At 40.0% G+C, this 54,166-nt stretch overlaps 1 protein-coding gene and 1 non-coding gene across 3 annotated transcripts; both read right to left on the bottom strand.

Moving 5' to 3' along the window:
• Nucleotides 1-2,869: 2,869 nt before the first annotated feature.
• LOC131254428 (small nucleolar RNA R71) lies at nt 2,870-2,976 on the bottom strand. Its single transcript, XR_009175541.1, has one exon. It is a non-coding gene; the product is annotated as a small nucleolar RNA R71 (small nucleolar RNA).
• A 20,152-nt stretch (nt 2,977-23,128) lies between these two features.
• Nucleotides 23,129-38,090, bottom strand: LOC131253527 (protein LURP-one-related 10-like). 2 transcript variants are annotated; one of them, XM_058254552.1, is made up of 3 exons: nt 37,753-38,088; nt 25,801-26,028; nt 23,129-23,435 (listed from the first exon to the last, which is right to left on the bottom strand). In XM_058254552.1, exons 1-3 carry the CDS (start codon nt 38,065-38,067, stop codon nt 23,289-23,291), a joined length of 690 nt encoding a protein of 229 aa, XP_058110535.1. In that variant the 5' UTR covers nt 38,068-38,088; the 3' UTR covers nt 23,129-23,288. The 2 variants fall into 2 exon arrangements, with proteins under 2 accessions (XP_058110535.1, XP_058110536.1); XM_058254553.1 differs by lacking the exon at nt 23,129-23,435 and adding an exon at nt 25,324-25,715 and having other exon boundaries at nt 37,753-38,090.
• Nucleotides 38,091-54,166: the final 16,076 nt, after the last annotated feature.

Below are 54,166 nucleotides of genomic sequence, written 5' to 3'. Positions count from 1 at the left end.
TTCCAACCATTAGATATTTAGTACCATATTAGGCCTAGGGACAAAAAAATCAGGTTGACTTATGATTTCAGTGGTCCACACCAAAGGAAACAATTGGGAGAGACACGTCCACCCTTTATTTTACATAGCCCACTGTAATAATTATATGCAATCCATTACAATCATTAAACATCCACCCTCAATTTTACATGACCCACTGTAATAATTACATGCAATCAGACCCCAGTAATTACCAGATTTTACGTATATGATAATGCTTAATGGAGTATTTTAATTGTATTTTTGTTACAGGATGAAGTCAGGAGCGTTAATTGAAAATTGATGTTAAAGGCATGGATTTCATGATCCAAAGTCTCCAGAGCACGGGATGGACTCCAGAGAACCAATAATGAAGATTTTACACGCCTGAGATCTGAGGAAAGCAAGCCAAAAGGGCCCGAAAAGGGTCCAGAATGCAAGATCACATGGTTCCCGCTATCCAATCAGTTCGAAACTTCATACATGGGATGAGGGCCGTAAATTAACCGTACATATTAAATTTCAGCCATAGAAGATCTCGGAAAGTGGTCCAACGGACAGATCAGCCTATTAATCTCTAAATTGGGGCCCACCTGATATTTGGAACTGCCTCAACCTTAGTATTGACGGTTTAAATAAGATTTTCCAGAAAATGCCTCTGTGGGGCCCACCGATCACGGCTGCGAAAAATTGCACTTCGAGTCCTTCTACGACTCTGCCACCGACCCCAGCCATCCAGCAGCTATAGAAGGGGAGTTTTGGACGTGGGAAAGTCATTCAGAACGAGGGGATTCCAGATCTGGAGCAAGGAAGAGAAGAAAGAGAAGAAAGAGAAGAAAGAAGAGAGAGATCGATTGGTTTGGTGTTTAATTTTTATGAATTTTATTTAATATTTTTCATGAATTTTATGGGTCACTAATCTCTCAGCTAGGGTTGAGATGAAGCCCCTAATTTGATTAGCTCTTGTATTGGTTGATTTACTTTGAATTTCAATTAATTTGTTTCTTTCTTTAAGTGGGCTTTATGGGTTTAAATTCTATACTTCTCCATCTATGAACTTGATTAAAGTATATATATGGATGTTGTTTGGATGCTTATTATAGGTACTTGTGTCTGATCAAGAACAAGTTTCCTATAGAGGAAGAAACAGGGTGCTTTAATGAATGTACATTCCATGTACCCGACCAAGGATATGGGATATGTCATTCATGGCATTGTTTAAAGGAATTAGACAGTTTGTATGCCCGATTAAGGACACAGATTGTGCTTTCTCTATTTAAGTGGTATCAATCTAGATCAAGGTGAATCAACAGACAAAACAAGGGTTAGGATAATTAGGGGTGGATTCGAAAGTCCTAGTGCCCTCTCTCTGATTGAATTTTCTTCCCTGTTCTTAATTAATTGTTTTTCATAAAATTGTGCTTAGTAATTCATTCCATTATTTGTTGGATTAGTTAAGGAGAATCATAGATTTGAATTGTGACGACCAGTCCTCGTGGGAACGATCTCGTAATACGTACCGTATCTACATCTGATTCGTATACTTGCGAGTTTAAAAATCATTTAAATCATGTTGGTTTAAATAAAACATCAAGTTTTTGGCGCCGTTGCCGGGGACTGTTTTGTTCCAATTGGATTTAGGATTCTCTCTTATCATAATTCATAGTCTTAGGTTTTTTACTGACTCTAGGTTAAATTTTTTTTGAAACTAACCTATTTCCTGTTTTGTAGGGACCTGACATAAACTACTAATTTGGTAATCTCTGTCCAAATTTTCTATTTTTTTTCTAATTTCTATTTTTAGAATTAAGGTTTTATTTTTTTTAGAAAGTTTCTATCTCTAGGCTATTTTTTTTTTTTTTTTTATTTCCTATTTTCTAATTCTAGATTCTGATTCTTCTTTCAAGTAACTTTCTATTTTCTAGTTTAGGTTTTATTATTAGAAGAGTTTTTAGGTTTTATTTTTTTAGAAAGTTTCTCTCTTATTTTCTAATTTCCTATTTTTTAGAAATTTTCCCTTTTTAGAAACTAACTTAGCTTTTATTTCTAAGATTACAAACTTTTTTTTTTTTTTTTTATTTAGAAATTAACCGTTGCTTAGGATTTTTTTTCTAGCATTATCTTAGTAAATTTAATTTATTTTTGTTTTCTTTTTGTTTACAGGAATTAAGGAAGGAAGCTGCTAAATAACATTGTCTTCAAAAGGAGGAGCTCTCAAATCTTCAGACATTCATCATCTCCTTTTCTCGGGTTCTTCTTTCCAATTCTCGTTTGCATAGCTTTCTCTTGTTTTTAGGAATTCATAACTTTTTCCTTTAGTTTTATTCATCATAGGTTGCATCTTAGTTTAGTTTTCTTTCTTATATTAATAACATAGTTTATGCTAGGACGTAGATCTCTGAATATAGAACTAGCACCGTTTGATCCTGAGATTGAAAGAACAATTCGTGAAAGATTGAGAAATAATCCTGTTGAAATGGCGAATGAGATTGAAGTTAAAGCTCTCAAAGATTATTCAGTTCTGTCCAATTTAATGCGCCTTCATGCATAGTGTTGCCAACCACTACGGCAGCACACTTTAACTTAAACCCGGAGTCATACAATTGTTGCCATCCTTTTATGGATTGGACAAGGAGGACCCATATCATCATGTGAAAGAATTCTTAAACATTTGCTCCACCTTTAAGTTCCAAAACTTCTCAGACGATTCGATCCGCCTACGCTGTTTCCTTTTTCTTTGAAGGATAAGGCGAAAGCATGGTTGAATTCTCTAGAAGTTGGATCTATCACTACATGGGACCAACTGTCTAAGAAGTTCTTAAACAAGTTCTTCCCCGTTCACAAAACCAATGCCCTCCGTAGAGAAATTACTAACTTCACACAAAAAGAGGGCGAGCACTTTCATGAATGTTGGGAAAGATGGAAGGACTTGCTTCTTAAATGTCCTCACCATGGTTTTGAGAAGTGGCAACAAGTTCAATACTTCTATGACGGTTCGACACCACATAACCGTCGCATGGTTGATGCCACCAGTGGAGGGTCATTCATGACCAAAAGTGATGTCGAAGCGTGGAACTTCTTTGAAACCTTGTGCGAAAATTCCCAGAAATGGGATTATTCAAATAGAGGTGACAAAAGTCCCCAACCACAAAAGAGAGGTGGTATATATGAGATAGGAGTCATGCCAGAGCTGAACGCCAAGCTTGATAACCTGACAAAGAAAGTTGATGCTCTGGTATTAAATAATGGACCACTACAAACAGCTCAAGTCGAGGCATATGCCACATGTTCTAGTCCTGCCCATCCTATGCAGTCTTGTCCATCTGGTGCAGCATTCCCAGAACTTCTCTCTGAACAAGTTCATGCTATGAACACTTTTCAAAAATCTGGGAATGATCCTTACTCGAACACATACAACCCAGGGTGGGCTAGACATCCAAATTTCTCTTGGGCAAAAGGACCACAACAAGGAGGACCATCCTGGAAATCCTCCCATGCAACCGCACCTCCAAGTTGGCAGTCAACAACCTCAACAGTTTCCACAATATCAACAACTGCCTACACAATCAAGGAAACCATCTCTTGAGGATACACTCCATCTTTTCATGCAGAGTTCTCTCCAATTCCAAAAAGACACCCAACAAACCTTATTGGCCAACCAGCAAAGCTTACATGCAAATGCACAATCCATTGCCAAGCTGGAAGTACAAATGGGTCAACTAGCTGCCACATTGAGTGAGAGAGAGAAGGGCAAGCTCCCTAGCCAACCTGAGGCTAATCCAAAGGGACAGTATGAGATTGGCTCTAATTCCAACCAAGGGCAATATCATGAACAGGCCAAATCGATCACTACCCTTAGGTCAGGCAAGCAGATTGATAACAGAATAGAGATGCCTGGGGATGAATCAAATTCTAAAACAGAAGATCAAGATGAAGCAGAGAGCCATACCAATGCATCCAAAGTCCAAAAGCTCTCTGACTCTCCAAGAGCCACTAATGTGCCACCTTATGTGCCCAAAGCACCCTTTCCTCAACGTCTGGCACCAACAAAGAAAAGAAATAACTTTGATGAAATCTTGGATGTGTTTCAAAAAGTGCAAGTCAACATCCCGTTGCTTGACGCTATCAAGCAAGTCCCTGCTTACGCTAAGTTTCTTAAAGATTTATGCACTCAATATATTTAGCAGAATGTTCATAAGAAAGTCTTCCTTGCAGAGCAGCTCAGCTCCATGATTCAACATAACACCCCTCCTAAATTTAGGGATCCAGGAGCTCCCACCATTTCTTGCGGCATAGGAGATCATAAGATCGGGAAGGCATTACTTGATTTAGGGCGAGTGTCAATTTGTTACCATATTCGGTCTATGAGCAGCTAGGACTTGGTGAGTTGAAACCGACTAAGGTAACATTACAACTAGCCGATAGATCTGTCAAGGTGCCCTGGGGTGTTATTGAAGATGTGTTAATCCAGGTTGATAAATTTTATTTTCCGGTGGATTTCATAGTTATAGATACTCAGCCTGTCCAGAATCTTCATAGTTAGATTCCAGTCATTTTGGGTCGTCCATTTTTGGCCACATCTAATGCTATTATCAATTGCAGGAATGGAGTTATGAAATTGTCCTTTGGTAACATGAATATTAAACTCAATGTTTTTAATGCAGGACAAAACCCTCAGATTTGGATGACATATTTGAAGTGGACATGATCGAGAGCCTTGTGCAGGACTCCTTCCGTACATCTTTTGAAGATCCTCTTGAAACCTGCTTAGCACAATCGGGCATGGATTTTGACATTGATAGTCCCATCCATGAAGTCAATGCATTGCTCGACTCTACTCCTATATTGGAGACTGAAAAATGGAGAGCGAAAGTGGAACCTCTCCATCCCTCTGAGACTCTTCTTGACAGCATAGCTTCCGACTCTGAGAAGACAAAGGCGAGCAGGCTGCTTAATGTTCTTAGAGCATATAAGGCAGCAATTGAACGGAAGATAGTGGAAATACAGGGAGTATGCCCCACGATATGTATGGATCATGCTGTTGTGGAAATGTCGCATAACATGCAAAGGAAGCGTGATCCTAACATAAAAGAAGTCATTCGAGCAGAAGTCCTTAAATTATTTGACGACAGTGTCGGTTGCCTTATTTCAGATAGCACAGTTCATGGGAACTCACATCACTTGTCCGAGATCGGTTAATGAAAGTGTTGAGGTAATTTCTTTGGCGGACCCTGGTTATAAAGATTATTTCATTCATGGTCCGTTCTTATCTGGCTGAAGACGTTAAACTTAGCGCTCATGGGAGGCAACCTAACCTTTTGCTTTATTGTATTGCTTTTATTTCATTCATTTTCATTTTTAGTTAGTTACTTCAATGTTTGTGGGTAACATTACTGCAAACCCTCACGAGACTACAACTCGTCCACTAGGGGTAACCTAGGGGTTTAAAGGCTTGTTGCATGCGCTAAATGCAATCGAGAGCACCTGCGAAAGTGGTATAGGTAGGATCTTCTTTTCTTTTTCTTTTTGTTATTTTCGCTTCTGTTAATTTCTCTCTTGCCCTAACTTGCTCTTACATTGATAATTTTGGGAAGCCTCTTGATTCTCCGTCCAGGTACTATCTTTCCCTCATTTCTCTTTTATTATTTGTTGTCCCATGTGCATTACTTGTTTATTTCTAATACATTGAGGACAATATAGATTTTCGGTTGGGGGTGGGAGATTAGGGTACCTAATCAGTATTTTCTTAGTCCTGAGGAAAATTTGTGAAAATTTTAAAATTTTTTCTGAATTTCTATTGAATTCAAAGTGACTTTGAAGGATAGTTGTGATTTTAACATTATAAGATACCTGATGTTGGTAACTAATGACTCTTGGATTCGGCCATCTGCTTGATTTCACAGTCAATTTTGAATTGTTAATCCATGATTAGACGTTGTGAACATTAATTAAGTCATGATTTTACATATCACATCTCGCTTGCACATTAAGTTTTGGTTCGATAACTGAATGATTAACTTAGTAAAAAGAAGAATTAAAAGGCTAAGTCACATAATCTTCACCATAGGTTTGCTCCCTATAGGTATAGATTTGATTCTCCATAGTTGACTTATAAAAAATGAGGCGACGAGTTTTCGCCATAGGTTTGCTCCCTATAGGTAAGAATTTGATTCCCCTCATTTACGTTACTGCTCATAAAGAAAATCAAAGGTTGGTAAAATTAAAAATAAATCTGTGAGATAAGTGTTGGTTTCAAGCTTGGTTGTCACGAATTACCAATGATATCATGAGGTTGACAATTGGATCTCTTAATGTTTGTAAGTCGAGATTACACTTTACATTCATGGAGCTCGATGTTCAGAAATGTTCTAATTAATGGATTAATATGTTGAACTTGATTATGAAGTTTACTGTGAGCTTGATTTCAGGAGAAAATTCTACTTACCATTCATGAATCTTAGAATTTTCACATCTCAGCTGTCTGTTCACAAGTTACTTGAGTTACAGGAATCATCTTTTATTTCTAAAATTATTTTTCGCATACTTTGCTCGGGACTAGCAAAATGCTAGTTGGGGGTTATGATCAGGGTCAAATATTGCATATCAGACCCCAGTAATTACCAGATTTTACGTATATGATAATGCTTAATGAAGTATTTTAATTGTATTTTTGTTACAGGATGAAGTCAGGAGCGTTAATTGAAAATTGATGTTAAAGGCATGGATTTCATGATCCAAAGTCTCCAGAGCACGGGATGGACTCCAGAGAACCAATAATGAAGATTTTACACGCCTGAGATCTGAGGAAAGCAAGCCAAAGGGGCCCGAAAAGGGTCCAGAATGCAAGATCACATGGTTCCCGCTATCCAATCAGTTCGAAACTTCATACATGGGATGAGGGCCGTAAATTAACCGTACATATTAAATTTCAGCCATAGAAGATCTCGGGAAGTGGTCCAACGGACAGATCAGCCTATTAATCTCTAAATTGGGGCCCACCTGATATTTGGAACTGCCTCAACCTTAGTATTGACGGTTTAAATAAGATTTTCCAGAAAATGCCTCTGTGGGGCCCACCGATCACGGCTGCGAAAAATTGCACTTCGAGTCCTTCTACGACTCTGCCACCGACCCCAGCCATCCAGCAGCTATAGAAGGGGAGTTTTGGACGTGGGAAAGTCATTCAGAACCAGGGGATTCCAGATCTGGAGCAAGGAAGAGAAGAAAGAGAAGAAAGAGAAGAAAGAAGAGAGAGATCGATTGGTTTGGTGTTTAATTTTTATGAATTTTATTTAATATTTTTCATGAATTTTATGGGTCACTAATCTCTCAGCTAGGGCTGAGATGAAGCCCCTAATTTGATTAGCTCTTGTATTGGTTGATTTACTTTGAATTTCAATTAATTTGTTTCTTTCTTTAAGTGGGCTTTATGGGTTTAAATTCTATACTTCTCCATCTATGAACTTGATTAAAGTATATATATGGATGTTGTTTGGATGCTTATTATAGGTACTTGTGTCTGATCAAGAACAAGTTTCCTATAGAGGAAGAAACAGGGTGCTTTAATGAATGTACATTCCATGTACCCGACCAAGGATATGGGATATGTCATTCATGGCATTGTTTAAAGGAATTAGACAGTTTGTATGCCCGATTAAGGACACAGATTGTGCTTTCTCTATTTAAGTGGTATCAATCTAGATCAAGGTGAATCAACAGACAAAACAAGGGTTAGGATAATTAGGGGTGGATTCGAAAGTCCTAGTGCCCTCTCTCTGATTGAATTTTCTTCCCTGTTCTTAATTAATTGTTTTTCATAAAATTGTGCTTAGTAATTCATTCCATTATTTGTTGGATTAGTTAAGGAGAATCATAGATTTGAATTGTGACGACCAGTCCTCGTGGGAACGATCTCGTAATACGTACCGTATCTACATCTGATTCGTATACTTGCGAGTTTAAAAATCATTTAAATCATGTTGGTTTAAATAAAACATCAACCCACTGTAATAATTACATGCAATCCATTACAATCATTAAATTCAATATATACATTTAGATATGTATCCCAAAATTCATACCCCTCATTGATTCATGTGGACCACACTAACAAAAATAGTTTGAAGGGCAAGCATTGCTTTGTACACTATTTCCAATCCTGTAGTCTACCTGAGTCAAAGATGGAGTTATTTTTTGGGTTCTTAATCTAAAATGAGGTGATGCACTTGGTAGTCAATGTAGATTTTACATAAGCATCATGATGGGGCTCACCCGAGCCACCCATCCATTTGGTCTCAACCGTGATGGAAGGTGGAGAAATGATAATTATCACAATTAATGGGATATATTTTTAAAAATCTTTTTGAAAATATGGTCCCAGAGCATATATTCCATATTACCAGAATATTTTTTTAACATAAAATTTCATTTTTTTAATATTATTTTACATGTACAAATTATAGGGATATAGGTACCATGCCTCATAGGCTACCAGAGTATCAAATATCTCTCCTTTAAAGCACGTTAGTAAAGGAAGACTAATTCAAGAATAAAAGTAAGTAATGATAGTCGAAAGTGGAAGCATAGGAAAATATGTTGACTTTAAAATTTATATAAATGAAGTTATCTGGAATGCATAACCATGACCATCTTCCTCATTATACAAAAATAAGTATGGAGAGAAAAGCCTGCTGTGGATGTCGATTATCAATCGCAAGGGAAAAGATTATTATATATATTACAGGATCTCTAGATTTAATGAACCATAATTTTTAGAAAGAAGTGATTTCTCTGGGCTAGGTTAGAGAGAAGAAAGATAAGCATTTCAAATAAAAACCCTACACTTATACATATAGACTCCTGTCTTAGAAATTTTTTAATTAAAAACTAATTTCAATATCTCTTATTTTGTAGTAGTAACAAGGTGTGCCAAATTATCATTCTCTCTTCTAATAAGAAAACCCAATCTACAGCCACCAATAAGGTGAATCCAGTGTGATATTTCTAGGACTATAATCCTTCATGGCACGCCAAATCAACTAGAGGATAAAAAATGATTCATCCCAATCTTTCATTGGTTGTTAATTTGATTATATTTATTTGAATATACTTGATTCTATATTTGCATGTCCACAAATTACAATACCTAATTGTGAAGCACACTTATCTATTTTTAAGATTGAATGTTTTTTAATCTTATCAAACTTGATCAAGTAGAATTTATTGAAAATGTTAATATATTTATTATAATAATATAAATATTTTTCATAAACAATTTGAATTCAAATCCAATCATCCATTTAATTCGACACCTTAAATAAGTCTCATGTGCACTATCACCACAATATAATTATATGTGATATTTCTCTATTTAATTTTTGTAATTAATCTTAATTTGATTGCTTTCGCAGCATGTTTCTTACTCAACTGAATATGATCGCATGGCATTAATAATGCACATCAAAGTAGTATCACATTGTCCTTACCTTGTCACACAACTTAAGAGTAATAAGGATGAAAGAGTCACCTACAGGAGTAATATACCTGTCGACAATCAAACTGAATTCAATCCATTGCTTGTATGTAATTAATTCACAACACTTATACCTCACTCAAAAATCAAGAATAATCAAGTAATTGTTGTCTGAGAGATAATCATATAGAATTAGGACTGTTTCATGAGTTGAGCCAACTCAAAAAGCTCGCTCAACGTGGCTTGAAAGGCCAACTCAGGGCGAGTCAAGCTTGTTTTCTAAAGCTTGAGTTGACTTCGAGCCGAGTTCAACTATGGTGCATTTCAACTCGAACTCGACTCGAATAATATATTTTAATATTATATATTATATATATTATATTAATATTAAATTATATATATATATATATATATATATATATATATATAAAGTTAAAAACCTTAAAAAAGCTAAAATTTAAAAGTTTTTACTTTTTACTTAAAAAATCGTACCCATCCTCATTCCCTCTCTTTCTTTATTGCCTTACCCTACCGAGCACGAGTAGACGCTACAATCCGCATGGCCGCATCCAGCACAGTAGCTAGACTGCTTGAGATTCTCTGCTCGATCGACTACCCCTCTTTATCTCTCTCCTTCTCTCATTCTCCTGATTTCTCTAAGCAACCTGCGCAACCCACTTGGCGACTTTAAACAACCCATGCCCAATTCATGACATACGAATAAGCTTGACTCGACTCAGACTCGAACCACTAGCTCAACAACTTTGGCAAACAAGCCAAGTTTCAATGTTAAGCTTGAGGGTGAGCTCGAGCTTAAGTATAGCATGGACGAGTCAAGCCGAGCTTGTATAAGCTCGGCTCAACTCGACACAATGTACAACCCTACATAGAATCCATCCAATTAACCGAGGATTTATTTGTGCTACAATATATAGGCTTACAATTGAGTATTGAATGTCTATTTCTGTGAGGCCTCATCTCAATCATCTTATAAATAAAAGTGAATGAACATCTAAATATGTACACGCATCTTAATATACATTACTCTTAGGTGCATAAATGTATATTGGTCTACACGATATGGGAAGTGTCCCAAGCCTTTAATCAATGGATTTGGCTGCACTTCATTGAATCATTGTGATGGTCAATCTAAATATTTATATACATATATTATTATTATCATGTAACAGTCACTTTCATACGTATAAATTCAAACATAATTTTTTTTAATATAATCTAATGAATAGTAGCTACACAAAGTCAAAAGGTATCCAATTTGAAAAGATCAATTAGGGGTTTTTGATATAAATGAGACTGAAGGTGTGAGTATTGTCCCTTATGCGAATCTACAATGATTTGGTTTTTCACACATTTTGCGTAGTTGCAGGAGATCTGGTCCAATCATCATGTAGGTTGTATCTTGGATGGGCCATACCCTAAAACCCAGCTGATCTTATAGTCCTAACCACTCACCTGAGAGTGGATTTTGGAAGTGAAAATCGATGGTCATAAAAATTATTTAGACTACCTCGATCAATTTTCATAAAAGATCATCCTAATTAACGGTTAAGATTATTTACTCCGAGTCGAATTTGGCATATAGCCTCATTGGATAATCGGTTTGGATCTGATGCGTGTTATCCTTACACCATTTGTAGAATAACTTGTGTGGAAGTTAAGACTCATCTATTTTAGAAAATCATTCCCATCTGATGATCTAAGCCATAAAGTCAGTGGCATGCAAAAATCAATGGACCAGATCGTTTACAGAAGATAGGCCCAGTGATGGATGTTCACAAACACAGATTGCTCTGATTTTTGCGTAATATTGATCGAAGATTGAATTGAACAAAATGGACGGTCCAGATAAGTGATCTCGACGCCTACTAGTCCAAATGCAACTAGGTGCATTGCAGGTTTCTATACGTGGATGCCAACTTCATCAAAGATCCACACCGTCCATGCGGAAGAGAGTTCAAAACACTGTCCAGATCTCTGCACATACATGGACGATTAGAGTCTAGGTCATCCACGGCGAACGGATAGGATCTGCGCTTGGGTTGCATGGATTGTGATTTCCTAGAGGTACACAGGAGAATGTGTACAGATCTCCAGCTGGTTTATTCTATTCACCGTGGATGGGAATCTCTATGGCGATCGATCCCACTTAAATATTTATCGACATCCCTGGCCCACTAATGGACGGGTGGGATCACGTGCCATGAGAACAAAGAGATTGTGCTGCCAAATCCCCACCGCCCATCAAAGTTGGACCCGGAATTCCATTTTCATTGTGCATAGAAGTCCTGCCCACAACCAATGGACGGTGATGATTAGTTGGACTATTACACGCGAGGTTTGCTAAGCCTACTCTGCACATCTACACGCCACTACACGTGCCAGCATGGATATAGGTGTGAGATCTAAGCCGTCCATCAGGTTTGCACGGCTGTTTAGATACCCTGCCGAAAATGGGGCCAGTCCACTCATTACATGGGCCATAATTTACGAAACAAATGGGCGGCTGAAAGAGACTGGGTCTACTTTATTATTATACTTTTTCATATGGAAGTTATTTGATACTCCAACTCCCTATAACACTTGATACACATGCCCCCAGAAATTGCACACGTGTCATGCATTAACTCCAATTAATCCGATTAAATTGTTGGACCCACTGCCGCTAAATCACAACCCTACAATTAAATTAGTCAAACAATCAGGACTTCTGATTCATGGACACTTGTTCGTTGAAATAGAACTGAATATTTTCATCCCTAACCGTCCCTTAAATGTCCACCAATCCAATAGTCAGATCATCAAGTAATCTTACATTTTGGTTCATGATATATATAGACTGAAGCCATGCTTTGGATAATTTAGTTCAAATTATTTGTATGCCACGTAGGCAATTTTAAGTAATCTCTGAGTGCATGTGTATCAACTATCATGCTCTGCTAGAGCATGATTTAAAAGGGCTTGACTAATATGTTAACTTTCCACTATTGGAATAGCTGTGTGGAAACTCAGACGGTCCAAATTACCAACTCAACCATTAATGGAGCATAACCTAAAAATTGCACCGAAAGAAAATATTAACCATCTGATTTCTCCCTTCTAATTTGGACACATCACTTGCTCTTAATTTTTCAGTTAATAGACATTGATTGGATAGTTAGGGTTGCTTGATGAGTGCTATTTTAGAGATGTACTTCATTGGATGGCCTAGATGGCTACAATCAGTGCGATATCTGAGGATGAGTCATTGTTGGGGACTGCGGAAGCATACAAAGATGAATCAAGCAAAGTTTTCTAATTGCACAATAAGTACAATTATAAATGCTCTGAATTTAATGTAGAAAAACTCTTAAAAAAAACAAAACCACGGCACAAAGCGACATATATCATTTTAAAAGTAGAAATTACAAGAGAGAAAATACTCTATTTAAACAAGCCATGAATGTCCCATTACAAGCTGATGAATCTTATGAACGAATTAGAAAACACTTGAATATACCCTAATTCCGATGACATCTATATTTATAGCATTTAGGAGAATTACAATTGGAATAAAAACAAATCGCACAGATAAGCAACTTTGCATGATCGTTCAATAGCACTTTTGATGACATGGACAATTGATCGAAGGCATCAAACCCTTTGATGTCATACCAAAATGTTCCAACAATAAATCATAGATTTTTCAGATTTTTCTGATAGCATTGAATAAGTCTTCAATGTCATCGAACAACCTTCAATGATATCAAATATCTTTCGATGGCATCGACTAGGACACCAAAAGTGTCCAGTGACCAAAGTGAGAAATTTTAAATTTTTACAATAGTATCGAAATCTGCTCAATGACATCGAACTTGTCATCGACAGACTTGTTGATTTATAGATTTAAGACATCAATCAACAACAACCATCATTCTTTAGAAGTCTGGCCCAACCTATTTGATGGACCCTCTTGATGGGCACCCTCAGATTTCATGCCCACGGCCCACACAAGCATGCACACAGGCAAACCTCTCTTTTATAAACTACAACCCCGTTTGGATGCACCCCAAATTGCAATAAAAGTGGCTATACGCTAAAGATCGGCCCAAAACGATTAGCATGCGTGCTTCACCCCAAACCCAATCCATATCCACGGCGAGGAACACGGCTAACCTCACTTTAAATACATAGAAAACAAAGCCCGTTGAAAATTACGACGAAATGATAGTACATCCAAACGCTCCACAAGTTCAAAATTTTAATTTGGACAGCTTTTTTCATATTATAATATCATTAGAAAAATGATCATAGGATACCCTCTAATCATACTTGTTGTAATTAAATAAAAACACTACAACAGTAGCATGAAAAGGCGGTTTCACTCTTGATAATTTATATTATCTAAATCTTGTGTTCCGAAATACAAATCTGTAATCCCAAGTTGAAGATTTGAATATGCTTTGTTTTTCAGTTGGTAAGTTTAGATTAGGACACGTTAGTCAGGTTTTTATGTATATTAAAGTAAAAGAAATCTTAGACTAATCTACGGTTGATATTGACTTATTCCTAATCTGTTGTCTTGGGCCACACCATTTGTTTTTTTCCTTTCGTTGATGTTGATGGAATTGGTTGTGTGATGCTTAAACCCAGATGGATTAAAGGGTGGGCCGCTGATGATCATGTTGATGGTAGATATGATCGACGGTGGAGAATGACTCGGGTCATGCTTGGGAGAGTGGATGTTTATGATCAGTTGCAATATTGGAAGAGAAAAGTTACGTGTAGGGCTGTTTATGTCTTTGTACAATAGTGAAGTGGCTGAGTCAACTCAGATTGACCAGATTTGGAGCTGAGTCAGTGGTATCTGGTTAGTGAGAACTGGTCAGTCGGTAGGGGACGTACGGATTAGCTACTGATGGCTTCAGTAGCTATATTTACCATGTTCTGTGGGCCCCACCATGATGTATGTGTGTATCAACACTGTGTCATCTATCTGGAGAGATCATTTTAGGGCATGATCTAAAGAATGAGGCAGATTGCTCAAGTGGACCCCACTATAGAAAATAGTGGGGATTGAATGGCTAATGTTAAAATTTTCTCAAGGGTCACAGAAGTTTTCGATCAAGCTGATATCAACACCCATGTCGGCACACACACACACTCCATGTTAGCCACCCGCACTAGGGATTGATACCGAGACCTCAAGTGTTGAATCGAGGTCTCTCTACTCAGTCTACCAGTTGAGCTATGGTTCTGGGTATATTTGTGATTTACCTTAGTTCATGCCTGTGTGAACTTATGAACAGGTTGGATCTCAAATAAACGTCATGGGGGGTTCTGAGAAGGTTTCAACTGTGGACGTCACTGTCCCCACTGTTTTCTATAATGGGGTCCACTTGAGCTTTGGATCTTCTTCACTTTTGGGAGCGTACACTAAAATGATATGGCGAAATGGATGGACGGTATGGATATAACACATACATCATGGTGGGGCTTACAGAACTTGGTGCTGTCACTTCAATAGCGAGCTCGATCGACAAGCTGACCCTATGGCTGCCAAAGACTAGGGCCGGCTCTGAGATCCATTTTGATACGGATTGGTTAGTGACCCCACCACCATCTAGCTAGCTGATGTCAAAGCTTTGTGGGCCCCACCATAATGTATCTGTTTTATCCATGCCCTCCATCCATTTCACCAGCTTATTTTAGGACATGAGCCCAAAAATGAGGGAGAAACATATCTCAGATGGAACATACCACAGGAAGCAGTAGGATTGAATGCTCACCGTTGAAAACTTTTTAGGGGCCACAGAAGTTTTGGATCAAGCTGATATCTGTGTTTTCCCTTCATCCAATTTTGTGTGACCTTATCAACAAGTTGGATGGAAAATAAACATTACAGTGGGCCCTAGGAAGTTTTTAATGGTGTACATTCAGTCAACACTGTTTTACTGTGATGTGGTCCACATGAAATTTGGATCTGCCTCGTTTTTTGGCTGTTTCCTATAATGAGCCGGAAAAATGGATGGATGGCATGGATAAAATAGATGCATCATGGTGGGGCCCACAGAACTCTGACACTAGCTATCTGGCTAGTGTTGGGGCCAGGAGCCTTTGTCATTCCAGCCTATGGGTTTAACTGAAATGAGGTTCAACCATGTGCATCGATTGCCAACCCATCTGAGTTGACTCAGACCCAGTTAAGTCCGATTGGGTCGGTTTTGCACCACCCCTTTGAAATATCCCTGACAATGACTTAACTCACTGAGTCAGACTCAACTCTAAAAACCATGCTTCTTGGCAAACAGTGGGAAGCACCAAACATGCACATCCACAAAAACATGCCCAACCCACATGGGATGATTCCAATATTATGATATTCGAGCATCCATTGGTAAATGGGCCTCAAAAGCTTAGGCTAATGCCTACCCTCCATTAACTTTTTTTGTAGCCTGATTGGACCACATGCCTCCTAGCCATCGTGATCATAGCCCTCGCTTTCTTCCAAGTGGCTTCTTCTTTTTGGTTGATAGAGATCTTAGCATGGCAACAAAAATCGCCATCATAGAAAGAGGCAATATTCTCCCTCTAATTTTTTAAAAATGGTATTTACCTATAAAGTTCCACAACATTTCTACTATCTTTACTATATATAATGTGAGTAACCGATGCAGAGAGTACCAGCTAACTTACCAAAAACTCCAAAGTTATTAAGGAAGTATTGGAATATCCCTGTATTTAAACACCCTTGGATAAACCAACTATGATCTCCTGTGGGCAACCACGGGTCTCATGGGTCCCATAATGGGACCCACCCCATGGTCATTCTGCATCTTATAAACCCCACCTCGTGGGCCACCCCACTTTAGTGTGGAAATGCACCTACATCATCCACCCATATCGGTAAGAAGAGTTGAACACTAGTCTCTCGCTCTGATACCACTTGATGTAGAGAGTACTAGCCAATGTACCTAAAGCTCCGGAACAATTGGAGAAGCATCGAAATATCCCTTTATCTAGGCTCTCCTAGGCAAACTAACTAAGATCTCCTCATGGGCTACCCGCATCTCACAAGTCCCACAGTGGGACCCATGCCGTGGCCATTCTGCATCTCACATATCCCAGCTCGTGGGTAACCCCACCCTAGTGTAGAGATGTACCTGCATCAATAACATTAGGCTTATTTTACCATAGTAATTAATCAAATGGTGTAAATTTAAATTTTAAAAGAAGATGGGATGTCTTTGGTTGAGGACATTTTTGTCATTTTGATCTTTCCATGCTGAGTATCTCACTCCTCTTTACATGTAACATGCACAAAATGACCTAGCATATTGAACAAATGCTTTGCACCACCCCGCCAAAATAATTCTTGACTACAGTCACCTCACAACTCATCGAGTCAAGACTCGACTCAGAAACCATGCCTATATGCAAACACTGGGGGAAGCACCAAACATGCATATCCACGAAAATAGGACCAACCCACATGGGATGGTTCTACTTATGGTCTTTGAGCATCCATTGGATAACTAACCGAAAAACTTAGCCCATATCCTACCATTCATTAACTATTTTTGTATCCCTCATTGGACCACAGCCTCCTAGGCGTCATGATCAAAGCTATCACTTTCTTCCAAGTGGCTTCTTGTGTTTGGTTAATAAAGATATCACTATAGCAACAAATATCTCCATTTAAAAAAATTGGCTATATTTTTTTTATGTATCTTGTGAAAATGATATTTATCTCCAAAGTTCCAATTTCTATGTGAGTTGTACATGACCCCAACCAAGTTGAGCTTGGCCCAGCTCGGCTCGGCTCGGCTCGACCAATAGGCTACCCTAGGTCAAACTCGGCTCGGCTTGGTCCTCGAGCCTAATTGGCCAGCTCAGCTCGACTCAATCAGACGCCTCTAGCTGATGGGGACCACATGCGAGATCAAGCTGGTCCACTGATTAGGTGGGCCAATCTATACAAAAGATGGACGGTTTATATATATATATATATATATATATATATATATATATATATATATATATATATATATATATATATATATATATATATATATTAAATTTAAAGAAGAAGATTCCTTTCTATTTCCGGTTCCGTAAATTATTGATGAGACGACCGTATACGTGATAGTCCATCAATATTGTTTTTAAGTTGTGGTGTCTATTACGAATTGAGCTAAAAAAAAAATCAGCTCAACTCGACTTAAACCCAATTTTGAGTCGAGTCAAGCTGAGCTTTTCCAAGTCAAGCCAAGCGAGTTAACCGAGCTGACTCGGTTTGTGTACAGTTTTAATTTCTATTATCTTTATTAATCTTTATTATATATAATAAGAGTGACCTTTTACCCTAGCGATTAGTCAAACGAAGGGTGTAAATTTGACTTTCAAAGTAAGATATGATGTCTCTTGCCCTTTAATTGATGGCATTTTTGTCATTTCAATTTTTTCAAGAGAATAACCAACTCCTCTTTGCATGTAATCAACACAATTGTACTAGAGACTGTTGAAGAAATGCTTCATAGGACTCACCATAATGATCACTCTACGAAATTCACTTTATTTATCTATTACGTTGGCTCCCTTTAAAAATCAGACCAAAAGAAAAGGTAGATTGAAAGCTTCAATAAGCCATGGTATCGGAAAAAAATTGAGAATGTGTTGTGAGATATTGAAACTGTTCTCTCTTTGTGGTGTGGCCCACTTGAGTTGTGAATCTGAATGAATTTTCGCCACAAGATATACTATCCTGAAGAACCTCATGGATGGAGTGGATCCCGCAGACGACATTATGAGCTCTACAGAGCTTGGGTGTTTTCAGGTGCCGTGGGAAATAGGTTTTGGTTGTTGCCTGGCAAGTAGCTAACCCCAACTCTGACTGGGCTCGGCTCGAGCTTGACTGGCCAATTTGGCTCGGTTCGGTAAGCAGCTTAGGCAGTTCGAGCAGAGTTCAAGCCTGTGTGACATTTTCTCAAACACATAAAGTACATCTTCAATTTCTCACGGAATGGAAAATAGTAACAATAGTTTATAGGTATTTCATCAAATACTCTGTAGCAGCATCGGAATCAAGATATGAGGATAGTTTTATAATATAAAGTTTTTTTTTATTTATAGTGATTTGTTTCATATCCATTGCTTCCTCGCTACTTGTTAATTCCACGGAGAAGGTATGCACCCAAAACAACACTTCGTTGAGTCATTTCATCAAACACTTGGCAAGCAACGTCAATGTCAAAATAACCTAGTCACCGAGCAAATTCGATTCGAGTTGAGGTTTGATCCGAGTCTAGCTGAGCTTGGGCAAGCTCGGACTCAGCTCAAAATTTTTTCGAGCTCCAAAATCCAATTGGACTCTATCCGAATCCAATTTCAAGCCTAGACGAGTCAAGCCTTTTCAAGTTGAGTTGAGTGAGCTGACCGTGGAGAGGATTTCTACAGTCTTAGCAGGATTAGATTTTACTCCAACACATCCCAATGTATCAAAATACAATACCTCAGGATTTCAATACCTTAGGATTTCAGCCTTTGACTTGGATGCGGATCGCAACTGACCCTGCTAGCCACTAGTCGGTGCTCTATGGCCCCACAATGATGTATATGTTTTATCCATGCTGTCCATCTATTTTTTCAGATCATTTTAGGGAAAGAGCCAAAAAATGAGGTACGTCCAAAACTCAGGTGGACCACACCACAGAAAACAGTAACGATTGAACACCCTCATTAAAAACTTCTTGGGGCCCACTGTAATGTCCATTCTCCATCCAACCAGTTGATTAAGTCACACAGACATAGATAAAGGGAAAACACAAATATTAGCTTGATCCAAAACTTCGTGGCCCCGAGAAGTTTTTAATGGTGGGCGTTCAATCACCACTGTTTCTTGCGGTGTGGTCCAAATGAGATTTGGATCTACCTCCTTTTTGGGCTAATGCCATGAAACGGGTTGGAAAGATGGACGACCATGGATAAAATTAAGGGTGCGCATCGAACCGGTAGAACTGTGGAATCGGACCGGAACTGATCAAGCGGTCCAGTTTGGTCCAGTTCTAGAGTGCACCGGTTTTGGTTCCAAAAATCAAAGAACTATTTAGATCAGTTCCAGTTTGGGGATATGTAGAACCGAACTAAACCGTGAACCGAACCATGGATCCGAATCGTGGAACCGAACCTACATTAAAAAAAAACCCCAAGTCTACCCACCCTACTGCATGCGTGCGACTGCTCCTGCCCTCTCTCATCTCTCTGTTGCCAGTCAGCTCTCTCTCTCTCTCTCTCTCTCTCTCTCTCTCCATCTCTCTCTCGTTGCTCCTCTCTTGCCGGCCCCCGAGCCTCTCTCTCTTGTTACTCCTCTCTTGCCGGCCCTCGATCTTCTCTCTCACGCTGCTCCTCTCTCTCTCTCTCTCTCTCTCTCTCTCTCTCTCTCTCCACACCACAAAACCGTGGAACTCGTCCAGAACTGAACCAGTTTTCACGGTCCGATTCCCATTTGGTTCTAGGGTGCTAATGGTCTGGTTCCAGTTCCGAAAATCCTAGAACCGTATGAAATGGTTCGATTCCAGTTTCACCCCAGAATTGGACCAAACCGACCTGTGTGCTCCCTTGGATAAAATACATACATCATTGTGGGGCCCACATCAGCTACCAATAACAAGTCTGTCATTCGGGCTATTAACAGGCCATACCAACCAAAATGAAAATTTTCAACATGCCAACTCAAACAATTCAAAATCTTGTCCAAACCAACCCATTGCTGATTCCACAAGCCGCATTAGATAGTGAGCCCCACCTTACGTATGGCTTGGATTTCGCACGTGTGCCACGTTGACACATGAGTTGGCACTTTATATGTAGACTCACATGTGTTTGCATGAAATTTACCAAGATCTGATCATCAGGTGGGCCAATCATTTCCTTTGAATGGAGACTCTAAAGATTCACGGTGGTCTGATCATCAGGTGGGCCAATCATGTAAATTGATAATGGACCGTTAGATGATTTCTCATAATATTTAAAATTTGAAGATTCTTCAAAATGCTAGTAGATGTCCTCACGTGTAAGTGAACATGCCTTTTATTTTAGTCCTAAGAAAACCCTAAATTAAAAAGTTTCTCACCTCTACCTGAATTGTTGGATTGGTTAGTGGCCCACCGATGACGCATTCTTGTGTCTGTACACGCATACATGGCACGTGTTTGATATCCAGATCGTTCATCAGGTGGGCCCCACCATCAATGTATGTATTGTATCCACACCGTCCACCCATTTAGATAGATCATTTTATGGAAAGATTCAAAGAATGAGGCAGATCCAAAGCTAAAGTGGACCCTACCACAGAAAACAGTGGGGACTGAACGACTACCGTTAAAAACTTCTTTGGGCTACAGAAGTTTTCGATGAAGTTGATATTTGTTTTTTTCAGTTATTCCATGTCTGTGTTAACTTATGAACAGGTTGGATCTCAAATAAACATCATGGTGGGCCCTAGAAATGTTTCAATGGTGGGCGTCCGTCCCCACTGTTTTCTGTGGTGGGGTCCTCTTGAAATTTAGATCTGCCTCATTCTTTGGCTCATGCCCTAAAATGATCTCTCCAAATGGATGGATGGTGTGGATACAACACTTACATCATGGTGGGGCCCACAGAACGTGGTGACGTCACTTCAGTATTGAGTTCCCTGAGTCAAAAACCCAACTCAGCCAGTCACATCCGACTCAGCCGAGTCATGACTCAGAACTGAACAAGCCACAAGTTTTTTCACGGCCATGATGAACTCCCAAACGTGCCAATCACGCACACATGGCTGAGATGCAATTCATGCAATTCATTCATCATGTGGGCCACAAGACATACCTTGTATAACCGGAAAATCAGGTTCTCTTGCGGATCCCTATATATATATATATATATATATATATCAACGGTCAAAAAAGAGGAAAAAGACCCAACACATGCATTGAAAATGCTCCTACGGTCCAATTAATGACCAGACCTTCCCAAGTCCACGGTCCATACCAAGTGGGGCCCATTGATGAGCAGCCCAAATAGGACTCGAAAACCACGAGTGGGGCCCACTGATGAGCAGCCCAAATAGGACTGGAAAACCACGAGTGGGGCCCACTGGACGGTTAGTGGCTGGCTGACTATCTTCTAGATGATAGACATGCATTCCGCATGCTCCACTGACTAATCTAACCAACTAGATAAACATGCATTACACGTGAGAAGCATATCAATCCAACCAAACCAATACGATTTACAAATAGGAAATGATCTAGTCATATGACCTACTTGCATAGAGACCCTTGGACCCCAATCAGTTGATCTGGACGGTTCATTTGTTCCACCACACATTACATAGGCTACCATTGAAACAGCATACCTATTGGATGATTGGATCCGTGTACAAGTTGGCACTTTCTTTATATCCATAACCAACTTCGATAAACGGCTAAAATTGTCGATTGGGTCTGTTTTTATAAATGATCCCAGCCATCATTGTGTGCTGGACCTAATGGACGGTCCAGATTGACCTGAAAGACTATCCAAGTGTCTCAATGGGACTAGGAGAACTATAACTTATCATGCTCCAGGATCATTGGATCACTTTCCCCTTAGCCATACACCAAAAGCAATTAAAAGATCAATGGTTTAAGAATATGAATGGCATCCACCAGTGGGCCCCACAATTATCGAGCCATTGATATGATTGGACCATGCTCCTGGATGGGAGCATATCGACCGTTCATGGCTTGCGAGGAGACCGTGAAGAAAGAAGTGCAGCAACAGTTTACACTCAACAAAGAAAGCGTAGTATTGAGTATGAGGTTCAGGCTCACAAATGGGGCCCATTGTTTGGTGGCCAAAACCATTTGTTGGGCCTTTTACAAGATGGGTGTTGGCCTGAAAACTAGAGCTGCACACAAGTCGAACCGAGTCAAGCTTGGCCCATGTTGGCTCGGCCAGCCGGCTACCCCAGCTCAAACTTGGGTCAGTCCTCGTGCCTGACTGGGCAGCTTGGCTCGGTCAGTAGCTCGGGCCCAAGTTCGAGCCTTCGGGCTGAGTTTGAGTTTAGGTTTTATGGTTTTTAATACACACACACACACACACACACACACACACACACAAAATATTTATACTAAGTGAACCTGATTCAAACTGAGTCAAATTCAAGTCAAGTTCTGAGCCAAGTCAAGTCGAGTTCGGTCTAGCTCGGACTTGGCTCGCAATTTTTTCGAGCTCAAAAAATCAGCTCAACTCTACTCGAATCCAGTTCCGAGCTGAGTCAAGTTGAGCGAGTTAACCGAGCTAACTCGGTTTGCGTACAGCTCCAGCCGGATCCTTTGATATGTTGACCTAAAAACAGATTGTCACAAGCATAAAGTACAGCCACAGCCTTTATTCACCACACAAGTACAATTTTCAGATGGCTAGGATATTTGATTCTTGGAGTGTTGTGGGGTGTCCCCCATCCATGCTGGGGCCCATCACATTGATAGAAAACCATCAAACCATGGCCCCACATGCCTCAACGTATCAGCAAACCCGACATTTGCTGATAAACAAGACCACATGGTAAAGATTGAATGGTTGCGATCTTCCAATTTGGGAGATTTTCAGTGCATGGGTCCACCAAACCAACAGTCTAGATTACCAAACCATGGCCCTTATTATAGCCAAGAATCTTTCTACTAAAATCATCACACCTTGATAACTTTCACTGGAAAAGCAGGCATAACATCCTTAGCAAGCAAGAGATAATAGTAAGATGGCCACAAGATGGACCTTAATCTCGGCCGTCTTTATCTTTGTTGATCTCATCAAGCATTACGATAAGAGCGGTGATGAAAGCATAGTCCACATTTGGATAAACCGTCACGCCGAACACATCCTTCCCAAGCACAATGTTCATGGCTGTGTATCTCTTGGACATCTGGATCACAATCAATCAATGGTTAAGATGAATAGTTATTGGAATTTGATATTGTAGAGAATCAGCTCCTCTTAATAAAGAGATACAATCTAATAGAGAGTAAGGGTGCGCAATTCCGGCAGGTTGGGTCAGGTTGAGATCAACCCGAGTCCAACACCTACCCCTCAAGAGTACCCAACCCCCAACCTGCAACCCGCAACCCAACTCAACCCAACCTGAATTTCGCGAGCTGCCCAATTTGAACCCAACTGAGGTTCCTCTGTACTTGACCTGACTGACCTGTCTAAAACCAACCCAAACAACCTATAATTATTCCCAAACCGAACTCAACCCAGTTTCCAACCGGCTTGGCGTTTTCCAACCTGAACTTGATGGCCTTGACAACCTAACATCAGGTTGGGTCAATCAGGTTGGGGTTGTAGCCCTAATAGAGGGAGGGATTCTTTATCTTGCAAAGTCACTTGCATATATGAAAAATGATCGTTCTTGTAAGAGAGTTATCTATGATGTCGAAGAAGCAAGCTAAGGGGGACTTCCAGAAGTAAAACACAGGGGCTGTTTGGATACACCAAGAACCAGTTAGGTTAAAATAATAATCAGTTAAGTTAAAATATATATATATAAAAATAAATAAATAACCGGTCAACTTTTTTTTTTAAACCATGTTTAGTTGAGCAATGCAAACCCGAAAGCTGTGCAAAGGAACACTTCTCCCTCTTCACATATAAGGTCTTTTCCCTCAACACCCAGAAGACCGTACTTAGATGATCGACATGCTCCTCCAAGGTCTTGCTATAGACCAAAATGCTATCGAAGAACACGACCACAAACCGATCCGGGTGGAATATCTTGTTCATGAGGGTGCAGGATCTGGCAGGAGCGTGGGTTAACCCAAAGGGCATCGCCAAGAACTTAAATTCTCCATACTTTTTTTTTTTTTTGTAATGGGAGAACGGTTAAATGAGTCCCAAGTTCGACCCATAAAATAGAATCAGTCACTTTAAAACTAGGAAAAGCAGGGGGAGTCATGCTAAAACCAGGATGAGTTTACCCAATCACCCAGTGACTAATCTGTTCTGGTGGACTCAGGAGAGTCCAGATCGACCAGCTTGGTTTACAAACAATGCCCATGAACCCAATTATTTGCTCCATGAAATTTAAATATCTAATGCTCAATACCGATAAACACACGCATGAACACACGCAGTGGCATTTATTAACCTTTAAACCATCAAAAGATGTATTTATATGCATGAAGTCGCAATGCTAACTGCTAACTGTTATGTCTCAGTGCATGTCAGTTAAATAGGTATAATGCGTGTGTAACAGTGTAACATGCGATACCATTTATGAACGCTTTGGTGTCTATATTATAGAAGAGAAAGTTTGATACTCTAGTAGAGTGTGATGGATGATATGACACTTAGAAATTCCATACATGAAGTTAAATTAAATTGTTAGACGTGCCATGAACTGAAAATTCTGCTTATTTGATTATCTGACTGTCCAATTGATGGACATTTACTGGATGGTTAAAAAATGAAAAACATCCAAAGGTCCTATTTCAACAAACAAGTGTCAATGAATCAGAGGTTAGAATCATTCAAATAATCTGATTTTGGGACTGAGTTAGTTACAGTGGGTTCCACAATTTATACAGTTTAATTTGAGTTATGTACACCACCACATATATAGTTTCCGAGTGGCCAGATATCAAGCATCATATGCTACCTGAGTATCAAATAACTCTCCATTATAGGTGTTTGTGCCGTTTGTGTGGCGGTACTTCGTGGAGAAGATGTCTCCCCAAGCTTGCTGAAAGATATCTATTGTTCTCATTCTACGTCACAGAATTACCATATCTTATGAGAACTACTATTCTCAAATATAAATGAGAAATTCTATAAACAGAAAATCTCTCTTTATTTTATATATGTTTTTGTAAGCTAATTACTAATTTTCTACAAAAATAAGATGAAAAAACTGATATTTCAGAAACATTCTGCAAAATCAGACAGATGATATAGTCCGGACAGAGATTTCTTAGGCTATTCCTGTATAGAATAGGGTGTCGTGCCTAGTGAGCCATCCCTTTCTGGATAATGCACAATGGCCAGGCTAATTGAAGTGTTAGGCATGATTGTGTAGGCATGTGAACAGTTTTTGGTAAATGTGATGAGATCCCTTTCCACTTTTGGTCCGATCGTGATACATTTGTGCGCCTTCATGATTAAAGGTTTTCTTGGTGACTGCCCGTTCATGAGTCATGACCCTACCTTACTTGCAAATTGTTAAGAAAATGGGCAAAAAAAGGATAAGCTTTAAACCATGAATTAGAAAAAGGTATTTCAGGGTCCACTCATACCTGAGCTATGACAATCGAAGCATCTCCATTGTAGATGGTGCATGATCTCTCGAAGTAGCTTCCTTGGATCTTGAAATCAGGAACTTCTTCCTTTGTGTTTGATGCCAAGAACACATCTAATGCAGTCTTAAACTGGAGCAATGAAGACTTCTTAACACTAAATAGAAGGTCTTTGGCATCTGAGCTTTCTCCCCTGAATGCCTGCCAACGGCGATGCATAGACATCATCTGAAACCCAACCAAAAAAAAATGGTAGAAAACACAAATCAAAACGTCATTATGTGAGAAAATGATATATTAGAAGCATAGTTCTAAAACTCACTACTCTAGTCAAAAGAATGGAGAAACAAGTTCATATAAATGAAAGACCCTAACTAAACACAATCCCTGTGAAGATGTCTTGTGCGTATGACACATCAATCATTGATGTGGAGAGTGTAACACGGATGGGCTAGATCAAATTGAGTTCGATTTGGGATTTTTTACATTTTTTTATTTATCTATTTTCATACCTTTTTTTTTTTCCACAATTTCAGCACTATTTCTTTTCCTAAATTTTTTTCATATCCTTTTAAAATCAAACATGAATCATTGTTAGACATGTAGATCTACTGATTCATGTGTAACAATAGTTCTTCTTCTTCTTCTTTTTTTTTTTTGGTATTTTTGGGCCATTCATTAGCCATTTTCCTTCTCCAAAATACTTTGGGAAAGTGGTAGATCTACATTGTTCGAACATAGATTTATGCCCTTTGAACATAGATCTACCAATTCTATGCTTCAAATTGATTGTTTATGTATTTTCAGCATTTTTTTAGGCCATTTTAATTGTTTTTCTTTTCAAAATTCAGTTTAAAGAAATGGTATATCTATGTTGTTTGAACATAGAGAACATGAATCTACTACCATCCTTTAATGCATTTTTGGGCTATTTTCAAAATGTTTCTATATATATATATATATATTTTTCTAAAATCAGTTTTAGGTGAAATAATTAATGGGTTTGAACATATATTTATGTTATTTGAACATAGATCTACCATTTATGTTCTGCAAAAACAAGTATTTTGGTCTTTTTTCAACCATTTTAATTTTTTCTAAATCAATTTGGGGAAATGGACCTATGGACCATATGGCAAATGAATACATCCATTATCAACTCTTATTATTATTATTATTATATCATTTTCTTAATTTGTTGTTTTGTTTAATTTTTATCTTAGCCTAATTTTAGTTGCATTTTGAATTAACGTGTTTAGTTAATGTTTATTAAGCATGCAACACACTCTCTCTTTATTTTGGAGAGGTTTTGAAAAGTGGACTATTGATTGTGGTTTAGCAAAGTGGACTATCGATTGTGGATACATCTTTTAAACTTGCAGTGAACTACTAGGTTGTGGACTAGTTGTTATATAGTGGAGTGTAGACTTGTTTGTTGAATCAGAGACAGGGGTTGGTGCTTGGACTTGGCAGTTGGGGGCAAATGGCAGGGAATAACAATGACAATGTAGGGTGGTGGCACGAAGTAAGAATAGAAAAAGTAGACAACAATTTTTGTGCAAATACTGTAATAGGAGGATGCGTGGAGGCATAACTCGTTCAATTACTCGGATGTTCATACTTCGATCGCAGACCAATTCTATTAGAACAAAGATTGTTCTCTTTTCTTTAACAATCCTCTATTTAAGACTGTAATATTGGATATAATGTGATCCAATCTCTCTTTCTAATTTCTAATGCTTCAAAGAAGAATCATACTCAATGTTTTTTTTTTCATAAATGGAATCAAGTGTCAATGACATGTGGATGGAAGCAAATATCTTTTTTATATAGGTAAGATGAGAATGAAGAAAAAAGTTAAAAAAAAGGTGGGTCATTCAATTTATGCCCATCTTGCCATCAAAAGGGTCAAATTATTGGGTGTCTAAGTATTCCCAAGTAAGGGAGGAAATGGTTTTAAAATTTTTAAAAATGTGTGCAAATATGGAAGAAAGTTCTAGAAGTTATTAAAGCAAGGGAACCTTTGATGACCGTTCTTTAGATTATAAAAAGCGATGAGAGCAATGAGAGACTTTCTTTATGAGATTATGGATAAAGTAAAATTGTCTATTCAATGTGATTGTAAGTACTACAAGGATTACTGGAAGTTGATAGATATGCATTGGAATAATCAGTTTCACCATGATCTCCAATGGAGCAGGTAAAAAAGTTCAGTTCAAGTTATTTAGCTACTTAGCGATCGTAGGTTCTTACTTCTTTATTCTTATTTACACTTATGACTTGTGAGTTACTTTTACTATGAGTTTTAATGCAACATTTTGATATGATCTTTTCCTTAATGGTAGTAGGCTACTTTTTAAATCCTTTATTTCCATATGCACCTACATACGAGGAACATGAAATTATTATTGGTTTGGAAATTGTTATCAAGATGTTGAAGCTAGACATTCATTGACAAGTTGATGTTGTTAACAAGGTTAACTAATATTAAAAATTAGGATTTCAATTTTCAAATGAATTATATATACAATATATTCAGTACTTATTACTTTATCTTTCATAGGTGGAGACCTATGCACTTGCAATGCGTAGCTTTGTAGATGCACTCAATCCAAATATAAGGAATAGGATATAAGATTTAGGATATCTTGGGTATAAAATTTAGAACAAAGATGTATGTCATAACAATTTATAAACTAATATATTCATTTGTTATCCATACATTTCAATGGTGGGTTAAGTATGGAGAAAGTGCACCTACTCTAAAAAGTATTATCATAAAAATTTGAACCAGACAACATCCTCCACCAGATGTAAGAGAAATTGGAGAACTTTCTCCCATATCAAAATAGGTTAAAGCATATCAAGGTGGAGAGAAACATATTCCTTCACTACAATGTGAGGCTGCCATTAAGAAATATAAAGACATCAAGAGGTCAAAGTGATAACCAAACACAATATTATCAATAAATTTGAATTACATTTTTGCTAAAGATGGCCCTCTTTTCTCATGGCTCGAACAAAGGGAGAGAGACAAAGACCCAGCTGATAGTGAGGAGCTAGAATACACAAATATCATCGCAAAAACAGCTTAGCCTCCCAGTCTTCTAGAGCTGTTTATTGACGATGATGACAAGGACATAATAGCAGTACAACTGAGTCTGACAACCATAATAGTGAATGTGGCGGAGCTGACGATGATCACGGTGATAGTCTTGGTGGTGGTGGTGGACGACACGGACTTGGTGGTGTCGGTGTGAGTGAGACGGTAGTGGCTAGCACTTACCCTTAACGACATGATACCATACCCAGCTCACCCCACTCTAGTCGAGACCGCGAAAAGAGCCCGCTTATGATGATCAGCAATGGAGATGGCCGGAGTCACCTAGTTGGGGAGATCATGGTTCCAGTGGGAGTTGTGGTCAAAGGACAAGCTTATGAGGATAACAATGACAACGAGGATGCCGTGGATCTTACATCTAAGCCTACTTATTAGATCTTGCAATCTCCATGGCTAAACTCGGTTGATCTCCCCTTCTTCATTTTTCATCCGCGCGCATACCAAGTCTTCCAGTGGTAGACTCTCTCTTAACTTTTCCTCTATCACCACCCAAAAACCAATCTCTGCTTTACATGCGGGTATTATTCGCAACCACCACCAACACAACTGCCATCTGATATTCACATAATATATTTACTTATTCGTTTTATCCTATTCAATATTGTCAATATGGATATAGACAGTACAACAGCAGTGACGAGGATGACAACGCTGAGGCGCCTCAACAATCCTTTTGGTATTGACAAGGAAAAACACTTGAGCTAAGTCTTCGATACCTGGTAGTGCATATGTTGTATGCGTTCTGCTATGATAACTTAATTCTAAACATTAGTAACAGTAGAATCATAGATGTTGCTGTCTTGGTAGTGGTAGTACTCTCTTACTCCTACTCTGCCTCCTAATATGAATCTAATTACCCATGACTAATTGTTGAATTGTGCATATTATTTATTTTATAGATTTCATGCACAAATGAATGAAAATGATAGTTCAATAGTTTATAGATAATCATATTAATAATATATCATATCAATTTATGATATACATCCAATCAAGTAGCTCCAACATGTATGTTCAATGCCCCAATATCCAAGTTGGTTCAGTCATTGTTGGGACAAAACTGTACCTTTGAAAAGATTGTTGGTCAACTTTTCTAATCGTCCATCTACTTCATACATGTGTGGGCTTAGCCCACTTAATGGTTGGATAGTCGTGAACCCACTTAATAAATAACTCAAATCTTGCTCTATCATGTGTGGGATGTCTCCCAATTTGGCTGCAGATTTGTTTCCACTTTCTCAATCACCATATTGATGTTTGTAAATCTCACAAATGTTTAGCCCTTTTGGATGATGTTGACCGTTGGATTTTCTTTTAACCATATATTTGTTGGACCAACTATTGAAGGATTAGGACTTTCCCATACAAGATATTTGCTACATGGAGCATCTATAGTGGGGCCCACCATATCAACAGTTTATATCACCAAAAAATGGGTTCCATCTGTACAAACAAAAAGCCCAAATTGTACCTTGTAAACATTCAGTTGAAGTGTTGCACACTAAGGGTGAAAAGGCTAAGACAGAAGCTCAACCATCCAACTAACTGCAATAACCTCCAGAACTCCACTGAGTAGCATCCGCCAAATGCCAGGAGGCAACAACGAGAGCTCGAAAGAGAACACCATAGATGTGCTAGTAACTTTCGAGAAAGGATGTCACTCATTGATGCAGGACATGAAATTTAAATATGATATGCAAGAATTTAGGCTTAGATCAGACTAATGCAGAACGATTACATAATAATTCCACATCCCACACAAAAATTCAAACATTCAAGTAAAAGGGAATCTGCACGGGTTCAGGCCTACATAGGCTAGGACTGAATCGGTAAAATTATGGACCAACAATGCTCAAAGGGAAGTAGAAATTAACCACATATGCATAACAATCAATCCCTAATCCAAGGAATTCTCCAATTTCAAATCAAGGAACCCTATGGTGAGAAAAGGGGCAAATAAATTAATGATAATGCAATATAGGGTTAGGGTTTATGAAAAACTGGTATGAGAGGGTAAAATAAGAAGAAAACCTGAACTGAAAAATGGTTCCGGCGTGCAGACAACAACAATGGCCCAGACACATGTTTGTGTGATCACGGCCGCACGTGTGTGGGGCTCATTATTCAGAAAAGGCTACCTTGGCCCTGGTCGGCCAGGGATGGACTCCAAAACCTCCAAATCTCAGCTTGATCCGATGCACGGTTTGTGCGTGGTGCTCCGCCGAAGTTTCAGCCCTCCTGTACGGTCAGAATCTGGAATTCTGCTGTAGAGAGGAAAACTGCTGCAATAAAGAATGGATTTGAATCGTGGATGATTGTATGAGATGAGAAGTATGGACGGTAGAAGATGGAGGCGAATCGGGATAGATATGGCTTCGCACCACGGTAGTTAGCTCTTCGATGAAGGGAGGGCTTCGCACCCAATAATTTCCACAATTTAAGAACTCAGAGGAGTAGAAAAACGCAGAATTTTATTAATCTTCAATGAATCAAAAGAACTACAAGGGATGCCTATTTATAAGAAAACCCTATACCCAAAAACTCCCGCCATATGCGCAACTTATTACTTGGCGATGAAGTAAACTAAAATAAAAACAAATCAAAGAAATCTAAAGCTTTCATGATGTTCTAAATAATATAAATAAGCAAAACCTAAAGTATGAACTTAATCCGACTAGTGGGCCACGATCATGAGATCCCATGATAGACTTTACTTGACTATCGGACCCACTCTCTTGAACCAAAACTTCGTCTTCTAACTAGGAGGCCCTCCCTGGACGTCGTCATCGAGCCAGATCGATGGTGGGGCCCTCCTTTTCCTTGTGTACGTGCATAAGGGGGCGGCGTGCGTGCGCGTGTGATGTCCACATCAATTCTCCTCGACTGCAAAGATTTCACCACTGACGAAATAAAACTCCTGAACCATTCCAGGATGTCAGGATCAAGTCTCTGAAGCTCCTCCTCAGTGAGCCACGTGCTGTCTGAAGTTGGGCGTGACTTTCATTTAACTAAGTACTTCTGAAACCCATCGTCCGACGTTGAAACTATCTGATGGTCCAGGATATCATATATTTCCTCTCTGGGTGCGTGAAGGTTAAGTATAGGAGGTACATGTTGGGAAGAAAGGTCAGAAAGAGTAGGTATGGTAGAGGTTGAGAAAATGGGTCGAGACGGGTAGGTATGGGACATAGAGGCTGGGAAAATGGGTCAGGAAGGGTAGGTATGAGAGGTAGAGGCTGTGAAGATGGGTCGGGAGGGGGCCATGGATCAAGGGAAAGGTCTGGCGAATTAGGATGGTTAGGCGAAAGGTTGGACAATGCATCAATGGCCCCTTGAAATGCAACTAGATCCTCCACATTAAATGTGGAACTAATTCTCATGGAAGGTGGAAGATTTACTACATACGCATTGAGACCGTTTCGTTTTATAATTTTGAAGGGTCCAGCGCTACACGCGTGTAACTTATGAATGGCCCCCGGAGGATACCGCTTGGGCCTGATGCGGACCATCATAGTCCCTTACATTGAATTCCTTGAAACATTTATGCTAATCTGTCGAAAATTTGTAATGTTCATTACTAGTAGTGATCTTCTGTCTGATTTCTTAATGCCATGAATGAATGTGATGCATGAAAGACTCTGCAGGCTCTGACGGCCTATGGGATAGTGACATAGGGACAAGATCAATAGGTTTCTCAGGTTTATAACCAGTAACGAGTTCATAAGGACTGAGACCTATGGACCTATCGGCAAAACTATTAAATGCAAACTCGGCTGTAGGTATTACGGTGTCTCATGTTCTGGTGTGCTTTATATCCCTCCAAGGGGGAGACTCATCTGGTAGATCATCAGGAAAGGCATCACGTAACTCATCCACTACCGGAATGGCCTTAGTGGGTAACTCTATACTAGCCTCTGGTGCACTCTCTCCAGCCACAAGGCCACATATATTGTTTCCCTCAAAATAGTGGTCTTGATGTCCCTCATGGGGTGGGTGCGCGGGTGCACGCCCATAACTGATTCCTTAGCCAACTCCATTTATTGGTCTATCATCCTAGCCACCTGCCTGAGATTGGACATCTACCCCAATGGTGGGGTTTGTCCTGGCGGACGCCTTTAGTTGGGTAATGCGCACTTCAAATTGATCAAAGCGTTGATCTATATGTTGTTCCCAACGCTTACCCAAAAACTCGATCTTCTGGGACAATTTGTTTAGTGACTCTAGTAGTTGCTCCATGTTTAGTGTAGGGTGCAAGCCAAAACCATGACCTGTACGTGTGGCATACGACTGCTAACTCCACCTAAGGACTTTCTACTACGACTATATGCAACTAAACGGGACTAAATGATCCTATGAGACTCTATATGAGGGAAACTACGCAGTGCTACCAAAATTCAGCAATATAGTTGTCAAAATATAAGAAAGTTTTTTTTATATATATTAATATTTTTAAAAGGAAATAACCTAGTTTCTAAAAAATGAAAAAGGAAAGTTTCTAAAAAAAACAAATTAGGAAAGTTTCTAAAAAAACAACCTAGTTTCTAAAAAAACAGAAGGAAAGTTTCTAAAAATAGAAAGTAAGTTAATTTCTAAAAAAAGAAAAAAGAAAGTAAACTAGTTTCTAAAAAAAGAATAAAGGAAAGGAAATTAGTTTCTAAAAACAGAGTAAGAAAGTTTCTAAAAACAGAAAAGGAAAGTTTCTAAACCTAGAAATAGAAAGCTAAGTTAATTTCTAAAATAATTCAAATAAGAGTATAACAAAAAATTTCAGTAGCTTATGTCGGGGTTTATGGACCTCTAAACAGCCATATATGATGAGAATTGATGCGTAATAGATATAAACAACTAAACCCTAAACATGTAATGCATTCCCCTATAAGAACCCTAAGCTTTGATACCAAATTTGATGCAGGACATGAAATTTAAATATGATATGCAAGAATTTTGGCTTAGTTCAGATTAATGCAGAATGATCACATAATAATTCCACATCCCACATAAAAGTTCAAACATTCAAGTAAAGGAGAATCTGCACGAGCCCAGGCCTACACAGGCTAGAATGGATCGGTAAAATTATGGACCAACAATGCTCAAAGGGAAGTAGAAATCAATCACACATGCGTGACAATCAATTCCTAATCCAAGGAATTCTCCAATTTCAAATCAAGGAACCCTAGGGTGAGAAAATGGGCAAATAAATTAAGGATAATGCAATCTAGGGTTAAGATTTATGAAAAACTGGTATGAGAGGGTAAAATAAGAAGAAAACCTGAACCGGAAGACGGTTCTGGCGTGCAGACAACAACAATGGCCCAGAAGCACGTGCATGTGATCACGGCCGCACGTGTGTGGGGCCTACTATTCAGAAAAAGGCCACCTTGGCTCTGGTCGGCCAAGGATGGACTCCAAAACTCCCAAATCTCAGCTCGATCCGATGCACGGTTTGTGCGTGGTGCTCCGCCGAAGTTTCATCCCTCCTGCAGGGCGAGAATCTGGAATTCTGTTATAGAGAGAAGCTGTTGCAATAAAGAACGGATTTGAATCGTGGATGATTGTATGAGATGAGAAGTATGGATGGTAGAAGATGGAGGCAAATCGGGATAAATGTGGCTTCGCACCACGATAGTTAGCCCATCGATGAAGGGAGGGCTTCGCACCCAATTAGATTTCTACAACTTAAAAACTCAGAGGAGTAGAAAAACGCGGAATTTTATTAATCTTCAATGAATTAAAAGAACTACAAGGTGTGGCTATTTATAAGAAAACCTTATACCCCAAAACTCGCGCCATATGCGCAACCTATTACTTGGCAATGAAGTAAACTAAAATAAAAACCAATCAAAGAAATCTAAAGCATTTATGATGTTCTAAATAATATAAATAAACAAAACCTAAAGTATGAACTTAATTCGACTAGTGGGCCATGATCATGAGATCCCATGATGGGCTTTACTTGACTATCGGACCCACTCTTTTGAACCAAACTTCGTCTTCTAATTAGGATGCCCTCCCTGGACGTCGTCATCAAAGCAGATTGACGGTGGGGCCCTCCTTTTCCTTGCGTACGTGCGTAGGGGGGGCGGCGTGCATGCGCGTGTGTGTATGATGTCCCCATCACTCATTGGGCGGGAAGAGTTGATAGAAGAAGTCAACCTAAAATACCAATAGTTCTCTTGCTAAATTGCCAAGGTGGAGATATAGAACCAAGAAAAGATGTTGGAAGGAAAGGACACTAGACTAATGAACCCTTGGTTTGAGTAGTTGCCACCGAAAGCCGGATCAATTAGCCCCCACTAACCCTAGATACATGGAAACATTTATCGAGAGAAGGTAAATACTATCTTCTTAATATAAATTTTCAGCTATGCTCCATCCTGTTGGGTCCGTATTGTCGTACAACTCTGCCATGTGCATAGTTGAAGAGTCACCACCATTTTTTGTATGATGCAAAATTAACTTATTGTTGTAAATCATTTTGATTAAATTATGGATTTTGAAATCATCATATGCATTGTTTTGTAAATCAATGGTTTAGTTTGTTTTTGGACAATATTCGAGCGTAGTCATCGAATATGGTAGGCCTTAAGGCAATACCTAGAAGGATATGTATATAATAGCATGAGACAATGGCCTGCATCATCCATGTGTGGTGTGCATGAGGAAACATCTAAACTTTGAGAAGTTTGACTTGGTTAGAGTCCTTATGTGATCAGGCAAGTATATTGTGAGTGTTGCTTGTAGATGAAATAACCAATGAGGATTGCATGCCTAAGAGAGATCTCTGTGTGACAAGAAAAGCTAAATGGCAAAAGGCTAGGGGGTGTTTTTCAGGTGGTAAAAACTTAAAAAATTTGTAATAATTATTTACAATAGTAATTCCAGCACTACTCCCAATGCGATGTTGACATTTTTGCTTTTTGAGCACTAAAATCAAGGGGTGTGAATTTCATGTGGGGCCCATTGTGATGTATATGGCTTATCGATGCCGTCCATTTGTTCTGCTAGATGATTTTAGGGCATCAGCCAAAAAATGAGGCATATCCAAAGCTCAAGTGGGCCACACTAAAGGAAATAGTGGGAATTGAACGCCTATCGTTGAAACCTCTCGGGGGCCAAAGGTTTTGGATCAAGATAATATTTGTGTTTTCCCCTTCTCCATGTTTGTGTGACCTTATGAACAGGTTAGATGACAAATAAACAATCTTGTGGGCCTTAGAAAGGAAAAAAACCTTTCAACAGTCTAAGTTTTATGGCTATTGTTTCTTGTGATGTGGCCCACTTCAGCTTTGGATCTGCTTTGTTTTTGGGCTCATGCCTAAAATGTTCTAATAAAAGTAAAATAGATGGACCGCATGGATATGTCACATACATCATGGTGGGCCCCACAAATTTAAGACAATCTTTTTCAGACTGCTTTTCGAGACAAATACACCTCTATTTTCAAACGAAAGCAATGAGTTTTTATTTTTTTACACGCACACACACCCCACACACTCACGCCTTAGTGGGATTTCACCACCTATGGATGCTCGAACCCTTGAACGGTATTGAAACTCCTAAGAGTCTACCACCGGAGTAGGAGTAAGGATCCAAGCAATGAGTTATAATGACCCATTTTCTATGTATTTACCATGGAAATGAAAAATCAAACAACCCCACAAGTCTATGGGCCTGTTCGGTTCTTTGAAATACCAGGTAATGTGGTGTAAAACCAGCTATCAAATCATGCTAATCCTTTAGAATTACCACAAACTTGAATGGACGGAGGTGCCTTGACATGGCATAGTTTTGTGGGGCCCACCATAATGTATGTATTATATCCATCCCATCCATCCATCTTGCAAGATCATTCTATGGAAAGAGACCAAAAATGAGGTACATCCAAATCGGAAATTGACCACACCACAGAAAGCAGTGGGAATTGAACGCCTGCCATTGAAAACTTCATAAGGTCCACAAAAGTGTTGGATAAAGCTGATATTTATGTTTTCCCTTCATCCTGGTCCGTGTGACCTCATGAACTAGTTGGATGGCAAATAAACGTCCTGGTAGGACATACGAAGGTTTCAACGATGGACATCATTGTCCCACTTGTCCACCTGAGCTCTAGATCTTTCTCATTTTTGGGGTCATACCCTAAAATAATATCACAAAACGGATGGACATTGTAGATATAACACACATTAGGCAAGTTATATTAACGTCTAATAAGTACTATATATGCATATCCAAGGTCGAAATTAAAGCTTGATATCTATTCCCTAGTGGGGTGGCTAACAGTGAAGTGTGAACTGACAGTGGGTGTACCAACAAGCTAACCAAAAACAAAAAGGTCGAAATTAAAGCTTGATATCGTAATCACTAAAACAAATGAGCCTGAGAGAGTAGCCTAGGAAGCCCTCTAGAGTTCCATGCCCCAAAAAGCTCATTTGGCATATAAAGTACTTACTCCGGAGAAAAGAATAGCGGATTTTACTCGTATATTTTTATGCTTATGTTAATTCATGCATGCATGTAAGTAGATCCAATTTGATTTTGTTTTGCTTCCACCGTGTGTAAGCGCTCTTTCTCACGCACGGTGACCAAATCCACTCATCAAGATGGGCCCATCTCATGTGAAAATGGACGGTTGGAGATAAATCTCAAACGGCCTAGCAAAGTAGGCTTAACGACCCATCTGATGAATACACAAAGCATGTCCCCGTTAGGCTCACCTGCTACACAGCCCGGATCTCCACACGTGTGACCCAAAAATCAAGATTAAAAAATTGTAAAATAGAATTATAAAAAAGGAAGAATTATTAAAAAAAAGAAGAATAAGAAATTGAGACCTTTTCTCGCATGGTGAGGAGAGTATTTCCAGATGCATCTTGCAAGAGCCTTTTATCTCTGAGGCTTATCAGCTTCCCTTTCACCTTGAAGAATACATTCCCGTTCGCGTCCGTAACGGCGTAATCCCCGTCCGTTAAGCTCATCGTCTTCTCCGTTACCGTCAGATCCACCGGGTATGGGCTTAAGAACTGATGCCCCACCACGACAACGGCGTTCATTAACGGCGCCACGCTTGTACCTCCCATGAAGGACATTGCTAGGCCGTTTATCACCGTTTCCGTCTTCCGTTCCGTTTCAAACTCGCAGGAGCCCATTTTATATTCGCTCAGGGCGGTGCTACAAGATAAAAAAAAAGATATTCGCACGAAGAGATTGGAATCCGCCAAAGCACCTGTTTTTCCCACGGAAACGGTTTGGCTATTCCTACTCCCCTGACACCAGCCAATGGCTGGTGGTCGGTGCTCTGTGGGGCCCAACATGATGTATGTGTTTCATCCATGCCGTCCATCTATTCTTACGGATCATTTTATTGTATGAGACAAAAAACCTAGTACATCTCAATCTCAACTGGACCACATTACAGGAAACAGTGTTTAATGAGCGTCGACCATTAAAAACATTTCGGGGGGCATAGAAGTTTTGGATCAAGCTGATTTTCGGTTTTTCCCTTCATCTGGGTCTGTATGACCTAATCAACAGATTGGATGTCAAATAAACAGTACAGTGGGCCTTAAGAGGATTTTAATGGTGGATATCCAATCGCTATTGTTTTCATGTGGTGTGGTCCACCTGAGATTTATATACCTCTAATTTTTGGTATCAAGCCTAAAATGATCTTTAAAAATGAATGAACGGAATGGATGAAACACATACATCATGGTGTACCTCACACCAGCTACATGGCTGCTGTGTTGATATCAACAAGTTTCGTAGATCTGATCATGAGGTATGTGTTATGTCCAAACCATTCATTCATTTCACGAGTTTATATTAAATCTTGAGACAAAAAATAAGACAGATCTAACTACAGGGTGGACCACACTGCAATAAGCAGTTGGGGATTGAACCTCTACCATTGAAGATTGGATGGAAAATAAACGTTATGCTGGGCCTACTAATTGTTTAACTGTGAAAGTCATAATATCTGCTGCTATTTGTGGTGTGGTTCAGATGATCTTTGGATATAATCCATTTTTTGGATAATGCTCTAAAATGATTTCTAAAATAGGTGAATGGCGTAGATATGATAAATACATTACGGGAAGGCGATGTAACTTTGATCTCCTTTGAAGCGTTCGTACAACTCAGAGCTCGAGTAGCGTCAGTGCTCGTCTTCGAGCGACACGTACCTACAACAGCTATATAGTTGCATATAGCTGGTGTGATTCGCTTCCACATTACAGTGGGTCTTAGGTAGCTTTCATTGCGTGCTCATCCAAAACAGGGGATGCGGACGGGACTCGGTAGCTTTCATTGCGTGCTCATCCAAAACGGGGGACGAGGACGGGACGCGCATTTCATGCGCTGGAAACCTATGTGGGGCCACTGTGATGTTTGTTAGAAATTCAGCGTGCGAAGCCAAAAACGAGCTAGATGCAATACTCAAGTGGACCGAAAACGAGAGGATTGAACGTCCACGGTTAAAATATTCACGGGGCTACGGAAGTTTTGACTCAGGCTAATATTGGTTTGCTCAGTTCGTCCGAGAGTGAATGACATTATAAGATGACATGTAAACATCACTGTCGGCCCAGGGAGGTTTCAACGAATTATAAATTCCGTTTACTTTGGTCTATTACTAAAATGAGCTAAAAAAATGAATGTACAAAATAGATTTCTCATGAAATATCACGGTGGGCCCACATAGGTTTATCCTTTAGCGTCCATGCGGATTGCGTACTAGCCAGTCCTCCGGTTGGGAATGGGCGGGAGCTTTGAGTGTCCACCGTGATGTATGGGTATTGTCCATGCCGTCCATCAGTTTTATCATAGAATTTTATAAATTAGGACAAAAATTTAGGCATATCCAAAGCTCAAGTGGACTACACCACAGGAAGAAGCACTGATAATAATTCTCACCGTTAAAACTTTTCTAGGCCCATGCGATATTTATTTTCCATTCAAATTATTCAAAGAGTTATATAGACCCGAGTGAAGAGAAAACACAAATATCAGTTGGATCTAAAACTTCGGTGGCCCCAGGAAGTTTTCATCAGTGGGAGTGTAATCCCCATTGTGTAGCCCATTTTTGTCTTGGATTGCCACAATTTTATGCTTATATCCTAAAATGATAGGAAAAAATGGATGGACGGTGTGGATAAAAGCCATACATTACGGTGGCCACTCAAAGCTCCTATCCATTCTCAGCTGGAGATGGAGTTGAACATGATCCGCGTTAGCTCGATTATCTCGCTTGATTGGATTTGAAAAAGTTTGATTCAACTCGGTTTGAAATTGAGTTCCAACAATCAGATCTTCCTAGATTTACAACAGATATCCTTAATCGTTCATCTAATGATTGGTCCTGATGGGGTTTTTTTGCCCCAAGCTCGATTGGTCGTGAGCCTCACTCGATCGGTCGAGGGCTGGTGTACGACCAGTCGAGCGGGGCTCGACTTAAAGTCCAGCGACGTTGGGTTATTTTTTCCCGTGGTGCTCCGGTCGAGTGGGCTGCTCGACCGGTCGAGGATACCACTCGATTAGTCGAGGCTACGTAGATTTGAGTCCGATTTTGTGAGGGATTCGGATTTCTGAGACTTTCGCAATAAGATGCGGAAGAGAGTTTCCTAAACTATAAATAGGAGGTACCTATGACTTTCTAGGTAATGCAAGAGGTAATGCAAGATGATTTTTTAAAGCTTTGCAAGGGTTTGCCAAAGGGTTTAGGGCTATTAAAGGTGAGAGAGAGAGAGAAAAAAAAAGAGAGAGATGAAGCTTGTGGAAGGGAGGTTATGCTCGTAGAGGTGATCTACTATATCTCAGCGCTTCCACGTCCTCGTAATCGGTGAGATCTCTCCGTTTTTCTTTTATTCTCTTATTGTTTATCCACTCCTGCGTGAGTGAAGAAGGTTGTAACATTCTACTTCATAGTGGATTGTTGATCTGGACGAGGTCCCGTGGTTTTTACTTCTTTGAGGGTTTTCCATGTAAAAATCTCTTGTGTGGTGTGGTTTGTGCTTTGATTTATTTTATTGCTTTATTATCCCATAATTCTGTTTTATTCTGGGAGGCTAGATCCTAAGGTTTTGTGCAAGGCCCCCAACAAAATGGTATCAAAGCTAAGTTCATTGAACGAGTAAGATCGATTTTGAATTATAGAAGGTGGCTCATCAAGGATGATCAACCTCAATGGTTCTAACTGGACCATATGGAAGGCTAAGATGGAGGACTTGCTTTATTGCATGGACTTATATTATCTAATTTTAGGCATATCAGCAAAATTCAAGGAAATGTCTAATGATGATTGGAAGAAGATGGACCGAAAGGCGGTGGAGTTTATTAGACAATGGTTGGACGATTCCGTATTCCACCATGTGTCTACGAAGACTTCAGCCGTTAGCCTATGATTGAAATTACAAGGGTTGTATGAGAGGAAGACCACCGGTAATAAGATTTTTCTGATAAGGCGACTTATGAATCTCAAGTTCAAAGATGGTGGTTATGTAACCGAGCACATGAATGAGATCAGCAATGTAATGAATCAATTCTCCTCTATGAAGATGGTCCTGGATGATGAATTGCAGGTTTTACTTTTGCTTAGTTCGTTGCCTGACAGTTGGGAGACATTGGTGGTGTCTCTAAGTAACTCCGCGCCAGACGGAAAGATATCTATAGAATATGTAACTAGCTGTCTCTTCAATGAGGAGACAAGGAAGAAGTCTCAGGGGTCTACTCAGCAAGAGGCCCTTGTGACACAGGAAGGGTGGGAAGGCCCGAGATAAATCAAGAGGCAAGTCGAGTACCAGGAAGGATGTTGAATGCTGAAATTGTGGTAAGAAGGGCCACTATAAGCATGAATGTCGTAAAAATAAGAACGACAAGAAAAGAAAAGGAAAGGAGAAGGAAGATGAATCAGATTCCACTGCGGTCGCTTCAGATGGCGACGTTGTAGTTATTCTTTCAGCAGATCATGATGTTTGTCTCACGGCTACGAGTCAGGACACCGACTGGGTGATTGACTTAGGAGCTTCTTTTCATGCGACTCCACGCAGGGACTTCTTCACAAGCTACAAGTCATGTGACTATGAGATCGTGAAGATGAAAAATTCTGGTGTATCGAAGATCGTAGGAGTTTGTGATATTTGTGTGAAGACCGATGTGGGCTATACATTGGTTCTCAAGGATGTGAGGCATATCCTAGACCTTCGCCTCAAAGTTCACACCCCAAGTGCAGGGTTGTGATGTAAGACCCGTATCCCAACTCGTACCGTTCCGTAGACTTCCGTGATTTTCTTTCTAGTCGAATTTCAGCAACCTTCGATCCTTAATCGGTATTTGCGCGCGACCTTGAGTGTCATCCTGTAATTTCGAGTCGGCTTGACCTAAGACCTATGTCATTGCGACCGCATCGTCGCTGCGGTTCCATCGCCGCGTCTCATACGGCAATCTGAGTTGTACATCAAAGGATATAGGTCGCGCTCTATTTGGACCATTGATTGTGTTTTGGTGGGGCCCACCTATCACATTGACACTTTTCCCAAGGCTAGGGTGACATCACCCTAAGCCATCTATAATTTCTAGTCAAAGCAATAATGACCCTAGCCCACACTTACTACCTTTTTCCCAAAACATTTATTACCTAACTGAGAGAGAGAGAGAGAGAGCTATCATCATTACTCTCTCTCCTTCATCTCTCTCTTCCCTTTTTCATTCTCCATTTTCCCACCATGGTAGCAAGACCTTGGACGTCCCAAGCTCTCCAAATTCCTACCCCTTTCTCACCTTAGATTCCCCATATCCTACCATCAAAAAGCTTATCTCCACCATTGAAGGAGCCCCATTGGAACTTTGGAGCATCAAGGAAGAATAAGGAAGGTGGGTGCTTCTTTCTCTCTCTCTCTTTCCTTATTTCTTGTAATGGTGTGGCCGTGTGGCCCACTCGGATGGACCCCACCTTGATGTATGTTTCATCTACACCATCTCATACATTTGGTGGCTCACCTGAGCAAGGCCCACCTAGAGAAACATTATATCCAAGATCCGTCCAGCGTCCCTGGACACTGGACTTCAGTGAAGGGTGAACTGCTGTGGTGTCTTGTCCGTCAAAGCAAAACAGCAGGTTGATTTAAAAATTTGGGTGGACCCCTCATGTAGGCTCCATCTTGATGTATCGGTCTAATCCAAGCCGTCCATTCCACTCCTTAGATCATTTTAGGCGTTGAGCCGAAAAATGGGGCCAATCCAACCTTCTGGTAGGCCATCCCTTGGAAAACTGTGGTTTTCACCGTTGAAAACCCACCCTGATGGTGCTATACACTGAAGTATATCCAATATTGGACTCGTTCGGTCCATCTTGATCAGTAGAAACCAATGGATGGAGTGGATTCATCAGACGCGGGCTCCACATGTGAAGTACTGTAAAAAAAATAAAAAAACAAATGCAGTGGCAACTGGCGCTGCCGCTGTCAGAAGGCAGCAGTACCCACGGCTCTAGCCGTGGGCCCCACCATAATGTTTGTATAACATCTAAGCCGTTCATGAGGTGGGTCCCTTCCAAAACTCAGGCCCATCCAAAGCTCAGATGGCCCACATAATAGGAAACAGTGTGAATTGAACCGTCTGCCATTGAAACCCTTGTTGGACCCACAGGACTTTTGGATCAAAATGAAATTTGTTTTTCCCTTTCATCCAGGTACGGGTGACCTTATGAATGGGTTGGATGGAAGATAAACGTGATGGTGGGCCCCACGTGGGACCCACAGTGATGCATGTGTTTCTTTTGTACCGTCCACTGACGGTGGACAGTGGCAACCGACCCTGACTTATGTGTTCTATCCGCACCGTCCATTGCATTGGACGGTGGGACCCACCCTACGTGTGTGGCTGCACCATTATGTGTGTGCCTGTACATATATATATATATATAGGTATATCATATATTAAATATATATATTATATTGTATATTATATAGATATATATTATATATTATATTATATAATATATACCTGATGGTGGGCCCGTTTCACCCTTGCCGTCCATCTATGAGGCCCACCTTGATATATCTATTTTAATTCTGCATCGTCCATTTGGACGGTGCCGTGTGGAACGCCACCATGATATATGTGTTTTTCTCCACGCTGCCCATTCCTTTTTGGGTGCGGGACCCACCCCACATGTGCTGCACGTGTGGGGGGTGGGGCCCACCTTGAGATATGCCTTGTATATCCAGCTGTCCATCTGAATGGGAGATGGAAGCAGATGGGCTGATGTACCTCATAACCAGCTAATAGCTGTTGTATTGACGTCAGTAGTGGTTTGACCATGAGGTATTTGTTATATTCAAAACATCCATCCACTTGGCAGGTGGGGCCCACCATGATCTAGTGTTGTAACCACACCGTCCGTGCATTGGAACAGTGGGCCCTGCTCGTGTGACTTTCACACCGTCTATCAGGTTGGACGTGTGGCCCGCCTTGATGTTTTGTACATTCACACCATCCATGCATTGGGACGATGCTGGCTGCACCATGACGCCAGTGTTATATTTGAACAGCCCATTCATTTAACGAGCTCGTCTTAGGCTTGTAGGCCACGTACGTGGACCCCACCACTACCATTGATGTATTTATTCTATATCCATGCTTTCCATCAGGTGGACCACGCTGCAAACAATAGAAGGTTGAACGCCTACCATTGAAACCCTTTTAGGAATGCAGAAGTATTGGATTTATATGATATTTGTTTTTCTTCTTAGTTCAGACCCTTGTGACCTTATGAACAGATTGGATAGAAAATAATCTCCATGGTGGTCCCTGAAAATTTTAAGCCGTGGGAAACATTATCACCACTGCTATTTGTGGCATGGTCCAGATGATTTTTTTATCATCATCTCCGCCCCTATTTAAGGTGTAGTTTTGATGATCTTTCAATATGATTCATTTTTTTTTTGAAAAGTTTTAGGCCCATTGATGCGGCCCACCTGGCGCATATGAGGCCCATATGATGAGGTCCAACTTGAAGTACACGAGGCCCATTATGTGTGTAATAGGCCCTTATCGTACGATCCATTGTGACGTGTATTAGGTTCATGACGCATGGTCGGCCCACCTGTTGTATATTTGAGGGCCAAGTGATGCAGCCCATTGATGCAGCCACTTGATGTGTTTGAGGCCCATGAGATATGGCCCAATATGATGTACATATGGGCCCAATATGATGTACATGTTTTATCTGCACCGTCCACGGGACGTGGGCCCGACGTGATATATGTGTAATATTTATTTCATCCGGCCACGAGAGACGTGGGGCCATCGCTATGTATGTGTTGTATAATTCTGCATCGTCTAGCTTGTTGAATGGTGGGCCCTTCTACTGTGTAATCGTAGGACCCACCATGTTGTATGTGTTCCATCTATGCCGTCCACACATGCGGCCCACCTTAATATGTGAACAACAAGTACACTGTCCATCCGTTGGGCCCATTTGATGTGCAGGGCCCGCCTCGATGTGATGTGTGTAAGGCCCATTACGATGTATTTGATGCCCAGATATGAGGTCCATTGTGATATATGAGACCCTTGTGTAAGGCCCATCTTGATGTATTTGTGGCCCGTCCATTGAGGCCCACCTGTCGTATATATTTGAGGCCTATGTGTGGGCCCACCTATGGTGTATTTAAAGCCCATGAGTCATGGCCCATGAATGATGCCCAATGTGATGTATGTGTGGCCGTTACGTTGTTTATGAATTCCTTATGTAGGCCACTCCTTGGGAGCAATGTTGGTTAGATGGCCGCATTGATGGACAATGACGGTTAGATGTCCTCATTGTGACCTTTCCTTAGGCCTTGTTAAGCCCATTTGTGTCGATCCCGATTGTCGTGACCGATTTACCGATTTTGATTATCGATCGACCCCGATTGTCCTGGCCGATTTGTCGATTGACGTGATCGATTTGCCGACTCTGATTATCGATCGATCCCGATTGTCGTGACTGATATACGGATCTTGATTATCGATCGACCCCGATTGTCGTGACCAATTTGTCGAGGCCAGTTGTATAGGCCGATTCTGATTGCCGAGGCCGAGTATCGAGGCCGGTTCCGAGTGTCGAACCTAATTGTTAAGGCCGATTTCGATTGCTAAGGCCTATGGCTGATGCCTACATGATGCATACGCGATCCGTAGTTGAGGCCCATTGTGTTGTATTTGGGACCCCTGGGCATGGCCCATTGTGATGTATATGTAACCCATGTGGTGCGCATTAGCCCCATATGATGCGGCCCATTATGATTGTACGAAGCCCATTGTGGTGTGTTTGAGGGCTAGGCTATGGAGCCATTGTGATGTATGTTAGGCCCATGTAAAAGGCCCATCATAATGTGTATTAAGCTCTTGAGTGAGGCCCATGTTGTTGTATATTTGTCCATTGTGTGAGGCCATGGGCCCATTATATGTTTGGCTCTATGTGAGCTATTCCTTGGAGGCAATGTTGGTTAAATGTCCACATTGTCGAAGCCAATTGTTGAGGCCGGTTATTGATACTGATTATGAGTATGTGACAGCATAACATCATCATACATGCCCATACGCATCATCTGCATGTGTGTTATGAGATGTGGTTGACCATTGCATATGTTGTTGGGCATATTGTTATGAGACTCCCTGATAGGCGGAGGTTATCTCACATGAGTGCACAGTATGCTCATGATTGATGCATGACTGTATTGTATGACTCATGCATCTTGCATTACGTGCCCTAGCGACATCAGGGCCGTAGCCTCCACAGGCATATCGTGGATGGCCAGATGGGACACCGAAAATGTTTGGTTCTAGCATACGGGCGCCATAGATGTCCTTGGGTGAAAATCCCTAAACCTCCGAGGCCAGGAGACGCCCCAACGTCGAGACCGGGTGGATACATGAGCGCCCGAGTGCCGAATACCAGGAGGCTGCGTCTCCCACTGTGTCGTGGTCGGTTGGGAGGGGGTGTGGCCTTACCCGCCCGAGGGTAGGGGGCAATACTAGGATGAGTTTGACCAGCTCGTAAATGGGTCCGCTATCGACGTGCCGGATAGGTATTGGCAGACTATTGGACAGGCGGATAGTGAGGTTTCTTACGCTCACTTGGACTGTGCGGCTAGGAGAGCGACAGTGTCATTTGGAGTGTACTAAACCCCGGTGGTGATCCCAGAGAGGAACTGTACAGAATGTGGATTTAGTGAGCAGGAGTTGCATACTCATGCATGCATTCGTTCATTCACTATCCACTCGGGTTGGTGGTGCGCAACTATTTGTTACGTGTGCCCTCGCAATGGCCAGGATTTCGGTTGGGGCGCGCGACTAACCTGAGATCAGGAGTTTACCACATTGGGTCTGACTATCCAAATTTAGGTATGGGACTGGTTTGGATAGAAGTCCCTTGTGATGGACCCCATAGCCTGCGATACTACGTACTATCATCCCGATTTCACACTCCAGCATGATCGTTCCATTTGCACCACATATCGCATTACATTCATAGCATATGACATTTTAGGTTACTGTGTTTTTGCATTATATGGTCTAGATATGACTGATGCTATTTGTGAACTCATCAAGGATTGTATATTGCATCGCATCTTCGACATCTGATATTTGACTCTTTATGACTCCTCATTTGCATAGCTGTCCTATATTGTGTATTTTGATATTTATTGACTCATGGACTTGTCCGTATTTTCGCTTACTTTGTTATCATGTGATTTATGATCTTGTCAGTATTTATGTTTACTCTGATAATTCATGATCTTGTCTGTATATTTGTTTATTCCGATATTGTACGATTTATGGATTACCAGTATTTTTGGTACTGTATGATGATGGCATTGTATCGAATACTTGGCACTTATCTTGTGCACACACTTATACCACCCTCTAAGCTTTCTATAAGCTTATGCACGATAGATGTGTGCAGGAGATGTTAGGTTGCAGCATTGTTGAGCTTGGAGCGTGCAGCGGTCTTCTGGAGCTTGATTTTTTAATTTATGTATTTTCCTTTCAGCATTGTACTCAAATGATTATATTAGTGGATATGTGATGATGATGTTGCCTTTGTGAATTGGTTAATCTTGTGGTTATGCTCATTATGAGTTAAATGTACAAAAAAAAATTCTCCTTATAGAATCCCAGGATCAGAATCTGGCGTATGGACGCTAGGAGCCGAGAATGGGGTACTACGAAGGCTGTAGGCACCGGATTCAGTGATCGGGATTCTTGCGAATCCGATTTTCGGGTTTGGGGCGTGACATGTGATGTAGTAATAAACTTGGTAAGATCGAGGTCGAATCCACAGGGACTGAAACCTGTATGTTATCTGAAAATAACCAGATCTAGAATTAGGCTAGGATGAAATCTAAACCAATTGTGATTTGAGGAATAATGGTGAAATATTAATCTAAACTTAAAGAATTCAGAGAAAGGGAACTAGGGATTCAGAGGATCCACTTGTAGAGATCAGGGAGATCTTATGCCCGCTTCATGGATATTATATTGAACTTACTTGATATAGTTTTCAAGAGATGAAAGGTATAAGAATTAGGTATGATTCCATCACAAATCCATGCCTAAGAGACAAGGTAAACAATAGAACTTAGACCAATCTATAACCAACTAAAAGATGTATGAGTTTTAGGAAGGATTCCATCATCCAACCATGTCTATGAGACGATGGCGAACAACAGGGTTTCCGAACATCAAAATAAAAGGAAAGAAATTATTCAAGCCATCACAGATCTACTATAATTTAAATCACAACAAACCATTAATAACTAAAAGAATTTCTTAAATCAAAACAAAGTCAATCAGTTCAGTTCAAATCAAACCTGTAGAAGCTCCCATCACGCCACAAGCTTCACCTCTTAGCCCTAGCTAAGAGATTTAGCCTAACATAATCATAGGAAAAAGAAGAAAAATAAAGAAAAAATACATAAAAATTTCAAACACTTCTCTCTCCGCCTCTCTCTCTCTATTTGACGTCCCTTATTCAAGCACACCCTCTTCTCCACATTTGGAACTCTTTTTATAGCTTTTGGAGTGGTGGAAATCGGATTTGGGAAGCTATCGCACGCGCAGCGAAAGCCTTTTCGTAGCCAAGTTCGGGGCTTCATAACTCTCGCGTTCCTTGCATTATTTCTGTAAAATCAGCGTCTCTTGGAAGTATTTTGGCTGGCCTACACGATGGACGGTTCAGATCTGCCATATGATCAAAGATGGTGAGCCACAACTGCTTGGAAAGTAAGATTTCGCGGACATGCGTAGCCTTTCGCACGTCCGGCGCTGATGTGATCGGTGGGCCCCACAGAGGTATTTTCTGGGAAATCCACCCCGTCCATTGGATTCAGGATGAAATTTCGATAAAGAATGGGTGGTTTTGAATGTCCATTGAGGCGGCCCAAAGAAGAAATCACCCCAAAAATTGTTTTGAACGTTGCAGGACCGCCTGTTTGTGGCCTTTGTATCGCGCACATGTGCATGCATGGGTGTAAAATCTCAGCAAGGTTTTGTAGTAGTCGAGGCCCTCTACACGATGGACGGTTTGGATTTCCCACTGGGACAATGTGTGGGGCCCACTAGCATCCACAAAAACGGACAGCGTCCGTCCGTTATACAGCGTAAAATGACAATTGCCGTATTGGGAAGAAGATGCGGGTCAGCGCTGCTGACCTGCTTTACGTGGTTCAGTGCGTAGCGCACGTGTATACCTTATGTACACATGCTGTGTAAACGGGGCCCACTGTAATGTTCTATTAAAATCCAAACCATTCATTTGATTAATCTCCCTATTTAAGGCGTTGAGACTAGATTTGAGGCAGCTTCAGATATTAGGTGAGCCCAGAATCAACGGTTTATGGGCTGATCTGTCAGTTGAGGCACTCCCATAGTGATCCGAGGGCTGAAATTTGATATGTACGGTTAATTTATGGCCCTCAGGCCATGTATAAAGTTTTGAGCCAATCAGATGGCGAGAACTATGTGATCTTGCATTTTTCACCAATTTCGGGCCTCTTTAACGTGAATGGCTTGATTTCCTCGGATCCTTGGTATGTAATTCCATCGATCTTGGTCCCTTGGAGTCCGTCCCTTGCCTTGGGTGTCATCAGAGCGTTAAATCCATGGTTTAAGTACCCTTTTTCAGTTCATGCTTGTAAATACACTCTGCATCACAAACACGATTAAATTAGGCTATTAAACGGTATCATGCTTGTAAATCCATGCAATAACTGGGTCTGATATGCAATATTTGACCCTCAACACAACCCCCAACCAGCATTTTGCTAGTCCCGAGCAAAATATGCGAAAAGTAAGTTGAGAATTATAGAACTATTTCTATAAACTCGAGTGATTTTTTTTTTTGTAGAATAATCCAGATATGAGAATTCTTAGATTCATGAATGTTGGATATTACTTTCTCCTAGACTTAAGCGCACGGTAAACTTCATAATCAAGTTCAAAGTATTATTCCATTAATTAGAAAAATTCTAATCATTGAGATTTATGAGCGTACAGTGTAATCTCAGCTTATCATCATTAAAATTCACTTCTCTATTTCAGGATATCACTGGTAACCAATAAGAAGATTCATGATAACCAAAACTTGCCTCACAGATCATCTTTTCATTCCTTCAGCTTTTGATTTTTCCATTAAAAGTAACGCCAAGAAGGGGAATCAAATCCTCACCTATAGGGAGCAAACCTATGATGAAGATTGTACACCCAAAATTTTCACATATCATTCATATGGAATTAAATCTACACCTATAGGGAGCTAACCTATGGTGTAGACCATTCGCCCAATCCTTTCAAGCTTAGTGAGTACCAAGTAAATCCTTCAATATCAAACTGAAACCTTAATGTGAAAGCGAGATGTGACATGTGAGATCATAACTTAATCAATGTTTACAACTTCTAATTTTGGATTAACAATTCAAACTTAACTATGAAATCCAACAGATGCTGAATCCAAGCGTCTTAATTTACCAACATCACGTATTTTGAAATTCCAAGTGCCCTAGATGGCCGTCAAAATCCCTTCGAATTCATAAGAAAGTCCAGAAAAATTAAAAAAATTTCACAATTTTTGCTCAAGACTAAGAAAATGCTGATTAGGAAACCTAATCTCCCACCCCCAACCTAAAATCTACATTGTCCTCAATGTAAAAGAAATAAGCATGCAATGCACATGGGACAATAAAAATGAAAGAGGAGTGATGGAAAGATAGTACCTGGATGGAGAATCAAGAGGCTTTCTCAAAGATATCTACGTAAGATCGGGTCAGCACAAGAGAGAAACCAACAGAAGTAAAATAAAAATAACAAAAATGAAATCCTACCTACACCACTTTCGCAGGTACTCTCGATTGCATTTAGCGTATGTAACATGCCTTTAAACCCCTAGGTTGCCCCTAGTGGACGAGTTGTAGTCTCGTGAGGGTTTGCAGTAATGCTACCCACAAACATTGAACTAACTAACCAGGAAAATGAAATGAAATAAAAAGCTGGGTTGCCTCTCAGGAGCGCTAAGTTTAAGCCTTTAGCCAGACAACAAATTAACCTAGAACAGCATGAAGCAAACTATCCTAGTCCTATGAATGCAGGGAAAAACTACTCGATCATACCGCAAGGTTCCTCTTTTGGCCAATATCTTGATAAGTTTCTTAGTAAGTTCCTCAACAGGATCATCCAAAAGCCCTTTTTGCAATAAGCTTGGACGCTCTGGAGCATGACTTTCCAGAGAAACTTATGTACCGCATAAGAAATTTTCCATTGAATTGCTTGAGGTATCCAGAGTATATACGATTCACCTGTGACAGAAGAAGTTTCAATGTTAGTATCCCATGGTGAATCAAAGACTACAAGTAAATAAAGTTTAGAAAACTTCTTAAGAAGTGATATAGTCTCAACACATTCCGAAGTTCCAAACTTCGGTTCAATTTTCAGCTCCTCTTCCTTTACTGGTAGACGTTTATGATCAAGGAAAGAAGGGGCTTCAGAATAAGGGTTCTCTCGATCAGTGATGACTACCGAGATGTCGTTTTGCAAGGCATCCACTTTATCTTTTGACATGGGATTGTTTGAATCTGCAAGGTATGCCAAGCAATCATCCAAAGAGTTGGAAAGTTCAGCCGAGTGTGACTTATTTTTCATATTGTAGCTCGCGATGATCTGCCTAAGGAAACCATCATCCTTGAAAGTAGCCAGATGTATGCTTTCTTCCTCCAGTCCTACACCGACAGATTGAAAATCAATAGGGTAAGCATCAATGTGATCACTTTGTTCATTGAGACTACTCAATCGAGGCGTTGAATTGTTAAACGTGTACAGCTCAGATGGTGGCCTCAATTGAGTGGTTTCAAATTCCAGGGTCGTAGCGAACAACTTGTCCTTCTCCTGAATCACATCATCATTCGATTCAGAGGCGTGGTCCAAACATGTTTCACAAGAGTTAGAAGGGTCGGTTGTAAGGAGCTCATCCTCCACCTTTAAATCAGACATGTCAGGTAAGGGGAGTGACTCATTATGACCGACCACTTTGTGGACATCTTGATCATTGACCTGGACCAAACTTGAGATAGATTCCAGGGGAACTGTGGCTGCACATTCAGGATCGCCGTTCCAATATTCATCATATTCTAGTTCAGTGCAGTGCACATTTGGGATGGGATCGCCTTCCTCACCTTCTATTCCTAAATTCGGTTGAGGTTCAAATAAACTAACCTTTACCTCATCATTGAAATCCTGTGTGTCATGTAAGGAAGGTGTGTCATCATCACTATATTTAAAAGACACCCATGTATCTTCAGCATTCCTTTGAATAGTCATCGAGATCTTCTCATCAGGAGATTGAACCGCATGCTCATTAATGGAATCCAACTCCTCATTCCAAATTTCAGATTCCTTCAAAAGTGAGTGAGGATCACTTTCCTCACATTGTATTTTTGGATTGGGTTGTGGTTGGGATGAGAAAGCTTCCTCTATCCTTTCGAGGCGCGAAGTGAGTGTTTCCATTGCTTTTCTAATTTCCACAAGACAGTCCATGTCATGTTGAAGTGAATCCTCTTGGGTCGTTTCTGGTTGGATTTCAAAGGTATGGGATCCAAGAGAATTATTATAACATGTTGATGGTTCATTTACCCAATTTTGATGTTCCCACCAGTTATAGTCATACTGGTCATAGGTGGGAGAATCTGCTGGTTGGTAATACTTATTATCACTCATGATATAATCACGCATTGTTTTCTCTTTATCAGATGAGTGATAATAATTCTCACAACCATAATTATGATAACCCCAACACTCACATACTGTTTTGTTAATCCGTGGGGTGTAATTGTTCTCCTGCATATAATCACGTAAGGACTTCTTAACCGGTGGATCTTTATATTCTGATCGGTTCTCACTGATAGTTTTAGAAAAGTTTTGAGACATAGGTTGATTTATATCTTCATCATCCCAAAATAGGTTATTCTTCTCAGCATACTGACGTTCTCACTCGTGCATATACATGATGAAACCCTTAATCTGAATTTAATCCTAAGAAAAACAGAAGAAAAGATCCTACAACAATGTTTAAAGTAAGAGGAGGAGAAGTTAGAAAGAAGGTACCAAATGAGAAGTTCCTATGTTAAGATCCTGTAAAAGAAAACAAAAGAGATTAGTTTCTAAAATAGAAAGTCTAAAGTTAGAAAGTAAATTACTAAAAGAGAATTGAAAAATAGAAAGTAGAGAGAAAGAACTCACCAAATTAGAAATTTCTATCTTAAAGGCCTACAGAATAGGGAAGTTAGTTTCTAAACAAAAATTCTATAAGTAGAAAATTAGGAAACAAAATTAGATTCTAAAAGAGTTAAAATTAAAAAGTTTCTAAAAATAAACTATTTCCTACAGATAGGCGGATACTAGAATTAGAAAATTTCTAAAATTTAAACCCTAATTTTAAGAGTAAAAAAAGTAGAGAAATTAGGAAGGAATTACCAATTTAGAAACTCATGTCAGGGTCCTACAAAATCAGAAAAACAGGTTAGTTCCTAAAAATAAAATAAAATAAAAACCTTTAACCTAAAGTTAGTAAAATCCTAATCCTAACCTAATTCTAAAACTAATTAATTTCAGAAAACGTAACCGTCAATCCCCGGCAACGGCGCCAAAAACTTGTTTACACCCCAAGTGCAGGGTTGTGATGTAGTAATAAACTCGGTAAGACTGAGGTCGAATCCA

Source organism: Magnolia sinica, chromosome 8 (genome assembly GCF_029962835.1).
Source record: "Magnolia sinica isolate HGM2019 chromosome 8, MsV1, whole genome shotgun sequence".
Classification (NCBI taxonomy): Eukaryota; Viridiplantae; Streptophyta; class Magnoliopsida; order Magnoliales; family Magnoliaceae; genus Magnolia; species Magnolia sinica.
This window is presented reverse-complemented; position numbering and strand designations above follow the sequence as displayed.

Coding starts and splice junctions, on each gene's coding strand:
- LOC131253527 (XM_058254552.1), bottom strand. CDS start 38,067: ATGGGCTCCTGCGAGTTTGAAACGGAACGGAAGACGGAAACGGTGATA. Junction 26,029..37,752: donor TCCTCACCATGCGAGAAAAG/GTCTCAATTTCT, acceptor GTTGGGTTTCAG/ATGATGTCTATGCATCGCCG. Junction 23,436..25,800: donor CTTCGATTGTCATAGCTCAG/GTATGAGTGGAC, acceptor ATTGTGATCCAG/ATGTCCAAGAGATACACAGC.